The sequence below is a fragment of the Mixophyes fleayi genome, chromosome 2 (assembly GCF_038048845.1).
Source record: "Mixophyes fleayi isolate aMixFle1 chromosome 2, aMixFle1.hap1, whole genome shotgun sequence".
NCBI lineage: Eukaryota > Metazoa > Chordata > Amphibia > Anura > Limnodynastidae > Mixophyes > Mixophyes fleayi.
Genome location: NC_134403.1, coordinates 223,178,842 through 223,250,930, shown reverse-complemented (window position 1 = coordinate 223,250,930; position 72,089 = coordinate 223,178,842). Strand labels below are relative to the sequence as shown.

Genomic DNA, 72,089 nt, shown 5'->3' with positions numbered 1-72,089 from the left:
CAATATCTGCAAGCAGCATCTGAAACTGTGTGACTAAATAATACTTAAGGCTACATGTTACCACTGAAATACCAAACCCAGCTTCAACATGTTAACATTTTAAGTTTCAAAGCTACTTGAAAAGTGTTTGCCCTTTTGCACTATCATACAACTATTTACTTGCCCTCACACACAGCATAGTGTCCATCGTCCAGAATGGCAAACAAGCCCTCAGTAGTCACCACTGGCACACATTCCCTAGGGAGATGTAAACCTTCCACCCCCCTCCACATAGGGGTTGCCACCCATGTGCATTAAAAACAAACTCCATTTACTAAGCAGTGTGTGTGTGTGGGCAAATAAAGTAATCATAATACAATTTCACACTGGTGCAGTCTAGTTCCAAGGATGGCCAGGTTGTACCTAAGTAGCACTAGTACTACAAGGTGAAGCATATGCCATGGCTGCATGGCCATGTTGTGACCTCAAGGGCCTGAGTTGTGAAGGAAAGGAAAGCACGACCAATTAGTCAATTTGATACTTTGCACAACCATGTCACAAAGCAAGGAGGATTACAAATGGTATTGTTGCCCAAATCCGGAAAAGAGACAACATTTTTCAAGTAGGCTATCCAAACCACAAAACAAAAATATGTTCAGTTCAACTATGACAACTAGGACAAGCCCTAAGCCTTAAACTCTGGCCCTGATTCCAACTAATCTCCTGGACCAAACCATGTTACAATGCAAGTGCTGCAAATGAGTTCTCTATTTTGGTTATAAGTTACAGTATATCTGTTTTTATCTAAGTCCAGTAAACAGTATGTCTGTTTTATTCACACAAATACTTTTTTTTTATAATAATTTGATACCATGAAATTTAATTTTGAAATTTGTGTGCTACATGAAATTCAATAAAAAGGTTAACTTATGGTAAAAAGGGAAAACACATTAGCACAACTTGCATTGTAACATGGTTTGGTCCAGGAGATTACTTGATCAATTAATTAAATCCCTTCCCATAATGTTTCAGGCATTCGCAACACACATTGAAATTTTAAAGGGCACTCCAATGCCACATGGTCTGGGCAAACTGCATAATGCCTCATTAATTCCCTAAATGAATTAGGCACATAAGGGTTGAAAAGAAACCTGTACATATAACACAGACCCCAGGTAAAAAAAACCTTTGCTTTTTCTACATTAGGAGGTACACACATATTTATGGACCCCGCAATAAGAAACAGTCATCCCCAAATGTTTTTACAAATTTTAACAATAAAGCATCCATTCTTATCACTATCCAAAATTCTAGAAGAAAAAAAAAAAAAAAGAACTTACCAATCCTCCTCCTCACTGTTCTCACTGACTGCCGGGCGTGACGTCATCACGTCCGACAGTGTCAGTGAGGAGCAGCTGCAGAGAGGACATCAGGAAAGAAGACAGCAGAAAATGAGGAAAGAAGGTAAGTAAAGGAACGGAGAGTGAAGGGGGACAGAGTGTGAAATGCTGAAGGGGGGGGCAGATAGAGACGCTGAAGGAGGGGGACAGAGAGAGACGCTGAAGGAGGTGGACAGAGAGAGAGATGCCGAAGAAGGGGGACAGAGAAAGATGCTGAAGGGGTGGACAGAGAGAGATGCTGAAGGGGGGGACAGAGTGAGATGCTGAAGAGGGGGGACAGAGTGAGATGCTGAAGGGGGGACAAAGTGAGATGCTGAAGGGGGGCAGAGTGAGATGCTGAAGGGGGCAGAGTGAGATGCTGAAGGGGGGACAGAGTGAGATGCTGAAGAGGGGGGTGCGGAGTGAGATGCTGAAGGGGGGACAGAGAGATGCAGAAAGGGGGGGACAGAGATAGATGCTGAAGGGGGGGACAGAGAGAGATGCTGAAGGGGGTATTAAAGTAATTCTATCGTTTTCAAATAAGCATTGCATAGGCGATTGTGTTGTGTTTCCAACGCACAAAGTGATTTATTTTAGCAGATGTAAATAGTTAACAATTCAATACATTATTATATTAAGATACAGTACAGTACAGTCAATACCAAAAGATACATACATACCGCTGCGCTAAGCTGCGCTAACCACTGGCACCAGTGGACAGTAATTCACCCTTGAATACTGTGATCAGAGTAGACTGAGGCTAGTGGGGCTGCAGCTATGATTATATATACAGTCAGTGTTACAGAGTGAACAATAGAGATGACGTGGCTTGCTTCTATAGGTCCAGACATCAGATGGGTCCAGGGTAAACAGGTCATAGGCTGGTTAAATCTAAGGACTAAGGAATCCAAAGGTGGGGGTCATCTCTCCAGGGGATGAGCTCTGTTCTTCCCGCCTGACTCTCCAGTTACAATTAGTCTATTAGCATTTTATGGTCAGTATCATATTAAAGGTTTATTCCCTAACATCAATAACTAGAGTATACAATGTGTGATCTCTTCGCCGAATGCACCGGACAGCTTGCTGGTGAAATGGCGTTTAATATGATACTAGACATGACACCTTTCTTATAACCTGAACCTTAAATAACACTGAAGTGTATATATAATCATATTATATAAACTAATAATAAACTAAATACTATCTGCTCATAAATAACTGTGTAACGGAACCAATATGAATATGAATTACATAAATAACTAAATGTTGTAATGCGAGTGTGTACGTGTGTATTTTACCGTGCGATCGCAATATGCCACATGTAGCGTGGCATACTGAGTGCAATCGACCAATAAAACAATATCGACCAATATACTTTCGTTCATCCAATTATACGACTTCGACAGTTCCACCCTTTGATAGTATAATAAACTATCACCTTAAAGATGTTATATGCAGGATCTCAGTACCACGTTTCATTGCTATGTAATGCAAGTCCCCCTTGGTGTATGACCACGCTGTTTGTAGGTCTAAACAAGTTATCATAAGAGAGAATCTTAATCCTCAAAACGATTTCTTCTTTTACTATAGACCGTACACTTCTGGAGCTTGGAGATAACCTTTTGTATGCCCTTCAAGGGTGCAATAAAACACATAATACATTATTTGGAAAGGTACAGAGTACAATAGAACACGTATCAGCTATACAGAATACTCTACTACAGTTCTTCAAGTTTAACAGGTTCATCTGTCCTACGCATGTCCTTAAGCTCAGAATACATTTAAACACTTCATGTTCATCAATAGCATCATCCTATGTCTATCAATAATGTCATATACAATCTCTTTCAGCTTGCGGAACTATACACACTTATAATAATGTCATCAGTTCTTTTCATCAACACTTGTGGGCGGGCTATTGTCTGCTCGTTCTTCCCAGTTTTGCCAATACTCAGGTTTTAACAGTGATCGGCTTGTAAACTATTGGGACACTCCAGACTAAGGGACTTAGGTGTTGTACTTTTTCCCTAGTGACCTCCCACCCATAATTTGGGTAACTCAAGAATATTTAGTGGAATGAGAACTAGTCCTACTTGATATAATCACTGAGGCACGTGAGAGCACGCCCAGCACTTTGTTTGGTCTAAAACCTTACCCTCCCAAGAATGACAATCATTCTCAAGGATGCCTGCTCAAGTCCGAATATTACTGGACTGGCATTGCTGGGTGTACCTCTTTTTTTTTTTTTATTATGGGGTCAACGTACTTATGGACGTAATGCTACTCAGACAATAGCCCCTCGCATTTTCTCCAAGCTTTCCAAATTTTCCTTTACCCCTGAATTGAATAGAGTAATTGGCTTGACCTATTATGCTACTACCTTCTCCTTCATCCCCAATACCTCATTATCATTACCTGAACCAGTCTCTGTCACCTGCCAATAATTAAAAGAATTGACCGTCCTGAGAAGAGAATGAATTGAAAGAAACACAGAACAGGAAAAACTACAACTTCATGATGGACAGCTGTCTTAGCCTTTGGCTCAGGTGCTACTAACTGCATTCGAGGCCTTCCAGAACAGATTCATGAGTGCCCTTGGACCCTTCTCTGAGTGTTGGCTCCTCTGCAGTGGGTGGAATGGGCACCAGTGTGTCTCTGCTACCCTTGAAGCTGTGATGCTGGCAGCCTACAACTGGTACCTGTCTGTCAAATAACTCGAGTCTAAGAAATTAATGTTCCACAACTTACTCTCCTGAGCCAACATCCTGACAGTTAGTGTGACTTTTCAGGAAACAGTGTTTTGGACAATCTCGGTTGCTGTCTCACTATTTACCTTCTGTCAAGGTCTAAGCTAGCCTCTCAGTTACAATCTCATCTCAAGAGGGGTCAAGAACATTTCAAAAGTCAACAGGTTAAGAGGCAGCTCAGGAGTGATCTTTGGTAGCGGGGAAGGACTAGTGGCCGAAGCTATCAGTCACTTCAATCAAGTTCCAACTCTTATTCTATTCAATTCGTTCTACCTAGTACCATTACTTTATGTTCACACTGGTTTGTGGCTAATCGAAAGTATGTGATTTGTTACCACTACTCGTACATTATACATCTATTATCAATAACATGAATACCCCTATCACCTATTATAACTCTAGGGCTATCACATTGAATAACAAAAGCTTTGAGTTTGACACAGTAATACATTAGACACATTTCAATACACCTTTACCCAGACATATTTCATTGGTACACCAGTGTATACTTGAGGATCCTGCATGGTGGTAATTGGATGACGTGGATTTGTTTTATCTGGAGAAATTCTTTAGGAAACCCAAATCTTCATATATTAACCAATATGTGTATGCGTGCATGTGTGTGTTCACATTTTAAAACTAAAACAATACAACGAAAAACAAAATAAAACATAGATTTGTTAGCTGTCACATAAAGCCCTGCTGTCTTTTTGACAGCTATGTTCGCCCTGGTGTGACAGCCATGTATGGTCATGTGTGTAAGTGTGGACTTTACTAGCAGCTACTTCAGTTGGTAACTGTGTCACTGTATAAAGTCCTCTATGTAGTGTCCTACTCATGTGCTGGTATTGCTATAAAAAGATTTTTCAGTCAACTCAACATCGCCCCCTAGACTAGAAAAATGCTGAAGGCCAATGTATATCAATCGATATTGTCACTCACCGGACTGTGAGTGCTTCTTCCCGGACTATTAGGAACCGTGGACGTCCTCTATCCTGAGGGACTGCGCATGCGCAGCCCTTTCCAAACCTTCAGTGTATGTTCCTTTAACTTAATTGGCAGATCAGGCAACCTCCCTATATTAAGCACCTGTGGTCAACACCACGTTGCCTGATCTTGGAGTCTCATTCCCCATGAGTCTCTGAAGGTGTTCCTGTGTTTCCTTGTTCATTCAGCCCTGCTGATTCCTGTGGTTTCCAAACCACTTCTACCTCTGTGGTTTCCAAACCACTTCTGCTACTGTGGTTCCCATACCACTTCTACCATCTACTATATCATCGTGACTGTGAGCTGATTCCTATCCGCTGCCTCCGTGCACTACAGTCTTCTAATCACTTCAACTCTACCATGTATCATTGGGACTGTTAGCTGATGCCTATCCGCTGCCTCCGTGCATTACAGGCTTCAACCACATCCACTCACCTGTTCATGATTGTGACTGCCAGCTGATTCCTATCCGCTGCCTCCGTGCACTACAGGCTTCAACCTGCAACTCGTCTGTGTTTCATCATCGTGACTGCTAGCTGATTCCTATCCGCTGCCTCCGTGCACTACAGTCTTCAACCTGCAACCCGTCTGTGTTTCATCGTGACTGTTTAGCTGATTCCTATCCGCTGCCTCTGTGCGCTTCAGTCTTCAGTCCTTGTCTACTCTACCGTGTTTCCTTGAGTCTGCTGCCACTATTGCTACCCGCTACTCTCCGTGATCATCTGTTCCAGTTCAACTCTGCTCCGGTGTCCCATCGTTACTGCACCTGCTGGTTGCTATTGGTTACCTCCGTGTTCCCGCAGAGACCCGCTGCTGTTACTTCTCAGCGCTACTCATCCATCTACTGCTGATCCGCTCTCCACGCCTTCCTGTGTTCCCTGCTGGTCTACCTACCTGTGCGCTGCACCTGCTAGACCCCTGCTTCACCCATCCAGGGACTTGTATCCTGCTGGCCTCCTGCCCTTCAGGTATCTCTGCACTCCTGTCTGACTGCCTTCTCCTGAACCACGGTATGCATACTTCCCATTGACTGTGCTGTGTATTGCATACCTTGCTGGACTGTGTTGGTTCTCCTCTGGAGTGTACTATCTGCTGACTCTACTGCCATCATTGACTGTGTTATCTCATGCCGGATTACTTCAAGAGACTTTCTATATTGGCAGTGTTGTTCAGTCATTTATACATTTATATTGTGCATATTACTGTGGATCAAAGTCAAGGTGCCCGTGTATATATTGTGTTGCAGTCTCTCCCCGTGCACCTCCTCACATATATATTCAGTAGTACAACTTGCTAGTGGCAGACCACTGACTCCTGTTTACAGTTTCACCTGTTCCAGTATCCTCTCACATAGCAGTGGTACAACTTGCTAACGCAGACCACTGACTCCCCGGATACCTCCACTTGGATTCCATTCCTTCACTCAGACAGCGGTACAACTTGCTATCCGCAGACCGCTGACTCTCATCACCTCCTCGTTTCTGTTGGACATTCCTCCTCACTATAGCAGTGGTACAACTTGCTACCGCAGACCACTGACTACCTTCACGTGTCCTTTGTCCATACAGTTCCTCGTGTATTACTACCTCCATATTGCCAGTGCTGCTAGTCATAGACTTTCCTGAGCATCTCATCATCTGCTATTTTCCTGTTCCGTGATCACCCTGCTACCAGAGTACCATATTACCACCTATACTGCTCTGGTAAGCCTATCACCTGGTGATCCCTGGGTAAAGACTCCTAGTGCCCGTGACAGTAAGATCAGGCCATGACAGACCCAGATACGGAACCTACTGCTAAAGAGATGCTGCAGCATCTGGTCAGCCGTGTGGAGCAACAGGATGCTCGCCAACAGCTGTTACTTCAATGTTACCAATCGTTAACCTCCCAAGGAACATCTGGACAGACTGTTACAGCTAGTATTGAAGCTCCTGTGCTTTCCTCCGTTTCCCCAGTGCCATCCCAGGTGTCTACAGCTCCTACGCTTCACCTGCCTACTCCGTCAAAATATGACGGGGACCCCAAAACTTGTAGAGGTTTCCTTAACCAATGTTCAGTCCATTTTGAACTCCAACCTCAAAATTTTTCTACCCATCGTTCCAGAGTGGCCTATCTTATCTCATTGTTTTCTGGACAAGCCCTGGCTTGGGCCTCCCCTCTGTGGGAAAGAAACGATCCAATTCTACAAGATAGTGCCAAATTCATTTCCACGTTCCGAAGTGTGTTCGATGAACCAGGTCGTGTGACCTCCGCTGCTTCCAGCATTCTTCGTTTGCGACAAGGCTCCCATACAGTAGGACAGTATGTCATTCAATTTAGGATCTTAGCCTCTGAACTTCAGTGGAACACTGAAGCATTAGTTGCCGCCTTCTGGCAGGGGCTCTCCGATAAAATTAAAGATGCACTGACTACCCAAGAGCTTCCTTCGTCACTAGAAGATTTGATCTCTCTTTGCCATCGTGTAGACATGAGATTTCGTGAAAGAGAATCTGAGAAAACAACTTCTGCTAAAGCACCTCTTCGTTTAAACCCTCAATTTCGTCCAGTTTCACCTTCTGTGATTCCCATGGAGATAGGACGTTCCAAATTATCTTTAGAAGAGAGGAAACGAAGAGTAAAGAATAGACTCTGTATCTATTGTGCTGATTCCACACATATGCTCAGTTCTTGCCCTAAGAAATCGGGAAATGCCAGGCCCTAACTAGTTCTGGAGAGGTGAAGTTAGGGTCCCTGGAGTCCTCTCCATTGTCTATGAAATCTAAAGTCTGCGCTTTCGATGTTACGATTTCCTTTGCTACCAAATCCTTTGAGTCACAGGCATTGATTGATTCCGGAGCAGCAGGAAATTTCATTTCTAAATCACTAGTGAATCAATGGTCCCTACCAGTGATCACTTTAAAAACACCCATTACTGTGACGGCTATAGATGGATCACGTCTCATCAATGGTCTCATCACCCAGAGTACGTCTCCAGTAACCCTTCAGATTGGTGTACTACACCATGAAGAAATTTCGTTTTTAATTCTTCCTGTTACGACAAGTCCGATTGTCTTAGGCCTTCCATGGCTTCAATGTCACTCTCCCCAGATTGACTGGCGCACCCCTCAAGTTACGTCTTGGGGGCCTGAATGTCACCATCGTTGTCTCTCTCAAGTTATTCCTCTTAAAGTACAGCAATCTTCCATCTCATCGTCCTCCCCGGGACTCCCTCCTCAGTATGCTTCATTTGCCGATGTGTTTGATAAAGCTCAGTCTGAACGTCTTCCTCCTCATCGTTCTTGGGATTGTCCGATCGACCTTCTACCTGGCAAGACTCCTCCCAGGGGTCGGGTCTATCCTCTCTCGTTACCTGAAACTCAAGCCACATCTGAGTACATACAGGAGAATCTCCAGCGTGGGTTCATTCGACCTTCCACCTCTCCCGCTGGAGCTGGGTTCTTCTTCGTCAAAAAGAAGGATGGATCATTACGCCCTTGTATAGATTTTCGTGGACTCAACGCCATTACTATCAAGAATCGGTATCCCATTCCGCTGATCACTGAGCTATTTGATCGCATCAAGGGAGCTCGGATATTTACTAAGTTGGATCTTCGTGGTGCCTACAATTTAATTAGAATCCGTTCCGGTGACGAATGGAAGACCGCGTTTAACACCAGAGATGGGCATTACGAATATTTAGTAATGCCCTTCGGGCTGTGTAATGCCCCCGCGGTTTTCCAGGGTTTCATCAATGAGATCTTTCGGGACTTATTATATGTATGTGTCGTTGTCTACCTGGACGACATATTGATCTTCTCACAGGACCTGCCTTCTCATCACCAACATGTGGCAGAGGTCCTCTCCAGACTACGGAAAAACTCATTGTTCTGTAAATTGGAAAAATGTTCATTCGAGTTACCCCAGATTCCATTCTTGGGGTATATAGTTTCCGGAGTTGGCCTGAAGATGGATCCAGACAAAGTAAATGCTGTACTACATTGGCCTCAGCCAACTACTCTTCGTGCCATCCAGCGTTTTTTAGGTTTTGCCAATTACTATAGACGCTTCATTCAAGACTTCTCATCCATTGCATCTCCCATTGTGGCCTTAACTCGGAAAGGGGCTAATACTAAGCAATGGTCATCTGAGGCTCTCCAAGCCTTTCAAATCCTCAAAGAGTCCTTCTCGTCTGCTCCCATTCTGCGACAACCTGATGTGACACTCCCCTTCTTCCTAGAAGTAGATGCCTCTAATGTGGGCTTAGGAGCTATTCTCTCCCAACGCTCGGAGCAACAAAAATTACATCCTTGTGCCTTCTACTCTCGGGGTCTTCTGCCCGCAGAGAAAAACTATACTATCGGGGACAAGGAGTTGCTGGCCATCAAAGCTGCATTAGAGGAATGGAGATACTTGTTGGAAGGAGCTCGCCATCCTGTGACGATCTTCACGGATCATAAGAACTTGTCATATTTGCAATCTGCTCAATGCTTGAACCCTCGTCAAGCAAGATGGTCTCTTTTCTTTTCCCGTTTTGAATTAATTATAACCTTCAAACCAGCTGCTAAGAACAAGAAAGCTGACGCTCTATCTCGAGCTTTTGTGACGTCCTCTGATGTAGAAGAGGTTCCCAACCATGCTATTCTAGACCCCAAATGTATTTCTCTGGCTGCGTCATCCACCAAAATGCTACCATTTGGGAAGACCCTCGTGCCTCCTACTCTGAGGAGGAAAATCCTTTCGTGGTTCCATGCCTCTCGTTTTTCTGGACACCATCCGTCTTTTCCGGAATTTCCTGCCCTCCCGCCCACCCAAGTTCCTGCTGTGGAGACTGCTTGTCAGACCTTCAAAAATATCTGGTCTCAGGTCAAAACCTGTTTAAAGAAGACATCTAACAAATATAAGTCTTTCGCAGATAAGAAGAGGCGGGCTATTCCACCACTAAAAATTGGAGATCGTGTCTGGTTATCTACCAAAAATATTCGTTTGAAGGTTCCATCTATGAAATTCGCCCCTCGTTTTATTGGTCCATATAGGATCATTCAAGTTATCAATCCAGTAGGTGTTAAACTTCTTCTTCCTAAGAATCTTCGGATTTCCAATGCCTTCCATGTGTCCTTACTCAAACCTCTCATCATCAACCGTTTCTCGACTCCTCCCTCAGCACCGCAGCCAGTTCAAGTTCATCAGGAGGAGGATTTCGAGATTACTGAGGTATTGGATGCAAAAATTTCGCGAGGAGTCCTCCGTTTCCTCGTTCATTGGAAGGGCTTTGGTCCTGAAGAGCGTTCATGGATCAAAGCTGAAGATCTTAATGCTCCTGCCCTTTTGAAGAAGTTTTATTCCAAAAATCCGGACAAGCCCGGTTCCAGGCGTTCTGTGCCCACCTTTAAAAGGGGGGGTACTGTCACTCACCGGACTGTGAGTGCTTCTTCCCGGACTATTAGGAACCGTGGACGTCCTCTATCCTGAGGGACTGCGCATGCGCAGCCCTTTCCAAACCTTCAGTGTATGTTCCTTTAACTTAATTGGCAGATCAGGCAACCTCCCTATATTAAGCACCTGTGGTCAACACCACGTTGCCTGATCTTGGAGTCTCATTCCCCATGAGTCTCTGAAGGTGTTCCTGTGTTTCCTTGTTCATTCAGCCCTGCTGATTCCTGTGGTTTCCAAACCACTTCTACCTCTGTGGTTTCCAAACCACTTCTGCTACTGTGGTTCCCATACCACTTCTACCATCTACTATATCATCGTGACTGTGAGCTGATTCCTATCCGCTGCCTCCGTGCACTACAGTCTTCTAATCACTTCAACTCTACCATGTATCATTGGGACTGTTAGCTGATGCCTATCCGCTGCCTCCGTGCATTACAGGCTTCAACCACATCCACTCACCTGTTCATGATTGTGACTGCCAGCTGATTCCTATCCGCTGCCTCCGTGCACTACAGGCTTCAACCTGCAACTCGTCTGTGTTTCATCATCGTGACTGCTAGCTGATTCCTATCCGCTGCCTCCGTGCACTACAGTCTTCAACCTGCAACCCGTCTGTGTTTCATCGTGACTGTTTAGCTGATTCCTATCCGCTGCCTCTGTGCGCTTCAGTCTTCAGTCCTTGTCTACTCTACCGTGTTTCCTTGAGTCTGCTGCCACTATTGCTACCCGCTACTCTCCGTGATCATCTGTTCCAGTTCAACTCTGCTCCGGTGTCCCATCGTTACTGCACCTGCTGGTTGCTATTGGTTACCTCCGTGTTCCCGCAGAGACCCGCTGCTGTTACTTCTCAGCGCTACTCATCCATCTACTGCTGATCCGCTCTCCACGCCTTCCTGTGTTCCCTGCTGGTCTACCTACCTGTGCGCTGCACCTGCTAGACCCCTGCTTCACCCATCCAGGGACTTGTATCCTGCTGGCCTCCTGCCCTTCAGGTATCTCTGCACTCCTGTCTGACTGCCTTCTCCTGAACCACGGTATGCATACTTCCCATTGACTGTGCTGTGTATTGCATACCTTGCTGGACTGTGTTGGTTCTCCTCTGGAGTGTACTATCTGCTGACTCTACTGCCATCATTGACTGTGTTATCTCATGCCGGATTACTTCAAGAGACTTTCTATATTGGCAGTGTTGTTCAGTCATTTATACATTTATATTGTGCATATTACTGTGGATCAAAGTCAAGGTGCCCGTGTATATATTGTGTTGCAGTCTCTCCCCGTGCACCTCCTCACATATATATTCAGTAGTACAACTTGCTAGTGGCAGACCACTGACTCCTGTTTACAGTTTCACCTGTTCCAGTATCCTCTCACATAGCAGTGGTACAACTTGCTAACGCAGACCACTGACTCCCCGGATACCTCCACTTGGATTCCATTCCTTCACTCAGACAGCGGTACAACTTGCTATCCGCAGACCGCTGACTCTCATCACCTCCTCGTTTCTGTTGGACATTCCTCCTCACTATAGCAGTGGTACAACTTGCTACCGCAGACCACTGACTACCTTCACGTGTCCTTTGTCCATACAGTTCCTCGTGTATTACTACCTCCATATTGCCAGTGCTGCTAGTCATAGACTTTCCTGAGCATCTCATCATCTGCTATTTTCCTGTTCCGTGATCACCCTGCTACCAGAGTACCATATTACCACCTATACTGCTCTGGTAAGCCTATCACCTGGTGATCCCTGGGTAAAGACTCCTAGTGCCCGTGACAGATATTCCCTCTGCCAACTCACATGCCATTCTCAGTACCTCACATTCAGCTACTTGACTAAGTGAGAAAGACAAAGGGGTCTATTTCTATAACACTTTCTTCAAATATAACAGTACCCAGTACATGTCTGTCTAACAGGGAAAAAATATAAAACACGAAAATTCTACATTTTCTAGGGTTTCACATTATGTCATATCTTGTGGCACAAATCCTACTCCAATGTTCTACACAGAGATGCATATCTGTATGCCTAACCTCCAGCAATCTCCTATCCACCCTTTGTGCATACATACAAAGGCACATTTATGTACAGGAGGCACAAAACACAAAAAAAACAAAACAGATATGCAATCTATAAAAAACATGACTCATATTTCCACACAAAAACTTTCTGCTTAATATTAGCAGCTTCTATACACATAACACCAACCCCCTGACTGTTTCTGTAACTCATGTCAATCTAGTGTGTGTATCCCTGAATTTGTCTTATGTAAAAAAAAAAATATGTCTTAGCCCCATTGATGAGACTGTGTCTGTCTTTTTTCGTATCTATACAAGAGCAGAGCGAGAGAGAGAGAGTGAGAGAGAGGGAGAGAGAGAGAGAGATATTAGCATAGATGTAAAGAATTAGAAATAAGAAAGCAATGAATAATAGGAATACAAAGCTTTGAATACAAGGGTTTGAAAACAAACATACATGCAGAAAGGGAGATTTTACAACAAAAATTACAGCTGGATTGGACTCTATGGGAAAATAGCTGTATTCATTCCACTAATCCCCTTAGCTATTTGCTAAACTATGACCCCTCCCCATACTTGACTAGGGGGTCTTACGTCAACCGTGCAATCCAGTGTCGTCCGTCATTTGTTCATTAAGAACTCGGTATCACATTAACTACATACCTTTTCAACGGACTTTCTGACTTATGACAGAGATATGTAAAAATGAACTCTTGATGACTCATCTGAGATACATAAAACAATATTTTGGAGCAAAGCATGTACATACTTCATTTTTGGATAATGATTCTCAGCCAAACAAATTATCACGAGTCACTGCAGCCTAAAACAAAGAGTGTTCCAATAATCCATTGTTAATTAGTCTTTCAAGAGTAATCTTTCTATTTCTCTATCCCACCCCTTCCTTTAAACGTTAAGTCTATATTTCTTCTGTGTACCCTTATCTGTGAGAGGAAAACAAGATAGTTATCTTAAAACAGCAAACAAAACAAACATTTCCATTCTTTTCCATAGGCCAGCGATCAGAAAAGCAAGCATATGACAACATAAAACAAACAAGCAAAATCAACAAAGATTACCTTTTTAATCAGTTTTTTTCTAAAAGTGCACACTAATACTTACCACAGTTTTAACCTTTACCTTGCCTGGTTGTAGCACTACAGATATAACCTGATCTTTTTTTTAGTTGACTATGGTTCTCCCTCAAACATGTACTGTTGTGAGGTGTGCAGATGCCTGTTGGAAAACCTCTGTGGGTGGCTACGTAATTCCCCCTTAGGTGGCCCAAGTCTATTTGTTTCCGCTCTTGTCATTGTACAGCCCCTTGCTTGATGTCCTGTTTTATGGCATCTAAAACACTTCCTCAACTCATGTTGTTTCTGTTCCTTAAACCAGGTGTTATTATACTGTGGTCTTGTGTGCATTCCCTCTGGTGCTGGGCTAGTTACTATCATTAGCCTATCACTCTGTGCTTTTTCCTTTTTACATATATTTTTATCGTGTCCTATAACTGACTCCCTGAGAACACTTACAGTAATTCCTCTCCAGTGTGGTAATGAAGTTTGCACACTTCTTTTCAGGTTTTCCCTGAGGCCATCCATTAGAACTGTAACAGCAACCTCCCTGTAGTGTACATTATCTTTTATGTCTGATATCCCAGTATATTTGGCCATCGCTATTAGAGCCCTGCAAAAATAGTCTGTTGCTTTTTCACTGTCCTTTTTTGTTATAGTAAAAATTTTACTCCAGTCCACTATCACTGGAAAATATATAGCCAACTGTGTGATTATATGTCTAATATTGTCCTGATTATCATCCTCGGTTAAGGATTCATCCTCCTCCAACATACAATCCTTAATGAACTTTTGTGTATCAATATCGAGAGGAAGACAGGCTCTAAGCACCCTTCGCCACTCTTTATTAGTAGGCTCATGTGCATTACCTAAATGTCAAATAAATTTCTGACTCTTGGCCAAATCTTTTCTAGGATCAGGGAAATCAGACATAATTGAAAACATTTCAAACCTAGTCCATGAATCATGTGTTACTACATGTTTTAAGGGAACTTCACCATCCTTGTTCACCTTCCCATTGGGAACTGCTGTTGTGCAAACAGGATGTAAGCCTACCAAATCACTATGTTCTGAACTAGTTGCTGAAATTGTTGCTGCAGTACATTGGATGTCTCCCCCTGTGATAACCTTTACATTATTCTCACCACTTTCAGCCGCTGCCCCTGCTGGTGGGATTGTTCCTTTTCTTTGTCCTGAAACATTACTTTTAACATTACTTAAAACAACATACAAGTTACTAGTTACAGTTTTTACATTTTTGGTATTGGCTGTACTTTCCGCCCCGACCGAATTTGTCTGGGGCGTGCTTGCGCTCAGTTCTCCACGCTTTGCAGCGCACACTTCCGGTACGCTCATTTCCGCTGTGCACATGTTTTTCGCCACACCTACTTCTGCTGTGCATTCGCTGCTCTGCCACGTGTTGCCTTCCATTTGCCACAGTTTTAAACAATCATCATGTTTATTTCTCACTTCCGTTGACTTAATCAACCATACTTTATCTTTTACGTTATTTAGTACCTCTGCATTAAAACTCCCTATTGTTGGGAAAGGCTTAACACAATCTTTGGTCATCCCGACCTCCGTGTCGCAATAAGCCGTTGCGTATGCACCATATTTCTTACACATACGAAACCTTGCTGAATCGATAAGGCCTTCCTTAGGCAGTACACTGGCCATCTCTAGCGTATGTTTATCACCTATTTGGAACAATACCCTTTATGCGGACCACCGATAACACCGCAGTACTCTGTCCCTTCCAGCAAACAATGCCCTTTATTATAAACATTCTACCGCTAGAGATCTCTTACTGGCCGTGGACGTATTTGTTCAAGCCGCGTCCACTCGCTTCCTCTCGTACCAAACGAGGACCCCTAACACAGAAAATATCACTGTGGGACCCAAGGGCTATCAGCTCTTTGATACCCTGGCTAAACCACAAAAATCTGTTGAGTTTATTACAACTGGTAGAACAAAGTTGATACCATCAACCAGCCTTTCCAATGTAATTCCTCCCTGTATTCATTCCACTAATCCCCTTAGCTATTTGCTAACTATGACCCCTCCCCATACTTGACTAGGGGGTCTTACGTCAACCGTGCAATCCAGTGTCGTCCATCATTTGTTCATTAAGAACTCGGTATCACATTAACTACATACCTTTTCAACAGACTTTCTGACTTATAACAGAGATATGTAAAAATTAACTCTTGATGACTCATCTGAGATACATAAAACGATATTTTGGAGCAAAGTATGTACATACTTCATTTTTGGATAATGATTCTTAGCCAAACAAATTATCATGAGTCGCTGCAGCCTAAAACAAAGAGTGTTCCAATAATCCATTGTTAATTAGTCTTTCAAGAGTAATCTTTCTATTTCTCTATTCCACCCTTTCCTTTAAAAGCTAAGTCTATATTTCTTCTGTGTACCCTTATCTGTGAGAGGAAAACAAGATAGTTATCTTTAAACAGCAAACAAAACAAACATTTCCATTCTTTTCCATCGGCCAGCGATCAGAAAAGCAAGCATGTGACAACACAGAACAAACAAGCAAAATCAACAAAGATTACCTTTTAAATCAGTTTTTTTCTAAAAGTGCACACTAATACTTACCACAGTTTTAACCTTTACCTTGCCTGGTTGTAGGACTACAGATATAACCTGATCTTTTTTTTAGTTGACTATGGTTCTCCCTCAAACATGTACTGTTGTGAGGTGTGCAGATGCCTGTTGGAAAACCTCTGTGAGTGGCTACGTAATTCCGCCTTAGGTGGCCCAAGTCTATTTGTTTCCGCTCTTGTCATTGTACAGCCCCTTGCTTGATGTCCTGTTTTATGGCATCTAAAACACTTCCTCAACTCATGTTGTTTCTGTTCCTTAAACCAGGTGTTATTATACTGTGGTCTTGTGTGCATTCCCTCTGGTGCTGGGCTAGTTACTATCATTAGCCTATCACTCTGTGCTTTTTCCTTTTTACATATATTTTTATCGTGTCCTATAACTGACTCCCTGAGAACAATTACAGTAATTCCTCTCCAGTGTGGTAATGAAGTTTGCACACTTCTTTTCAGGTTTTCCTTGAGGCCATCCATTAGAACTGTAACAGCAACCTCCCTGTAGTGTACATTATCTTTTATGTCTGATACCCCAGTATATTTGGCCATCGCTATTAGAGCCCTGCAAAAATAGTCTGTTGCTTTTTCACTGTCCTTTTTTGTTATAGTAAAAATTTTACTCCAGTCCACTATCACTGGAAAATATATAGCCAACTGTGTGATTATATGTCTAATATTGTCCTGATTATCATCCTCGGTTAAGGATTCATCCTCCTCCAACATACAATCCTTAATGAACTTTTGTGTATCAATATCGAGAGGAAGACAGGCTCTAAGCACCCTTCGCCACTCTTTATTAGTAGGCTCATGTGCATTACCTAAATGTCTAATACATTTCTGACTCTTGGCCAAATCTTTTCTAGGATCAGGGAAATCAGACATAATTGAAAACATTTCAAACCTAGTCCATGAATCATGTGTTACTACATGTTTTGGGAACTGCTGTTGTGCAAACAGGATGTAAGCCTACCAAATCACTATGTTCTGAACTAGTTGCTGAAATTGTTGCTGCAGTACAATGGATGTCTCCCCCTGTGATAACCTTTACATTATTCTCACCACTTTCAGCCGCTGCCCCAGCTGGTGGGATTGTTCCTTTTCTTTGTCCTGAAACATTACTTTTAACATTACTTAAAACAACATACAAGTTACTAGTTACAGTTTTTACATTTTTGGTATTGGCTGTACTTTCCGCCCCGACCGAATTTGTCTGGGGCGTGCTTGTGCTCAGTTCTCCACGCTTTGCAACGCATACTTCCGGAACGCTTATTTCCGGTACGCTCATTTCCGCTGTGCACGTGTTTTTTGCCACACCTACTTCCGCTGTGCATTGGCTGCTCTGCCACGTGTTGCCTTTCATTTTCCACAGTTTTAAACAATCATCATGTTTATTTCTCACTTCCGTTGACTTAATCAACCATACTTTATCTTTTACGTTATTTAGTACCTCTGCATTAAAACTCCCTATTGTTGTGAAAGGCCTAACACAATCTTTGGTCATCTCGACCCCCATGTCGCGATAAGCCGTTGCGTATGCACCATATTTTTTACACATACGAAACCTTGCTAAATCGATAAGGCCTTCCTTAGGCAGTACGCTGGCCATCTCTAGCGTATGTTTATCACCTATTTGGAACAATACCCTATATGCGGACCACCGATAACACCGCAGTACTCTGTCCCTTCCAGCAAACAATGCCCTTTATTATAAACACTCTACCGCTAGAGATCTCTTACTGGCCGTGGACGTATTTGTTCAAGCCGCGTCCACTCGCTTCCTCTCGTACCAAACGAGGACCCCTAACACAGAAAATATCACTGTGGGACCCAAGGGCTATCAGCTCCTCGATACCCTGGCTAAACCACAAAAATCTGTTGAGTTTATTACAACTGGTAGAACAAAAGTCAATACCATCAACCAGCCTTTCCAATGTAAATCCTCCCCGCTGCCTTCCCAAGTTACAATCACGGCTTTCCTTGCCGTGCGGTCCGATCGCAACACTTACAAATACTAACTATAAATAAACGTTGCGATTACTATTGGGAGCGCATGCGAATACTTCCTTTGTTTTCGCTCCCAGTATACCTGCCCCTTATACCGTCCTTCAGTTGGGCAACCTGCCTCGTCAGACAGCAACTGAGCACCTCAACAATAAACAGTGTATCTATGTTACAACATCACACACTATACACCTTTTCTGCGCAGAAAATCAAAAGTTCCTAACAATAGTAATAATGTCTCAATGGCTTTCACAAGTAATTTTACTATGCACATATAATAACTGTCAAAACGATTGTTTAACCATGTGGCAAATCTTACCGGAAGTTAACATACGCTAAGCAGGAAGTACACATACGCTTTGCAATGCAATACCTTTTAAAACGTAAAACGACAATAAAAAGAAACATTTTTCTTTCTTGTCCCTAGATTCAAATTAGCGTACCTTCAGACTATACAACAACGGACATTCGGTTTCGCAACACAAAGTGAACCACAGGTCTTAAACACATTGCGTTCTTTCCCGTATGAGACGCGTCCGTCAATCCACCCTTTGTTGAGGAACCGACAACCGTAAGCGTTGCATACCTGCCGATAACGTAACCTCCAAACTCAGAGCCACCAAATTTTTAAAGTAATTCTATCGTTTTCAAATAAGCATTGCATGGGCGATTGTGTTGTGTTTCCAACGCACAAAGTGATTTATTTTAGCAGATGTAAATAGTTAACAATTCAATACATTATTATATTAAGATACAGTACAGTACAGTCAATACCAAAAGATACATACATACCGCTGCGCTAAGCTGCACTAACCAGGTGCACCAGTGGTCAGTAATTCACCCTTGAATACTGTGATCAGAGTAGACTGAGGCTAGTGGGGGGTGCAGCTATGATTATATATACAGTCAGTGTTACAGAGTGAACAATAGAGATGACGTGGCTTGCTTCTATAGGTCCAGACATCAGATGGGTCCAGGGTAAACAGGTCATAGGCTGGTTAAATCTAAGGAATCCAAAGGTGGGGATCATCTCTCCAGGGGATGAGCTCTGTTCTTCCCGCCTGACTCTCCAGTTATAATTAGTCTATTAGCATTTTATGGTCAGTATCATATTAAAAGTTTATTCCCTAACATCAATAACTAGAGTATACAATGTGTGATCTCTTCGCCGAATGCACCGGACAGCTGCTGGTGAAAAGGTGTTTAATATGATACTAGACATGACACCTTTCTTATGACCTGAACCTTAAATAACACTGAAGTGTACATATAATCATATTATATAAACTAATAATAAACTAAATACTATCTGCTCATAAATGACTGTGTAACGGAACCAATATGAATATGAATTACATAAATAACTAAATGTTGTAATGCGAGTGTGTATGTGTGTATTTTACCGTGCGATCGCAATATGCCATGCTACACGTGGCATACTGAGTGCAATCGACCAATAAAACAATATCAACCAATATACTTTTGTTCATCCAATTATACGACTTTGACAGGGGGATAGAGAGAGAGGCTGAATGGGGGGACAGAGTGAGAGCTGATGAAGAGGGGGACAGTGTGTGAGATAGCAAAGAGGGGGATACAGAGTGTGAAATGGCAAAGAGGGGGACACAGAGTGTGAGATAGCGAAGAGGGGGACACAGAGTGAGAGAGGGCGAAGAGGGAGACACAGAGTGTGAGATGGCAAAGAGGGGGACACAGAGTGTGAGATGGCGAAGAGGGGGACACAGAGTGTGAGATGGCAAAGGGGATACAGAGTGATATGGTGAAGGGGCGCAGTGATATGATTAAGGGGCACAATGTGATGGTGAAGGGGCCTAAATACATCTTACGTCATTTTGACCCAACTACTTAAAAAACGGGACTTCCCAGGGGGTAGGCCTGAGACAGAGAAGGGGCAGCAGCAAGAGAAGGGGCAGCAGCAAGGAAGGAGCCTGAGAACGGGAAAGAGCCAGAGAAGGGGCAACAGCCAGAGAAGGGGAAGGAGCTAGAGAAGGGGAAGGGTTGAAAGAGTAGGATGAGGGAGCAGAGGGTCTGGTGTCGAAAATATAGGGTGTCTGTTCAGTGTGAAATTGGGTGAAGGAGTGTCATTTAGTGGAAGGCGTTGTGAAGTATGCTGCTGTAGTACGAATTATGAAAAGAGGTTGCACATATTTGTGAGGGTTGAATTTAATGTGGTCATGTGATATTTTGATTTGCAAAGTAAATAATATTACCGTTTCTGCACTTCTTTGGTCATCCTTCGACATAGAGCCACGGAGTTAACTTGCATTGTGATATGTGTCCATCTTTGTGTTTTTTTGGTACCAGACAGGCGTGTGGGGTTGGTATGAAAATGTCTGAGTGCCAGTTCTACTATAATTTTTAATTTCCCAATCTGTAAAATTCTTCCAGCGCCTTACATTTTGATGTCCTGGACTACTTGGCCCTGCATCAGACATATTTCTCTAGCATATAAAGACAGTGTTAGGAACCCCTCCAGCCAGTACATCAAAACCCAGAGTCTGCTCTGAAGTCTGGTGTTCACTGGAGCCCCTAGTGGTCGGGACAGACTTGGCCGCAGACAACAGAGGGTCGAGAGTTGTGCACTGACTGGGGAGAACCCAGCGATGAGTATAGGAGCAACCAGCAGAGTGAAGTCCAGGCAAGAGTCGAGGGCTGGCAGCAAACAGAGTATCCAATAGACAAGCCGAGGTCAGAGGTCACTGGCAAAACAGCAGCGTCAGAGTCCAGGCAATAAATCAAGGGGCACAGGCAGTCAAATGTAGTCCGATATCCAGGCAAGGGTCGGCAACAATAAACAGGTATAATGACAAGCAGGTACAGAGAGGGAGCAGGCTAAAGCACAGTAGCTAGGCAACGGTCGGGACCAGGAGGAAATGACGGCCGGGACGCTGAGCCAGAATCGGAAGTGAGTCGCGGCGGTGCCCAGAGCCACCGTGGCTCGTAACAGTCAGTTGCAAAAATTAGGAATAAGTCACAAATGTTTAATTAAAAGATAAATTTTTGCATGCTTAAGCAAAACAATACATTCCTCTGTCTTCTACATAGTTTGCAAGTACATGCACATTAGTATCGAAATGTTTGTGCAGTCAAATTATGCACCTATATAGTTTACAACATGTTAAAGTGGCTTATCTAAAGTAAGAGAGATTCTCTTTTTTACAAACACCATAAACACACATTTTGACCTATATTACATTCTGCTCACCCCAATAATGTTTTATAAATACAAACATATTGGATGGCTAATCAAACAGCAAAAGACAGGAAAGGAGTGAATAACCTAGACAGCAGCTGTAAAATACTACTCACAAGAAAGTTTATTAACTTTATAGATACTGGTGTCTTAAATTGCAAATAGTGGTATATACTTAAATTGCAGTATACACTTACATTGGGAATAGCGGTATACACTTAAATTGCGATTAGTGGTATACACTTAAATTGCAAATCACTTCTCATACATCCGTAACGCCCCTCACCCCCCTTCCTAGAACCCGATTAATGATTGTCAATCCGACAGTTAGCATTCCTATGCCTAGTTAATCGGCATTGTTTAAAGACAGACTACTCACCAAAATCCAACCAGGGGCCCTGAGCACCAAAAAGCCAACAAAGGTATTTGTGGCAAAAATTTAAGGAGAGGGCAAAAGAGAGGTATAATGATTATTGTTAGTGAAATGATATTTAACATGTAATGTATGCAAAAAATTAAATCTCTATATAAATTTAAATGATTCAGGCCAGTGCCGTAACTAGACATTTTAGTGCACTGGGCGAGACAGGGCATCGGCGCCCCCCATCTTAATGGGAGTGACGTTTGTTGAGTGGGTGTGGCCAACCTGTGGAGGTGTGTCTAGCATTTTTTCTTCTACGTGTGTAACTGATATTCTTGAAAGTTGTAAAGCAGACCAACAATGGTGAAAAAACTATATATATATATGTATTTATACAAAAACTGGTAAACCCTCTCCTGGGGCTAGATTTACTATCAGGCGTGATGCATGGCGGCTTCAAACCGCCATGCATCGCGGCGGTTTTCCGGCGTGTTTGCATTGCAAACAGCCGGATTTACTAATGGGCGCATTTCAGCTTCAATTTGAAGCCGCCGGCGATGTAACGGCGGGATGTAATGCTCAAAGCCGCCGGCGGCTTTGAATAGAACATGGCGCTTTTGCTTTAAATGACGGCGCTTTTGTGTAAAGGCGGTTTTTTTGAAAATTACACCTGTCTCCTGGCCTGTTACTGGCTATTTTCAAACTCAGGAGATTTGACATCACAAGCCCTATATAAACCACTGGCCTGACACTTTTTTCTCTGATAGGGTTTAGAGGAGTTTTGTGAGAGGAGTTTGGAGGATAGTGGTTTGCTGAGAGTTGGTGAGAGTTGGAGTTTGGTGGATTGGTGGAGCGATATCTGTTTGAAGTGTGAGTAGTCCTGTGGTTTTTTCCTGTTTTGTACATTTATTTTCTCATTTATTTTCTGTCTTGTATTTTTTGTATTTGACTTGTCCTTTGTCTGTGTTACTTGTGTGTGACTGTGTGGAGAGTGTGTCTGTAGGTAGTGTAGTTTGTTCTTTGTGTTTGTAAGTCCTTCAGTGTTTTGTGTTTTTCTGTCTTCTGGGTAAAAATGTCCAGAGATAGGAGGGGAGAACAGGCTGAGGAGAGGGAGATGGAGGTTGAGGGGTCAGAGGAGGGAGAGGGAGAGGTTGAGGAGACAGGACAGGGCAGGAAGACCAAGACAGGGAGGAATGTGCGCTTCTCACATGATGAGAATTGTGTGTTGGTGCACAACATCATTCCCTGCTACGAGGTCATCCTAGGAAACCTGGCAGCCCGGACTCCTCTAAGGCGGCATCACCAACTGTGGGGGAGAGTCTGTGATGCCGTGAACGCGGTGGGCCCACTGAAGCGGACAGTGGCACACTGCCGCAAGCGCTTCTCTGATATTAAGAGGAGGCTTAAAGAGAAGATGGCCCAGGAAAGGAGGTCGACAAGGCGCACGGGTGGTGGCCCCCCACTTCGTATGGAGTACACCACGTACGAGGAGGAGCTGCGCCAGATAATGCCGGCTGAAATTGTAGAGGGCATAAATGTCCAGGACACCGACTCGCCCTCTTTTGGCCAAGTAGTTGGTGAGTTATTTGTTTTTTTTACCCTAACTGTATTTTAACTGCTTTTCTCTTTTTAAAACTGCTTTTCTCTTTGCAAAACTGCTTTTCTCTTTTTAAAACTGCTTTTCTCTTTGCAAAACTGCTTTCCTCTTTGCAAACGTTTTTTCTTAAAATTTTTTTTTTTTTTGTTTTTCAAAGTGTATTTTTGCCTCTAATAGTTTGTAAAGGTTTTTTTTTCTCATAGAAAAAAATAAATAAATTGCAAACACATTTGTGCAATAAACAGTATATTTGGAAATTGTTTATTTCTGGAAATACATTGTATGCTTTTTCTAATACATCCAGAATCGCCAGGACCGCAGTTCAGTCCCAGTGCCAGACCTACACCTCCACCTTCAGCGAGAGATTCGGGCACAGACGAGCAAGCAGGTGCGTGATTTCTGTTTAGGAGAGAAATAATGGAGTTACTTGATTTTCTGTGCAAATGTTACTGTCAATGTTGTTTTTTTTTTCTTTTTATTCTTTGCAATGAGAAGTTAGGGCTACATTTTACTCAACTGATATGTTGCCTATAGAAACCCATCAGAATATACCTTTACTTTATTTATTGCATTCAACAAAATGACAGCTAAAATCTGATTGGTTGCTATAGGCAACATCTCCACTTTTGATAGCATGCAGTTTAGTCAAAATAACCCAGCATGTACTACACAGTCCAAATGATAATGGGTATTAAAAGGATAATAAGTGCATCCGTAAGCAGGTAGCATAGGACTAGAAATCAGGAATGCAAACATTGTGAAAGAATCTGTAGTTGCTAAAGATTATTCTTTCCTATCCAGTGTTCAGAATGCAATATACAAACATATTATATACTATATACTTACCGTCATTTTTCATACACAGTGCCCTCTTCATACCAGCCACCTCAGGCGGAGTCCCTGGAAATGTCCCCTGAGCCAGAGGATCTAACAACCATCACCCTGGTAACAGTGGATGCCCCTGTGTCTGGCCTCCAGGAAGTTTCACCTGGCCCTGCTGAACCATCACACCACCAACCTGCACCTGCACCTATGGACCCAGCCAGAGAAATGGCGCTGTCTATTGGCGCATTCCAGCAACAACAGACATTATTCATGGACAGGCAAACTCGCCACATGTCCCAAATTGCGGCCCAGTTGAGGCGGATACACCGCTCCAATAGTCAACTCCCTGCTGGAATCAACCGTCTGGCAACAGCTTTAGAACAGACCATTGTGCAGCTGGCCCAAATGACTGGGGCTGTGGAGGCCTTACATTCCACAGTACGTGAGGGGAATGCCAATGTGACCCGGCTGGCAGGGCAACTACATTCAGAAATTGTAGCCCGTTTACCGGCACCTATGTCTTCAGCCACCACCAGTACCGCTAGTACGCCTAGCACATCTGTACAGAGTACTCCTCCAAGGAGAGGTGCTCGCACCAAGGGTGGGCGAGGGAGGGAAGAGAGTGGCACCAAGCATTGTGATATGCCTGCAAAAAGACGTCGGTAGTGCAATAATTATTATTGCTTCATGTTTTCACAAGTTTGCGTAAGCATTATACGTTATTATTTATTGTGTTCTGCAATAAATGCAGTTAAATTTCTATGGTGTCAGTGTTTCTTTTCTGCTAATTAAACAAAAGTATACTGATGTTTTAAAAACTATGCACTAATTTCACTTAAACATTGACCTCTAAATGTCACAATCCAGGGATGTTCATATTTACCACATGAGGAGTACACACTATCCTGTTTTTAAAGGTTCCAATTTACAAAACATTTAAAATAAAATATAAAAATTGCACTCACATAAAACACATTTTTGAGCAAAAAATGTTTTTCATACTATGTACTTACACGTAAAGTAGTTTGCAATTAGACGGTCTCTAATCTCCCTTCCGCCCTCTGTGCTCTGCACATCACCAGATGTGACACGGACCCCTTCTTCTTCACTGTCTACTGCAATAATCGGTGGGGTAAGTTGATGTATTGCTAGATTATGTATCAAACAGCCAGCCAGGATAATATCAAACCCCTTTTCAGGTGCATACATAGCCACCCAACCAGATTATTCTAGTAACCTGAACCTAGTTTAGCAAAGTACAAAGGTACGCTATAACACCCCTCTACTAAATCAGTAAATAAATTGCATGGTGGGAAGACACAAGAGAAAAAGAAACCAAAACAACACTGCAATTACAAGACACTGGCCTTTTAACATATACAATCCCAAAGGAAAAAACTTTGAACATGAAATGGCCCTTTTCCTTCTGTTCTGATTGCCCAAATACCTGAAACAGCACACTGTTTGAACAATCTCGCCGCTCACAAGCAGCGCTTTCATTTTGGTCTTTTGAATGGCGGTTTTCCGGCGGCTTTATAAACCCCCTAATAGTAAATCCGGCTGTTTGTATGTTGAACATTGTTGAAACCGTCATGGGGATGTATACAGAGGCGGGTTTGGAAACATCATTTTTGGCCGTTTGGACGGCGGGTTTAGCCTTAGTAAATCCGGCGATGGCTAAACCGCCGCCAAATCCGCCGAAAGTCGGCGGGTTTACAAACACGCCTGATAGTAAATCTAGCCCCTGGTGTAATTATGTGATATATATGAGAATTTGACTTTCAGTCCCTCTCTCAGTGATGTGTTGCATATAAAAAGACTGATCCATCCACTATGCCCTGAGACAGGTCAAGTGTCGTGTTTCTCAATCTCTAGTTATTGCACTTGGTCCTGGGCTGGGGCACAAGGGTAAGCCGCTCCAGAGAGGCATTCCCAAAAAATTGGCTTAAAAATAATATAGCAATCCCAGACAGTGTAGCCTTTTCATATACATATTACTCTCACAATCCCAAGCAAATGTACAAACAACACTCTTGTCAGAGTAAAAGGTGTTGGTATATTTGGAGCAATGCAACTGCTTTGATGGCAATATCGGCTATATATTTTTCTGCATATTAAAAATATGCAGTAAAATTGGATTTTTTTTTTCATGCGATAAAGGGGTAACAGACTCCACTTAAGCAGGTGACCGTGTTCTCATTCCGGAGTCTTGGCCATGTGAAGATGTGCGCTCTCTGATTTTAAAGATGTCCTGACAGAAATAAATAAAATAACTACTTGTATTCTTTTTAAATGTTGAAATCTATAAATTGCAGAGGCGGAGAGATGCTTGGTAGTATAGGGAGAGGAAACAGTAGCAGAAAGAAGGAAGTAATAATGCCACTGTATAGGTCATTGGTACGGCCTCATCTAGAATACTGTGTTCAGTTCTGGAGGCCATATCTCCAGAAGGATATAAATACATTACAGACTGTATAAAGAAGGCCAACTAAAATGGTGCATGGCCTACAGCACAAAACTTACCCGGAAAGACTCAAAGATCTAAATGTGTATAGTTTGGAGCAGAGAAGTGAACGGAGGAAATGATAGAAACTTTCATAATTATCAAGGGTTATAACAAGGTACAGGAGGGAAATTTCTTTAAAGGAAGAGAAGTACTAGAACACGAGGACATGCACTGACACTGGGGGGAAGAGATGTACTAGAACACGAGGACATGTACTGACACTGGGGGAAGTAGGTTCAGAGGAAATGTGAGGAAAATTGACATCACAGAAAGGGTAGTGGATAAGTGTAATAGCCTCCCATCAGAGGTAGTAGAGGCTAATACAGAAGAGCAATTTCTACATGCTTGGGATTGACATAAGGATATCCTTAAAAAGAAACGAGGATTAAATAGGTTTTGAGGTTATCATAGGTTAAAAAATGGGCAGACTAGATGGGCCAAGTGGTTCTTATCTGCCATCAAATTCTATGTTTCTATGGAGAGATGCTAGCACGGTTTAGGATATTAAATTATTTGGCTTGCCGGGAATATAAAAGAGGCATGTGGGGAAAAAGCACAGACTGTATTATTAAAGTGACTTTCATTTGTTTTTTTGATTTTGCATATGTGATCGTGGACATTTTATTGCTTCATATTTACCTTTTCAGCTCCTCTTAGATACAGCTTCTTCTTCATTATCCTTCTTCTGTGTTCTGCTGTCTGAAGACAGTCCTTTTCTACCTCCCCGGTCCAGTCGCACTCTGTGCTATAGCTCCTGGCTCTTCTTGACTCCTCTAAATCCACTAGCAGCATTGTGAGGTCAGATGCTGCGGGGACAGAGGGCAGAGTTCACAAGCCAGGAGGAGCCGGGTGCTGAGCGCCCTTTTGGAAGTGCTGGGCCGCTGGGCGTCCAGCGCCAGTAATCTGTAGTCACAGAGGCAAGTAGCAGGCAGCCGCTGCACCCACTTAGCACCGCCATAGTTATGGCTTTGCTCCACAGTACTGAAATCAACAAAACCTTGCCAACTCTCCACATTACAGCAACTGGCTATACCAACCTCACCTTGCACCAGTACAACCCATATCCCCACCATGCCCCAATGCCAGCCTTGTCCCCTGCCACCCCTCTACACCAATGCCAGTCCTATCCTCATACTACACCAATGCCAGCACTGGCCCCACACTTCACCAATGCCACCCCCTACCCACACTACACCAATGTTACCCCCCTCACCCACACTACACTAATGTTACCCCCCCTACCCTCACTGCACTAATGCCACCCTCTACCCTCACTGCACTAATGCCACCCCCTACCCTCACTGCACTAATGTCACCCCCCTACCCTCACTACACTGTCAGCCCCCTACCCACACTGCAGTAATGTCACCTCCCTACCCACACTACACCAATATCACCTCCCTACCCACACTACACCAATATCACCCCCTACCCACACTACACCATTGCCACCCCCCTACCCTCACTACAGAAATGTCACCCCCCTACCCATACTACACTATTGTCACCCCCTCTGCCAACACTACACCAATAACAGCCCTGTACCCACACTGCACCAATGCCAGCCATACTGGGACATGCAGGGGGGAGAGGAGGGGAGACAATGGCTTTCACTTGCATAGAGGTGAAGAGGGGAGGGAGGACAGAAACTTTCACGCACAAAGGAGAGGGGAGGGACAGAGGCTGACTGACACACAGAGAGAAAGGGGAAAAAGGCTCTCACAAGCAGAGAAGGAAATGGGAGGATATAGAAGCTGTCACACTCTGTGATTTGTTGAAAATACAGAAAATGGATGTTTGTTCGTAGCTCCGCCCACTTTCGGAAAGCTCCGCCCCTCCGAACGCCGTGAATGACAGGTATGCCGAAGCTGTCACACACAGGGGAGAGAGACTGTCCCAGGTAGATGATAGCAGAGAGAGAGGCTGACATGCTTAGTGCCGATTCGTGGAGTGTCCAAAGTCCAGCCTTTATAGAGACCATGGGTTCCCCAGCAGCCTGCTGTCACTGAGCCAGGCACAGAGGCAAGTAGTGGGCGGCTACTGCGCCCCCTTTGGGTGTGCGCCCTGGGCGACGGCACCGCCCGCACCTGCCTAGTTACGGCTGTGATTCAGGCCAACAATGCTATCGTTTGCCTACTCCTGGGTTTTGTGGTGGAAACCCATTAGCAGAGTGTGGCTATGAATGTCACACTTTTCACCTGCATATAGAGCACAACAATACTCATCATCATCATCATCATCATTTATTTATATAGCGCCACTAATTCCGCAGCGCTGTACAGAGAACTCACTCACATCAGTCCCTGCCCTAAAATATTGCTTTCTGTTGAACAAGTTATTTTCCTATTACTAATCAGCTAGGTAATACCTAGTGACACATATCGAATAGTACTCACTCCAAAACTGTCTTAGAAATCCAAAACATACACATGTGCCTTGCAAAATTCATCAGAAAGTAGCAGGACTGAAGGTACAGCAGAGCTGCCTTAAAATACACATTTGATTGCTACTCCACGTGTACATGTCTCATCCTAATTGCTCATCGCTCTGTCTCCTCTCCCCCTTGCTAGGATACGATGATTGAATGACAGGCAGACATTTTACACACTGGTGAAGAAAAGATCCGCGAGTGACGTTAGCTCACCCACATGTGCTCTGAGAACCAATAACAGAGCAGAGTACTGGAGAGTAGATTGTGGAGAGAGAAAGAGAAAATGAGAGCAAGCACGTTTGCGAGAAGAGAGCTGAGGGTCCTGGCCAAGGGCATGGACAGAAGGTCTGCAGGCTGCTATATTTCAAAAGAACTTAAGCTGCGGGCGTACCAGAGGGTGCGCAGATACATCGGCGCTCGGTCGTCCAGTTGCAACATCGCTGGAGCGACCTACGGCGGCGACAGCCCCAACTTTTGGCCAAGCTGAAAGAGGGGATTAGTAGATGTGAGTTCTCTATTATTCTCTATTATTCGGATACAATACTGTAATACATATACTTGCTTTAATTTTAGAAATCATTTTCAAGTTTTCCAAAGACATGGCAGACACAAAATATAACTCTGACTGCAGATTAGGAATGTAATTCCCCCTCCAATGCCACATGCTTTGGTACATATTACAGTTTTGTTTTTTTTATTAAATTTACTTTCTTTACTGATTGAAGCCCAAGCTCCAGATCAATCAGGCATGTTTGGGATTCAAACTCATGACCCCAGTGTTGTGAAGCAGAAGTGATAACCACTAAGGCACCATGCTGATATTACTGACCAGACATTTATAATATTACAGTGGCAGATGTGTTATAGTGCAAAAAGAGTTGAACGCCATCTTTGGGAACAATGCTCATAGTTGGCCTAAGCTGATTTTCACATATTAGCAGCTCGAACACAAATACATCCTGTAATATATCTCCCTAATCAGTCAGTAATTATATGCCCTAAATTAATTCTCATGGGCCAAAAAATAAGAAAAAAGTACTTAATTATATAGTAATAATGAGATTTCCACATCCCTAAGCCAAAAACAAACATTTTTACAGCCTATGTGAAAGTGGTATCTGTCATGTTTATATCCTTTTGGTAAAGATTATCTTTAGCTCTTCTGAAAAATACATGTTTAACAATGTCAGCTCACATTATTATCTGACTACATATATTTAATTGTGCACCAGGTAAAACTTTTCACAATACACTTATATGTAATATTTATTTTAACAGACCGTATGAATCGTGCCATACAACGAGAGGAGGTGTCGGAGGAGGAGGTGGCGGAGGCGTAGGACAAGCTGGAGGAGGAGCTGGCGGAGGAGGTGGTGCAAGAGGAGGAGATGGAGGAGGTGCCGGAGGCAGTGGTGCAAGAGGAGGAGGTGCAGGAGGAAGTGGCAGAGGATGTGGTGGTGGAGAAGGTTATGCTGGAGGAGGATTTGAGGGTGGAGGAGGCGAAGAAGGACAGCCATGAGGTGGAGGCATTGTTAGAATGTAAGTATTGACATTAAACACTTTTCATAATTTTCTACCATTTAGATGCCCATTGTAGTGGTAATAAATCCTTGATTTCTCACATGGCCAATTAACCTAGACATACTTATCAATTTCCCAAGTTTCCATCATGATGTTCCTACTAAGTGTTTTTTGAAAATACACTCCCCCCCTCACCTCGGCACAACAAAAATGTTTGTATATATATATATATATATATATATATATATATATATATATATATATAAATCTGCCACCAAAAAGGCTTAGGCCTCTGGCTCCAACTGTATTTTGCATCCCATTAGACATTGCTGTCAGTTTAAAGTTATGTAACAATACATGTCTCTGCTAATCCCCACAAAGGCCAAATTACACCTCGCTAACGCCTGTCTGTTTTCAAAATTAGGTAGGCATGGATTTAGTTTTTGGTTTTTTTTGTTGTTGTTTTTTTACAGCTCCAGAATACACCATGATTAGGGACCGAAACTCCCCTTCGTTCTGGAAATATCGGCAAAAATCCCAAAATATATATACAAAATAAATTGCAAAAGATCAAAAATTGATAAAACAACAAAATAAATTGTTGGATGACATTTATGGTCAATTTTTTTTATTTCATATTTGTGCATATGTTTGAGATTTTAAATATTATTGTTATAATATAATCAAACACAAACATTGATGTATGTGTGTCTTTATTAATGTATTACAATTGCACAACATGTGGGTATTAGGACAATAAATAATGGAGATTTCCAAAAACACATTATTAACATTTAAGCTAGATCATTCTGTTACTACTACATCAATTCAACATTTATATAGCACCACTAATTCTGACTTACTGTACAGAGAAGGCAATCTGTCCCAACAGAGCTTACAATGTAAAAGCCCTAACACAGACAGACTAGGGTCAATTCGTTAGCACCAAATGAAGCTACTAGTATGTATTTGGATTTTGGGAGGAAACCCACACTAACATGGGGAGAACATAATAACTCCACACAGATAAGGTGATGGGCAGAAATGAAACTCATGACACTAGCACTGGGAGTGAGAAGTCTAGACACTAAGCCACCATGATGAAACAGTATTGGCTGCAGTAGATGAAGAAAAAAAGGTTTGTTCTTTTTCACAAAAGGAACCTGTGCCCTCAAACAACAAGCCCCTCCCCCCTCCAAGAGGTAGGTCATTCCTAGTAATAGCATACACATAATGTACCCTGGGGCCTGAATCATTAAAGAAGATATATGCAAAATGCCATACCAAAATAACACCTTCCCAAAACCATCTTGCATTGGAGGGGGAGGTAAATGTTAAATATGAGGTCATATTTATATTTGGGGTAGAGCATTTCGACATCAACTTAGAATGTCAGGGGAAACACATGTAAACATGGAAGAGAACATACAAAGTCCAGACAGATAAGTCCATGGTTGAGAATTGAACTCATGACCCCAGTGCTGTAAGGCAGAAGTGCTAGCCACTAAGCCACTGTGCTGCTCCACTGTGGTCTGCATTGATTTGTTGTAAAGCTGAGTACATAACATAGCATACAAGCCGTAGGTGAAGAAAAAACAAGGCTTTAAGACAATGTTGCATTTAACTCAAATGAGCCTGTCCCCTCAAAATCAACCCACCCCTCTCTGGGTTTTAGGCCATTCATAGTAATAGATGTCAGCATGCACATAATAATGTGAATGTGCCCTGTGGCCCAGAATCATTTTTGAAAGTATAACATTGTAATAAATAAAAAATGCACCTTAGCCTAACAAAGTTGCATTTATGGGGAGGTAAATTTATAATATGAGGACAGATTTATAATTGGGGTACAGCATGTCGTAGATCAACTTTGAACGTCAGAGTTAAAATCAAACTATCAAGTGTTTATGTGTTACATGAAAAAAAAAACATTACTTTCCTTATGTGTAAAATACTATCCTAGCACTACCCCTTGCTAATTAAAACATCTTCTGGTTTGGACAAAGCTCTACTTGTATTCCTTTCCTTAATGATTCAGGCCCACAAGCTGCTCACAGATGCTAAGGCCATGATTGGTATTCAAGCTCATGACGCCAATGCTGTGAGACAGAAGAACAGACCACTAAGGTAACCATACAGATCTTAACTGGCTTATATTTTAATAGGGAAGAGTGCCAGTGTTGTGTTTTGTTTTTTTGAAGCACAGTGTATAGCTCTTACATCTTTTGCACGCATGCTGTATTGTTGTGCTTCTCGTTCTAGTCTATAGAATGTATTTATTTTTTAACTGAATGTTGCCAAAGTGGTTAGCTAATTCATCTTCCAACAATGGAGTCATGAGTTTGATTCCTGACTCACACCCTTTATCTGTGTGGAGGTTGTATGCACTCTCCTATGAATTGACTATGGATGAGTACACTACGCACTTTGTAACGTAAATGATATATATTTGTATAATACACTAATGTTTATTTTAATATGCATGTTTATTTATGCTAACGAATTATTATTAGATGCATGTGCATCCACATTCTCAGTTCAAATCAAACACAATCTTTCGTATAGGTGAATAAGAAAGTCTGTTGATTTAGCTCATTTAACACTTCAAAGTCATTTGTCCAAGGTTATATAGGCATGTAAGTGTTAATAAGAATAATTAGGTAATAACAGTTCTGCACAATACACTACGAATGTGTTTTTAATTTGTAAACAAACCCTTCGCACCTACCGAATTTTCCGTTATGTAACACCGTCTTATCTTTAAATAAGAAGCAGATCTTAAGAAGCGGATCTTAAGATGAACTGACTGCTTAAGATCCGTTGCATCTTTTTTTCCGTAGCATAAATGGCTTAAGATGGGCGTGTCTCCCACACAAGATAAGATCCGTAATGAATCAGGCCCTAAATGTTTAAATTGACTAATGATAAGAACCAAAAGTTTAAAAAAAAAGTATTTTATATCTAGTACTAATTAAACTTCTTTTTTAGACACAAGGATGGCCAGATATGTATTAACTTCTTCTCTAAATTTGTTTCTCACTAAGGCAACCATTCCAACTGTGGGGGTTACAGGAGAAGTGTACCATTATCCCTTGAGTGCACAGGCAGAAGTTAATATTAGGCCATTCTAAACATTCTTTCTTCTAGTTACGGTGGCTCATACTATCTTACTTGGCCAAGACTTATTATTTAAAATAGGGTGTGTAATATACTGTACTTTTGATGGTTTTAGACATTCCAGGAAGGCATGCACAGGAGGTGCAGTATATACGTGACACCCCACAAGGTCTAATGTTGCACTCAACTGTTATAGATCCATCGCAGGTAAAAGAAATGTTATCACAGAAACTGGGTCCCTTATGGACTAAAGATGGACAGTACACTGGATTAATGGTTAATGTAATTCCCTGTTAGGATTAAAAAGAATGGGGAAGGGGCTACAGCTTAGTTTAAGATTTAAGGGGAATTAATAAAATAGTTGAGAGCAGATTCCCCGTAGTGCCCAATCTAGCTGTCATCTTGATGCAAATCTCATTCTCTGCGAATCTGTAAAGAAACTTACCTGGTCCATGCTTGTGATGAAATGGGGTGCTACTTGACTGAGAACTTTTTATTCATCAACCGTATCTCACAGTTTAATGTACTTTTTAATCCTTGGCCCAGTCTAAATATATATACACCATAGTATCTTTGTATTATGTGTAATATTATTTCATGTTATTAGGTATATTTTGCCCTTGCTATTACCTGCAATATTGTATGTATAACAAATATAAAGAATGTTGCCATACTGTGTGAAAATAACAGGGCAGCAGAAGTCATTTTGCTTGTGTTAGCTAATGTAATTACCATTTGTCTCAAATGTACACTGTTATGAGGTGCAGCTTAGATTTGGTTTGTAATTTGCTGCTTGAGAAAGTCTGTCATACAGACGAAATGCGTCGCTTTGTCTGCTGCCTATCATCTAGATCAAATTGTTACAAGGTATCACCTTACTTCTCAAATGGAACTTTCATTTATGATTACTGCTTTCCATCCGGACGTCTGAATTGGTGCGCACCGAAGACTGGATGTAATACGCTTTCAATAACCGTTCTTACGGTAAGAAGGTATACCTTTCTATTTCTTTTCCGGATAAGAGACTATCTTCATCAACTTTGAAGGCAGAACGATCGGAGGCACGTGCTTCAATTACTTTATAGCCGCTTAGACGGTAAGAAGTTGTCTATTACGTGCCGAATCCGACATTAGCCTCAAATATTGGACTGAATTCAAACATGATTATTTCTGGAAGCAAAACCATCGGAGGTATTTGATTCAACCATTTATTAGCCGCTCAGGCGGTAAGAAGTTGTTTTATATGTGCCTAGTCCGTGATTAGCCTCAGGCATTTGATTCATTACGGATGTTATAATTACACTTGGGATATACAAGCTACATTAAGATATTTGATACATAACCCTGAAGGATATAGATCCGAAGAAATCTAACTTTACTCTGGACTGCAAATTTATATATGATCCTCTATTACTGGACCACTGTCTATATATCTTGTGGATTATATATTTAAAAGACGCATGCATGACCGTTTTAATATTCAGGAGGGATATCCCTGTTATATATGTCAATTTATTTTGATATTATAACATTAGTTCATCAGCTGGATAATATTATATATTAATTACCATCTCAGGCTCAAGGGGTATTTATGTATATAAAATTATATTATATTATCTGTATCAACACTTGTGGTTTAACTGTGGCTTGAACATCTATTCAATTGATCTTTTTTATTGCATTATATATTGTGCACTTATTTTATATGCTGTATCTATCTACATTGATCCATCGAATAAATATTAGGAGATTCTGCGCAACTTTTGTTCTTTATTTGTAATTGTGAGAGTTTGCAAAATGAAAATGACATATCCATATAAGTAATCATTATGTTATAGCGTTAAAAGAAATTAGTAGATATTGTACTCAGAATGAGAAAAGATTGAAGCTTTGAAAAATGTTGCAAAAGATGTTCTCAGAGAATATGGACAAGCCAAGGATGCACAGCTGAATGTTTTATGAAAAGTAACATTAAGACTGGTGGCAGAATGCCTGAGAAGATAAAAACATAAGAAAGATTTGTTTAAAACTTACAAAATGCAGAATACGCATAATGTATCATTAGCTTGTTGTTTTCATAATTTACAGTTTTTTAATCGGTTGTTACACTGCTATACCCCTAAAACTTCTAATTGGTTGTTAAGCTTTTATACCCCTAACACTGTTATTTATAATTATATGAGTTATTTCTGCAGTAAAGTAGTTTCAGTTTGGAAACCAGACACTTGTGTGGTCTCTTATCTGTGCTCCGATCGATCGTTACTATAGATATTTGACAAACTGCTGACTAACTTATTCAATTACAGGTGGTTTTTCTGCTAACATAGGTAAAGAACCTCAACATAATCAGAACAATGTCTGAGTTAACTAAATGGCAGCCCCTGTTAATTAGCTAGGTCACGAGATAATGTGAGAGGTAATTAGGTTAGAACTTTTAGATGATATGCAACGTGCCTCCACAGTAATATACTGGCTGAAATAGCATTGGGAAATGTATTAATATGTATCAATATAAATGTTATTGTATCAAAATATATCACAGACTCAGATTGTGTAATGTTGAAGATACTATGTGTCAAATGTCTTGTTGTTTCACGCAAGCGTGAAGTGTCATTCCTTGATGTTTTATTGTAACTCTTTGTTTAGTGTATTCAGTCAAGTAGCTAATTGATTCAAGTCATTCCATTGTATAATCAAGGTAACAGAGACTGTATATCTTAGAGCTAAAGTATCCACTGAGAGACCCCTGCTGTAAGGTGGAGGATTGAGACATTTGACCCTACTTCCTGTGTATACAACGAAGCATATAGGGAGAGGAGAGAGCCAAGAGAGCTATTCTAGCTAGGAGGATCCTGGGGCCTAATTCATTAAGGAACTTGGAGGATCCTGGGGCCTGATTCATTAAAGAACTTAAATTAAAAAACTTCTCATTTAAGTCTCCTGGACAAAATCATGTAACAATGCAAGGGGTGCAAACTAGTTTTCTGTTTTGCACATAAGTTAAATACTGACTGTTTTTTCATGTATTATTATTATTCTTATTATCATTTATTTGTTAGGCGCCACAAGGTATCCGCAGCGCCGCACACAGTACTAACAGTAGACTATTCAGGGTGAAACCATACAGAACAATGAACAAAAAGTACCAATACTTCAGAAACTCCGGCTAGTCATATGCAGTAAAGACAGAGCGGAAGAACAGGTATGGAGACAGGAGGGGAGGGGGCCCTGCTCATACGAGCTTACATCCTAAGGGAGGGTAAACAGACCAGGCACAAGAGGAGCCAGTTGAGGCAAGAGGAGATAAGGGAGGACGAGCTAAAGGGAGGAGATGGGGGTTAAGTAGATGGTTGGTAGGCTTTGAGGAAGAGGTGAGTTTTGAGTGCACGTTTGAAGGAGCACAGAGTAGGAGAGAGACGGATGGAACGAGGGAGGTAATTCCAGAGAAGGGGGGCTGCACGGGAAAAGTCTTGGATTCTGGAGTGGGAAGAGGTGATAAGAGTGGAGGAGAGGCGGCGGTCGTTGGCCGAGCGCAGGGAGCGGGCAGGAGTGTGAATGGAGAGGATGTTAGAGATATAAGGGGCAGTAGAGTTGGAGAGAGCCTTGTAAGTGGTGGTGAGGAGTTTGAAAAGGATTCTGTAGGGGAAGGGGAGCCAGTGTAAGGCAAGGCAGAGAGGGGAGGCAGAGGAGGAGCGGCGTGAGAGGAAGATGAGTCTTGCGGCCGCATTGAGTATAGAGTGGAGGGGGGAGAGACGGGAGTGGGGGAGGCCAGCGAGGAGGAGGTTACAATAATCGAGACGGGAGATGATGAGTGCGTGGATGACAGTTTTGGTGGCATCCTGAGAGAGAAAAGGACGGATGCGGGCGATGTTGCGTAGTTGGAAGCGACGGGGTTGGGCAAGGGAATGAATGTGGGGGGCAAAAGAGAGAGAGGAGCCGAGGGTGACACCCAGGCAGCGAAGTTGGGTGACAGAGGAGATGGTGGTGTTGTTGACGACAATAGAGAGGTCATGTGGGATGGGAGTCTGGGCGGAGGAAAGACAATGAGTTCAATTTTAGAGATGTTGATTTTGAGAAAGCGCTCGGACATCCAGGAGGAGATGGCGGAGAGGCAGTCGGATACCTGAGCGAGGAGGGTGGAGGAAAGATCAGGAGAGGAGATATAGAGTTGAATGTCATCAGCATAAAGGTGATACTGAAGACCGAAGGAGGAGATGAGAGCACCAAGGGAGGAAGTGTAGAGCAAAAAGAGTAGAGGGCCAAGAACAGAGCCCTGCGGGACTCCTACGGGGAGAGGGTAGGGGGAGGAGGAAGAACCAGACGTGGATACAGAGAAGGAGCGATTAGCGAGGTATGAGGCGAACCAGGCATGGACAGAACCAGAGAGGCCGAGAGAGAGAGAAGAGTTTGTAGCAAGAGGGGGTAGCCCACGGTGTCAAAGGCTGCAGAGAGGTCAAGGAGGATGAGTACGGAGAAGTGACCCTTGGATTTGGCTGATAGGATATCATTAGTAATCTTGGCCAGGGCAGTTTCGGTAGAATGGAGGGGGCGGTAGCCAGATTGGAGAGGATCAAGGAGGGAATTGTCCGCGAGGTGCCTGGTTAGGCGGCTGCAGACAATCCGCTCAAGTAATTTAGAGGCATAGGGGAGAAGAGAGATAGGGCGATAATTAGCAAGAGAGGTGGGGGTCAAGATTGGGTTTTTTGAGGATAGGAGAGATAAGAGCTTGTTTAAAAGAGGAGGTGTCACGGGCACTAGGAGTCTTTGCCCAGGATATCACCAGATGATGTTCTTACCAGAGTAATATAGCTGGTACTATGGTCCTCTGGTAGCAGGGTGACAACGGAACAGGAGAATCAGCAGATGGTGAGAGAATGCTCAATGAAAGTCTATGACTAGCAGCAACTGGTAATGACTTAGATGTATGAACACGAGGAACCAGATGGACAAGTAAACGTGAGGAGAGTCAGTGGTCTGCGTACAGCAAGTTGTACCACTGCTATAGTGAGGAGGAATGTCCAGGAGAAGAGAGGAGGTAGTGAAAGTCAGTGGTCTGCGTATAGCAAGTTGTACCACTGTCTATAGTGAAGGAATGGGTTCCAGGTGCAAGTAGGTAACGGAGAAGTCAGTGGTCTGCGTACAGCAAGTTGTACCACTGCTTATATGAGAGGATGTTTGAAACTGGTGCCAATGGGAAACAGGAGTCAGTGGTCTGCATTCAGCAAGTTGTACCACTGCTATATATATGTGAGGAGGGGCACGAGGAGATTAATGGAATACAGAGGATACACGGGCGGCACACGGAACTTGATCCCACGATGATAACTACAATACAATAATAACTGACAAGCGCTGCTTGAAGTATACAAAGTCACTATAGAGATCCAGGTAATAGGAAACAAAGTCAATAGTAACAATAGCTTCAGTAGATGGAAGACTCCGGAGATGAACACAACACAGTCCAGACGGATATGCAATACAATAGCAAAGTCAATGGAAAGTATGCATAGTGCGGTTCAGGAGAGCAGGCTGTCAAGGAGAGGTGCAGGGATACCTGAACGGCTAAACGCCGGCAGAAGGAGAGACCACTGGAGGATGGAAGCGGTAATCAAGTTGGTGCAGCGCACGAAAGGTATCCGGTAATCAAAGGAGCAATACTCAGGAAGCAGTAGTAAGTAAAACTGGAAACATGATGAACACGGGAGAGTTGAGGCTGTCCGGTATCCGGCAGTAGTAGCGGAGGCAGCGGAGGGGAGACACGCTGAACACAGGAGAGTAGAGGCGGTCTGGAATCTGGCAGTAGTAGCGATGGCAGCGGAGGAGAGACACGCTGAACACAGAAGAGTAGAGATGGTCTGGAATCCGGCAGCAGTAGCAGATAGGAATCAGTGGAGAGCTGACTCGATGAACACAGGAGAGTTGAGACGGTCTGGAACCCGGCAGTAGTAACGGAGGCAGCGGAGAGCAGACACGCTGAACACAGGAGAGTTGAGGCGGTCTGGAATCCGGCAGCAGTAACAGATAGGAATCAGCTGAGTGCAGACACAATGAACACAGGAGAGTTGAAGTGGTCTGGAAACCACAATCGTAGTAGACAGGAATCAGCTGGAGCTGAATACACGAGGAAACACAGGAACACCTTCAGAGGCTCATGGGGAATGAGACTCCAAGATCAGGCAACTAGGTAATGATCACAGGTGGTTTAAATAGGGAGGGTTGCCTGATCATCCAATTAATTAAAAGCAACAGGTACTGAAGGTTTCATAAGAGCTGCACATGCGCAGACCCTCAGGATGGCGGACGGCCACGGTTCCTGAACACAGGAGAAATGGCACTCACAGTCCGGTGAGTGACAGGAGGGTACTACACCAGAGGAGAGTGATAGGTTGAAAAGGTGTGCTAGGTAAGAGCAGGCCGTTGGAGAGAGAGAGCGAAGGAGGTGGGAGGGGATGGGATCGAGAGGGCAAGTAGAGAGTGGAGAGGAAAGAATAAGGGAGCGAACTTCTTCACCGGTTGTAGGGCTGAAGGAGCACCAGAGTTGGTTTATTGGGGGAGGTGAAGCGATGAGGGTGGCGGGAGAAGGGGAGGAGGAGATGTTCAGTCTGATGGCCCCAATTTTGGAAGAGAAGAAAGTGGTGAAGTCAGAAGCAGAGAGGGAAGGCGGGACAGAGGGGGAGGGGGGGAGAGGAGGGAGCTGAAGGTGGCAAAGAGGCGGCGGGGATTGGAGGACTGAGAAGAAATGAGGGACTTAAAGAAGGATTGTTTAGCGAGGGAGAGGGCAGAGGAGAAAGAAGTGAGTATGAATTTAAAGTGGAGGAAGTCAGCCAGGGAGCGAGATTTCCTCCAGAGGTGTTCAGCAGTGCGAGAGCATCTTTGGAGGAAGCGAGTGAGTTTTGAGTGCCAGGGTTGGGGAATAATGCGGCGTCGGCGGATAGATGAGGCCGGGGCAACAGCGTCCAGGGCAGAGGTGAGGGAGTGATTGTAGAGAGAGGAGGGCTGGTCGGGACAGGCCAGGGAGGGAAGGGGTGAAAGGAGAGTTTCGAGAGAGGAGGAGAAGGAGGTGTGGTCAATAATATCCAGGTTACGTCTAGTGAGGGTGGCTTTGGGCGAGGCAGGAGCAGGGGAGGAGGACAGTGTGAAGGAGAGGAGGTGGTGGTCAGATAGTGGGAAGGGAGAGTTGGAGAAGTCAGAGAGATCACAGAGATGAGAGAAGACAAGGTCAAGGGAGTGACCAAGACAGTGGGTGGCGGAAGAGGTCCACTGAGTAAGGCCTAGGGAGGAGGAAATGGCGAGAAGTTTAATGGTGGCGGGGTCAGAAAAGTTGTCAAAAGGGATATTAAAGTCGCCAAGTATGATGGAGGGAAGGTCAGAGGAAAGGTAGTGGGGGAGCCAGGCAGCGAAGTTGTCAAGGAAAAGGGAGGAGGGACCTGGGGGACGATAGATGACGGAGACACGCAGGTGGATGGGGGAGAAGAGACGGATGGAGTGTACTTCAAAGGAGGAGAAGTAGAGGGAAGGTAAAGTGGGAATGACACGAAAAGTGCAGTTAGGGGATAGGAGGAGGCCCACTCCGCCTCCTGGACGCTCGTCTGGTCTGGTGGAGTGGGTGAAGGAGAGGCCCCGTAGGAGAGAGCGGCGGGTGAAACTGTGTCAGAAGAAGTAAGCCAGGTTTCAGTGATGGCAAGAAGATTAAGAGAGTTGGAGATGAAGAGGTCATGGATGGAGGAAAGTTTGTTGCAGATGGACCTGGAGTTCCAGAGGGCACAAGAGAAAGGGAGGGGGGGAAGAGGGGAGATGCGGATGAGATTATCAGGGTTGATGGAGCGAGGGGGAGGGTGGGGCAGTGACAGTTGGGCGAGAGAAAGGGGCTAGGGGAGAGGATGGGTATAGGAAAGGAGCGGGGCGGCATGGTGAGAGACAGGGGGGATTGGGGATGAGAGAAGGGGCAAGAAGAGGGTAAGGGCAATTAGCGCAGAGGTGAAGGTAGCAACGGGGGCCAGAAGTGGGCCAGAGTGGTCTAGTTAGATATGGGCTGACAAAGCAGAGTAAGACAAGAACAAAGGAAGGACTGCAGAGAACAATGAAGTGGAGCAGGAACAAAAGGCAGTGGCAAACACAATTTAAAATGCCGTAAAAATAAAATAAAATGGAGATAAATTAATTAAAGTGCAAATACAATTAAGGTAAAATACACTAAAGATCTTCCTCTCACTAAAGATAAAATAAAATGGAGATAAATTAATTAAAGTGCAAATACAATTAAGGTAAAATACACTAAAGATCTCCCTCTCACTAAAGATAAAATAAAATGGAGATAAATTAATAAAAGTGCAAATACAATTAAGGTAGAATACACTACAATAAGATAAAATTAAATTGAAGTAAAATAAGTTAAAAGAACTTAAGTTAAATTTTAAAATGAAAAATAAGGTAAAATACACTACAATAATATAAAATTAAATTGAAGAAAAATAAGTTAAAAGAACTTAAGATAAATTTTAAAATGAAAAACACATGGTAGTAAATGTAATGGATGGCCGTAGAGAGCCTATACCAGGAGGAACAGTAGAGTCCAGGGAGTCCAGAGATCAGGGTAGTCCACAGGTAGTCGCGGGAGCAGACCGGAGGGACCAGAGTTCAGGAACAGGTGTGGAGTTATGGTGGGTCACGGAGACAGTCCCAGGAACAGGTTCAGATGAGGAACAAGTGAAGTACAGATAAGGAAGGTACGTCTTATGCACCTGTGACTGGTATTTAATGATAAGAACACTTCTGACTACTGTATAATGTAGCACACAAATACTTGATAGCTTATTTGTACACTGAAATTTAAAGTTGATATTTGTGTGCTACATGAAAAAACAGTCAGTATTTAACTTATGTGCAAAACAGAAAACTAATTTTCACCCTTTGCATTGTAACATGGTTTTGTCCATGAGACTTAAATAAGAAGTTTCTTAATTTAAGTTCCTTAATGAATCAAGCCCCTGGTGTACAGGACATCAGTGTAAAGGACTCTGCGCCAGGCATCATGGTGCCGCTGGAGGAAACTCTACCAGGACAGGGTCTGTGTGAGCCAGTAACCCAGGCTGGGCGACACCGTAACTGTTTTGCTAATCAGTAGTGGTAATATTAGGGAAGGATAACACTGAAAGAAAATGAGATTATTATTTTGGAGTGCTGATTGCAAGAGGCTGCTGGAGGATACATGCTGCCATTTACCCTGTATCTGGTTAACGTCTTGTGGTGTTGTGCTGTCGTAATAAAACCTTATTTAGGACATATTCTGGTCTATCCGGTTATGCAACAACAAGCGGGGATTTTGAACTTCCCTTTTATATTTAAGATCCGCTCTGACACTAGCAAGTCCCTGTGTATTGTGCATTCCAGATACATGTACCTGACCTCGGCTTTGTATCTTGACTATGTGTCACGTACCAGTAGGGTTAAAACCGGATCCTAGTAGTTCAGCCGGGATTGGCGTTACTCTCGCTAGGGGCGCGGAGTCTAACAAGTGAAAGGTGTTCACCAGTGATTCCCGCAAGGGAATATGGGCTTTTGCGGCTTCCACTTGCAGGTCGCGGTCCCCTAAGGAAGTTCCCAGTGAACCACAATAGAGAGAGCATAGAATCAATGAGGGATAAACTTGCCACTTGATCGAGATGATGCTGGTAATGTTTTAGCGACGTTGCCACTTGGGAGTGGAAATAGCAGGGAGATACTCCAACGTAGATACTTGGAAGTTGGCTTGCAGACGTAGAATATAGTTGCCACTTGGGGGGTGCTGGCCGGAGCTTCGGTAGCGAAGCCACCAGAGGTGGTGTTCCCGGAGGAATAGCGGCTTGGAACCTTGGAGAGGAGCAAAACACAGGAGCTGTATCCAATACTAGAGTCAGGGACTGACTGAAAGAACCAGCATTGAGTTCTGGTCATAGGGTTTAGATATAGTGCAGTTCCTATTAGGCAGCCAATAGAGGGCAGTGAGAGCACAGAAAAGGACTAGACAGTTCTGCGCATGCGCAGAACACTGAGCGCTGAACGGAAGAGGGGAACAGACAGCGCTGGACGGTGGCAGAGGCGTGGAACCAGGTAAGAGAGTTTTTGTTAAACAGGGGGAGAATCCTGGTGGAGGAGACCTCCAGAGTCAGCGGGGACAGGCGCCGGCTCCCGCGGAGACAGCGGGAGTCCGGCGTGTGACAGTACCTCCCCCTTTAAAGGTGGGCACTGAACACCTAGGACCTGGTTTTTTCGGAAAACTGGAATGAAATTTTTTCAGCAGAAGAGGAGCACAGATGTCTGCAGCGCGTACCCAGGAGCGCTCTTCGGGGCCGTACCCTTTCCAGTCAACTAGATACTTGATTGTTCCCCTAGAACTCTTGGAATCCAGAATATGGCTGATCTCGAATTCATCAGTTTGTTGGAGGGAAAGAGGAGTAGTAGATGTAACGGGCACAGTGAATCGATTAATGATGAGCGGTCTCAATAGGGAAATATGAAAGGCATTAGCAATACGCAGAGTGGATGGTAGTCGTAACTTAAAACAAACCGGACTGATTACTTGAATGATCCTATAAGGACCAATGTAGCGAGGAGCCAGTTTCATACAGGGTACTTTAAGACGAATATTCTTTGTAGATAACCATACCTTGTCGCCAATCTTCAACAGAGGAACAGCTCTGTGTTTCTTATCTGCCGCTAACTTGTAGCGAGTGGAGGATTTTTTAAGCGCCTTCCGAACTCGAGACCAGATGGATAGAAAGTCCTGTCGAAGAGTGTTAACTGCTGGTACTTGGGTGGGAGGGAGGGCTGAAAATTCTGGCATGCGAGGATGGTGCCCAAATACCACGGAGAAGGGAGTGGATGATGTGGATTCATGAAAGGAATTATTGTGAACAAATTCTGCCCAGGGCAATAAATCCATCCAATTCCTCTGATTGGCTGAGGAAAATATCCTGAGAAACGTTTCAAGATCTTGGTTTACTCTTTCCGTCTGGCCGTTGGTCTGGGGATGATACGCGGAGGAGAATTTCAGACGGATGCCCAGAAGATGACAAAGGGACCTCCAGAACTTTGAGACAAACTGCACCCCACGATCCGAGACAATCTCCGCGGGACAGCCATGCAGTCGGAAAATCTCCTTTACAAAGTGTTGAGCCAGGCATACTGAGGACGGAAGGCCGATGAGTGGAACGAAGTGTGCCATTTTAGAGAAGCGGTCCACAATGACCCAGATGGTATTGAATTTATTAGCTGGGGGTAAGTCAGTGATAAAATCCATGCTAATATGAGTCCACGGTTTGGTAGGTAGTGGAAGAGGGTGGAGTAGCCCCTGTGGGACTTGGCGGGGGGTTTTGTTTTGAGCACAGGTAGGACAGGCAGCCACGAAATCTTTAACTTCAGAGTGGAAATTGGGCCACCAGTACTGTCGAGAGAGTAATTCTGATGTTTTACGGGAGCCAAGATGGCCTGCGAATCGTGAAGCATGGGACCAGCGTAGGAGACTCTTCCGTAAATGAGGAGGAACAAAAGTTCTCCCCTGAGGGGGAATAGGAGCTGGAGTTGTTGAAAATAATTTTAGACATTTAGAGTCCAAGATAGGACGTTCCGGCAAAGTGTCTGTTCCCAGATTACCTGGAAAAGCCCGAGATAATGCATCCGCCTTCTTATTTTTTATTCCGGGTTTGAAAGTGACCCGCAGATCAAATCGGGTAAAGAAAAGCGACCAGCGGGCTTGACGTGGATTCAGGCATTGGGCTGTCTGGAGATAGAGTAAGTTTTTATGATCCGTGAAGATCGTAACTGGATGACGAGCCCCCTCCAAAAGATAGCGCCACTTGTTTAGGGCCAATTTCATGGCCAGAAGTTCTTTGTCCCCGATGGCATAATTACTCTCTGCTGGCAGAAATTTGCGGGAGAAGAATGCACATGGATGGAACCTGCCTTGGGAGTTTTTTTGAGAAAGGACTGCCCCCACACCGGCGGAGGATGCATCCACTTCTAGAAAGAAAGGAAGAGAAATATCGGGTTGCTGGAGGATAGGTGCAGAGGAAAAGGCTCTTTTGAGAGAATGGAACGCTTCCAATGCTTCTGGGGACCAAACCTGTGGTGTTGCTCCTTTACGGGTAAGAGCTATCAGAGGTGCCACAATAGAGGAATAACTAGCAATAAACCGTCTATAGTAATTGGAGAAACCCAGGAAACGTTGAATGGCTTTGAGTGTGGTTGGTTGGGGCCAGTCGATTATAGCACGAACTTTCCCGGGATCCATTTGTAGGCCTGATCCAGACACTAAATAGCCCAGGAAAGGCAATTTAGAGGCCTCGAAAATGCACTTTTCCAATTTGCAGAATAAATGGTTGATGCGTAATCTGGAAAGAACTTCAGCCACATGTAGGCGGTGAGAGGAAAGGTCTCTGGAGAATATTAGGATATCGTCTAGATATACCACTACGTAGGAATATAGTAAATCACGGAAGATTTCGTTAATAAAGCTTTGAAAAACAGCAGGAGCGTTGCATAGGCCGAACGGCATTACCAGGTATTCGTAATGCCCGTCCCGTGTATTAAAAGCCGTCTTCCACTCATCCCCAGAGCGTATCCGAATCAGGTTGTATGCACCGCGGAGGTCGAGTTTAGTGAAGATCCTCGCACCCTTGATGCGATCGAATAGCTCGGTGATCAAAGGAATAGGGTAGCGGTTTTTAATAGTGATGGTGTTCAAGCCTCTGTAGTCGATGCAAGGACGGAGTGCTCCATCTTTCTTCTTCACAAAGAAAAACCCCGCTCCGGCAGGTGATGAGGAAGGTCTAATGAAGCCGCGTTGCAGATTTTCCTCGATGTAACGTGTAGTAGCCTCTGTCTCGGGTAGTGAGAGAGGATAGACTCGGCCTCGAGGAGGGGTTTTCCCCGGAAGGAGATCGATGGGACAGTCCCAAGGTCGGTGGGGTGGTAGACGCTCGGAAGAGACTTTGGAGAAGACATCCACAAACGAAGAATACTGGTGCGGTAGGATAACCGTAGTGGGTTCTGGAATTTGCGTGAAGCCGAGAGGCTTGACTGGTGTCAGGCAGTGGTGAGAGCATGCTGGGCCCCATGCGATGATTTGTGATGAAGGCCAATCCAGATGGGGTGAATGAAGATGGAGCCATGGTAATCCAAGGATGATTGGGCTGATGGTCAATGGCAGGACGAGAAAGGAAATTTTTTCCCAGTGGAGGGCCCCCACTTGCATGGAGATAGGTCTGGTACGTCTAAGAATACTGCCGTGAGGGAGACGGGAGCCATCGATGCCAGTAGTGGCCATGGGCCTCCTCAGCGCAACAGTGGGTAGCGCAAGTTGTGTTACTAACGATTGTGATATAAAGTTCTCAGCTGCTCCTGAATCCAACAAGGCTTTGGACGACCTGGGCCCTGAAAGAAGATGCAAGGTGACAGGAAAAGAACAGGTTAGATCTGGAAAAGAAGTTGGAGAGGAAGTAAAAGTCCCCAGACTGACCTCTCCAGTGCAGGCTAGGGTTTGTCGTTTCCCGAACGCCGGGTGCAAGAAACCAGGAGGTGACCAGAATCTCCACAATATAGACATAATTTGTTTTTCATCCTTCTCTCCCTTTCATCCGGAGTTAAACGGGAGCGCCCCAGTTGCATAGGCTCATCCGTAGACGTGGGTGGCTGAAAGCGAGGAGCTAGCCGGAGGGTAGTACGTCTAGGAAAGTCTTTCTCGGACGATCTTTCCCGAAGCCGGAGATCTACCCGGTTGCAGAGAGAAATTAATGCGTCTAAGGTGGGAGGTAATTCTTGAGTTGAAAGGGCATCCTTGATTTTCTCTGACAGCCCTTGCCAAAAGGCAGCGACAAGCGCCTCATCATTCCACTGGAGTTCGGAGGATAGAGTCTGAAACTCAATAACGTATTGAGCCACAGACCGTGAGTTCTGACGGAGTCTTAGGATGCTTGTAGCAGCAGATGTTACTCGTCCTGGTTCGTCAAAAATCCTCCGGAATGCTGAGGTGAAGGCTGTAACATCGTTGAGGAGTTCGTCATTACGCTCCCATAGAGGAGAGGCCCATGCTAGGGCTTGGCCGGATAGGAGTGAGACCATATAAGCCACTTTAGACCTGGAGGTAGGAAAATTCTGAGGTAATAACTCAAACTGGATGGAGCATTGGTTTAAAAAACCACGGCAGGAGTTAGGGTCACCATCAAATTTGGAGGGAGTTGGCAAACGCAGAGAGGAAGCAGCTGCAGGAGGACCCTCAGCGACTTGTGGTTGTGGTTGAATAGCCGGCTGAGGCGGAGCCACCTGTAGTGCGTCTAAACGGGTAGCCAGAGTTTGCAGACATTGTAAAAGTTGCATCTGAACCGCATCTTGGCGCTCCACTCTTCCAACCAAGTGTTGAAGCATATCCTTGGCGGAAGGTTCTCTATCAGGATCTGACATGGCTGGTTCTTAGTGTCACGTACCAGTAGGGTTAAAACCGGATCCTAGTAGTTCAGCCGGGATTGGCGTTACTCTCGCTAGGGGCGCGGAGTCTAACAAGTGAAAGGTGTTCACCAGTGATTCCCGCAAGGGAATATGGGCTTTTGCGGCTTCCACTTGCAGGTCGCGGTCCCCTAAGGAAGTTCCCAGTGAACCACAATAGAGAGAGCGTAGAATCAATGAGGGATAAACTTGCCACTTGATCGAGATGATGCTGGTAATGTTTTAGCGACGTTGCCACTTGGGAGTGGAAATAGCAGGGAGATACTCCAACGTAGATACTTGGAAGTTGGCTTGCAGACGTAGAATATAGTTGCCACTTGGGGGGTGCTGGCCGGAGCTTCGGTAGCGAAGCCACCAGAGGTGGTGTTCCCGGAGGAATAGCGGCTTGGAACCTTGGAGAGGAGCAAAACACAGAAGCTGTATCCAATACTAGAGTCAGGGACTGACTGAAAGAACCAGCATTGAGTTCTGGTCATAGGGTTTAGATATAGTGCAGTTCCTATTAGGCAGCCAATAGAGGGCAGTGAGAGCACAGAAAAGGACTAGACAGTTCTGCGCATGCGCAGAACACTGAGCGCTGAACGGAAGAGGGGAACAGACAGCGCTGGACGGTGGCAGCGGCGTGGAACCAGGTAAGAGAGTTTTTGTTAAACAGGGGGAGAATCCTGGTGGAGGAGACCTCCAGAGTCAGCGGGGACAGGCGCCGGCTCCCGCGGAGACAGCGGGAGTCCGACGTGTGACACTATGCCTCCGGATCATCCCTGTGCATACCAGATACATGTACCAGATCTCGGCTTACTTCTGTCTTCGACTTACTTTTCCTGTACTTCATACAGGTACAGCCTCATTGTACACTGGTCCTCCTTCCAGTCTTTCACATCAGTGGGCTGACCCAAGGGCCGTGACCTGCGGGCTCCCGGTCACTAAATCCATCCCACCATGCGGCAGTTCTTGGGGAAGTCCAGGGAGTCCGTTAGACTCCACATGTTGCTAAGCCTGTGTCAACACTGACTAGAAGAACATCCTTGAGCTCAACAGTTTGCTCTGACTAAAAACGATGGGGGAATCAGGCAACTTTTTTCCGCAAGATCTTCTGGAACACTTGGTGGGACGTGTCGAACAACAAGAGAAGAATCAAGCCCAACTCTTGCAATACCTACAGGGTCTTTCTACTTGCATTGATACGTTACTGAATACTTTGGCTTCCCAAGCTAACCAGCCAAACTCCGCTCCTCCTGTGCAAAGTGCTACAGTGACTCAACCCTCGATGTCCCTTCTCTGGATTCCTAATTCTTCCAAGTTTGATGGTAACCCCAAGGCCTGTCGTGGATTTTTAAATCAGTCTGTTATTGTCACGAGCCGAGGCGGCCGCGGGCACCGCCGCGACTCAGTTCCTGTGTGTTCAGACGTCCCGGCCGTCGCCATGGCGACCGGGACATCACTTCCGGAAATCCAGCCCGACCCTTGCCAGGGCAACGGCCGGACGCCGGGAGGTTTGCCTAGGCGCTCTGGGCGCACTAGATTGTAGGCCACATGCGCAGTCTGGCGCAATCAGGCAGGGGCTGTGACTAGTATCAGAGCTAAGCTCTGATTGGCTGATACTGTAATTTAAGGCAGTGAGGTCTGCAGCCTCACTGCCGGTTATAGCGTTCTGTCCTCAGTTCTACTACCTGCTTGTTCTCCCTGTTTGGTTATTATTACCGTTGATTGACTACCCGTGTATGACCTCTGCTTGTTCCTGGACCATTGAACCCTCGCTTCTTACCCTGACCATTTGCCTAAACTCCGGATTTTGCTCATTTCGCTTGTGCACCTGACCTTTCGCCTGTCCCTGGATTTCGTACCCGTGCTAGTGACCTTTTGACCTTGGATCTCCTCCACACTTCGGCCTGCCAATCACTCCACTCCTGGGTTCTCCTTCAAGTCAGTATACGTTACTCGACCCTCGGTCGGCCCGCAGCCAAGTCTGTCCCCACCACTAGGGGCTCCAGCGAATACCGGGCCTTCAGAGTAGTCCCCGAGTTTCACTGTACTGGCTTGGGAGTTCCTAACAGTTATACAGTTTGATTTGTGGTCTGGGAATTTTCCTACAAAGTTGCATTTATTATATTGCATTTGTCGAGCCAAGCCTTGGCGTGGGCTTCATAGTTATGGATTCTCAATACTCCCTGTTACACAACTGCTCCAGCTTCTTGGAAATCTTCAAGAAATGTTTTGATGATCGGGTTTCCAGTGCAGCCTCTGGCATCCTCTGTCTACGGCAGGGTACACTTCCCCTCAGTCAGTACGCCATTCAATTCCGTACTTTGGCTTCTGAGCTGCACTGGAACAATGACGCATTGGTGGTGACATTCTGGCAGGGCCTATCTGAAAGTATGAGCTAGCTGGCCATGAACTTCCTGCCTTTCTTCATGCTCTTATCTCTGTATCTCCCCACATACATCTTTGGGGTGACGTATGTGGGGTGAGACGTATGTGTGTGTTTTCTACACCAAGTGGATTTTCTCACAAAGTGTATGAAAATGCAGTCAGACTATACAGTTGGACAAACATTGGACAACATTTGATTACTTCCAGGAATAAGCTACATCTGCCACAGACTATTTATGCATTACTTGTCTATCTACACGGAACACTGCAAATAGGTAATTCTCTAAAATCCCCTAACTTTTTTGCTTTTACTCTTTTATCACAATGTTTACCAAATTGCTTTTCTTGGTCTCTTTTCATGGCATTATTTTTAGGACTGTATCATCTTTCACCCCTCCACCAACACAAACATTTGTCCACATTGCATCTTCATTACTCCACTCACCTCTAGTTAATACCCATGAACTGTTGTCCTATTTATTATCTCTAACAAGTACAGCCTCCACCTGTCGCTAGAAAATAAAAGGTCTTACCCCTTACCTATCTTTCTCTCACTCTGCTTCTATTAGCCGGTGATTTATCACCTAATCCAGCTCCCCCACACTCCTCACACACACATAATAAGAGCACTACTGCTCTATAGCAAACCTCAAACACATCACCCGTTTCCCCTCTTCCAAAGTCCTTTTAATGTGCCTTTTGGAATGCACGCTCTGTTTGTAACAAACTTACCACCATACATGATCTCTTCCTCTCAATAAACCTCAACCTTCTGGCAATAACAGAAACTATGGCTCATGCAATCAGACACTGCCTCACCTGCAGCACTTTCACATGGTGGCCTCCTTCTCATCCACACCCCCAGACCTGAAGGCAGACAAGGAGGTGGGGTGGGACTACTTGTCTCCCCACAGTGCACATTGACAGTTCTACCAAATGTCCCATCACTCACGTTCACATCTTTTTAAGTACATGCTATTCGCATTTTTCATCCATTCTCTCTACGTGTTGAGGTGATCTATCGCCCCCCTGGAGCACACCAACAATTTATTGAGGATTTCTCTGCATGGCTCCCTCACTTCTTATCTTCAGACATCCCCATTGATAACCCACCTTCCAAAGCTGCTTCCAAACTGCTCTCTCTAACCTCCTCACTTGACCTCTCCCAGTGGATTAAATCATCTACTCATCAGGATGACCATTGCATTGATCTTGTTTTCTCTAGACTATGGCCAGTTTCTGATTTCCTTAACACATCCTTCCCCCTCTCAGATCATCACCTTATCAGCTACACGCTCACCCCCACTGCTCTAACTTCTCTACTGTCTAACTCTACCAAGCCTCCTCATACCCGCAGAAAACTTAATTCTAATAATCTTCAAAAACTTTTCACCTCTCTCCAACACCTTCTCTACCCTATCTCTACATTTTCCTCCCCTGAGATGGCAGTACCTCATTTTCACCAAACCTTAGCAACGGCCCTTGATCAAGTGGCTCCAGCGACACTACATACTACACATCGACTTCGATGTCAACAGTGGCACACTACAGCAACGCAAAATCTTCCAAAACTTTCCTGTAAAGCAGAACGTCACTGGCGTAAATCTCATACCTCTAATGACTTCTTCACATATACTTCTATCTACCGCTCCTATCGAAATGCTCTGGACACTACAAAACAAACATACTTCCAATCTCTTATCTATGCTCAGACTTCTAACCCCAAACGCCTTTTTAACACATTTAAATCTCTTCTCAATCCTCCCACCCCGAAACCTCCGTCTACTATCAGCGCCTAGGATCTTCCTTCCTACTTCAAGGACAAGATTGATAAGATCAGACTAGAAATGGTATCTTCTTCCTCGACAAGCAATCAGCTCAATTCTTTCCCACTACCCTCTGACACCTTCTCTTCATTTGACCCACAAATGAAGATGACATTTCTGATTATCATTTTCTTCTTATCTTCCTACTCTACCTCCTGTCCTCTTGATCCTTTTCCCTTGCAAATTGATAGATCCCTGTCTCCTGTGCTCATTTCACCTCTAACTAAAATCTGTAATCTCTCGCTCTCTACTGGCATCTTTCCATCATTAAACAAGCACGCAGTGATTACTACTATTCTAAAAAAACAAGATTCCGACCCAAACTCTCTCTCAAATTACCATCTCATCTCTCAGCTTCCATGCCCCTCCAAGCTTCTAGAGAGACTTGCCTACGCTTGCCTCACACGCTTCCTTTTCACAAACAACCTGTTGGATCTTCTTTAGTCTGGCTTTCGTTCTCAACAATCTACAGAGACTGCGTTGACTAAGGTTGTCACTGCTAAAACTAAACGCCATTGCTCTCTCCTAATTCTCCTGGATCTCTCAGCTGCATTTGACACCGTTGACCACTCTCTTCTCATACAAATGCTGCAATCCCTAGGTCTTCAAGACACTGTTCTATCCTGGTTCTCATCCTACCTTTCTAATCGCTCTTTCAGTGTTAATTTCTCTGGGGCCACCTCTGCTCCGCTTCATCAGTTGGAGTATCGCAAGGTTCAGGTCCTTTGCTGTTCTCTATCTATGCCGCTTCTCTTGGAAATCTAATAAGTTTCTTTGGATTTCAGTATCATCTCTATGTGGATGATACCCAAATGTATCTATCCTCTCCTGATCTTTCGACATCTGTGTAACTGACTGTCTTTCTGCCATTTCATCTTGGATGTCCTCTCGCCAACTCAAACTTAATCTTTCTAAAACAGAGTTAATAATATTTCCACCCACCAACAAGAGCATACCTGACATTTCTATTTCTGTTGATAACATGACCATAAATCCCACTCCACAAGCTCGCTGCCTAGGTGTAATCCTCGACTCACACCTATTCTTTGTTCCCCACATTGACTCTATATCTAAATCATGTTATATACATCTAAAAACATTTCCAAAATTCGCACATATCTCACACAAGACACCGCAAAAACCTTAATTCATGCACTTATCATCTCCCGCATTGACAATTGCAATTCCCTCCTTACTGGTCTTCCCCAAAACAGACTCAAACCCCTACAATCTATTTTGCACGCAGCAGCAAAATTGATTTTCCTTGCAAATCGTTATTCCTCTGCTGTATTACTCTGTATGTCTCTACACTGGTTGCCTGTTTTCTACAGAATCCAATATAAAATACTTTTACTAACCTACAAGGTCATCAACAAAGCTGCACCAACATACATCTCTTCTCTTGTCTCAAAATATCTCCCAACTCGGCAACTCCGTTTTGCACAAGATTTGCGTCTCTCATCCACCCTCATTACATCCTCCCATTCCCGGTTACAGGACTTTTTTAGGGCTGCACCCACTCTATGGAATTCTTTCCCTTGCACAATAAGACTCTCCTCTGGTCTACAAACTTTCAAGCATTCTCTGAAAACTTACCTCTTCAGACAAGCTTATAATATTCCTCATCTACCCTCTTAACCTCACTACATTACCCTATTACCATCCGTTTCACAATTTCACACAAGACAACTACCCCCTGACCAACATTGTTGTGTGACAGGATCATTTAGCTTATGTGTCACTTTTACTTTTGCAGTCTGGCTGGACCGAAATGCAAAATGTAGACTTAACCTCATGTATCAAACTCCCATTGTCCCATAGATTGTAAGCTTGCGAGCAGGGCCTTCTCACCTCTTTGTCTGTTTATTAGTTTACTGTGTTTGTCCCCAATTGTAAAGTGCTACGGAACATGTTGGCGCTATAAAAATAAATGATGATGATGATGATGATGATGATGATGCAATCAAATTGACATTTGTTTAGGGAGAGAAACCAAGAGAGAGAACACTCCTGCCGCTCAGCTCTGTGCCTGGCTCCCAGGTTCCAGAACCCTGTAATGCCTGTAGAAGAACTCATGCAACTTGGCCGAGCACGTCTCTCCGCTGAGGAAAGGGAGAGAAGATTTAAAAATAATCTCTGCCTATATTGTGGGGAACCAAGATATTTATTAGGTAACTGCCCTAAGTGCTCGTGAAACGGGAAAGCTGAACAGTTCCAGTGAGGCCAGGTTAGGTGTAGCAGAAACTTCTCTGCGTGACTGTAATTTTTCTATTGAAGTACTTCTTTGATATGCTGATCAACAGATTCCTCTACCAGCTCTCATAGATTCTGGTGCAGCCGGGAATTTTATGACTACTGCTATGGTAGTTAAGTTATCCTTACTCATGGTTCCTCTACCCCAACCCATAGCCCTCACTGCCGTGTATGGTAGCAGGATTGTGGGGGGATCCATTGCTTCCTACCGCTTCCTTGTCTCTTCAAATTGGAGCGCTGCACACTGAGATCATCTCTTTTTTAGTCATTTCCAAGGCCATAAATCTGCTGGTATTGGGCCTCCCCCAGCTCAAACTCCAATTACCGGTCCTGGACTGGCAAAAGGCTCAAGTATTATCCTAGGGATACTCCTGTAACTCCCAGTGTCTTCTGAAGGTGCTGATACCAAGAAGGGATTCTCACCCTTTTCCCCTGTGTCCTTCGACGTACCTGCACAGTATGCCCTATATTCGGATGTGTTTTGTGAACAAGAGGCCTCCAAGTTACCTCCTCATTGTCCTGAGATTGTTATTTTCAGTTACTATCAGACAAAACTCCTCAAGGTCGTGTCTATCACCTTTCCTTATCTGGATTGCAAGCTGACTATCTATATTGAGGACAATTTAAAGAGAGGCTTCATAAGGAAATCTTCCTCTCCTGCATGAGCATGATTTTTTTCAAGAAAAAAGATGGAGGGCCACGCCCCTGCATAGATTAGGAGGTCTCATCTCTATCACCGTTAAGAACAGGTACTCATTGCCTTTGATTTTGGAACCTTTGATAGGATAAAAGGGGCCTCCATCTTTACTAAACTGGACCTCAGAGGCAGCTATAACCTGATCCAAATTAAGAGGGGTGATGAGTAGAAAACAGCCTTCAATACTCATGACAACCACTTTCAGTATTTGATGATGTCCTTTGGACTGTGTAATGCGCCCGCTGTTTTTCAAAAATTCATGAAAGAAATCTTTTGCGATATACTTTACCATTTCGTGGTCATCTATCTGTACGATATTCTCATTTCTTCACCTCTCATCGTGAACATGTGACTACCGTTCACGGTTGGCTTCGCCAACAATGATTATTTTGCAAGTTAGAGAAAATTGTTTTTGAGCGGAATCTTTTGGGTGCGCGGTCCTCTCTCCCAGTGTGGTCATGTGACCACAAACCGGGAATTTGAACTTCCCCTACCTATTTAAGATCCGCTCTGACACTTGCCCAGTGTCAGAGCACCAGATTAACCCCAGCGCCTGACTCTAGCGTCCTTCCCTTTGAGTGCCTATCTCCAAGAGTGTTCTCTTTTCTGCCAGCCTTCACTCCTATGTTACTGACCCAGCCTGCTTCTGACAACACCTTTGGACAATGCTGTGCGCTGTGCATTCTAGATATGTGTACCAGACCTAGGCGTTGTATCCTGACTAGGCTTCCAGATCATCCCTGTGTACTGTGCATTCCAGATACCTGTACTAGACCTCGGCTTTGTATCCTGACTACTCCTCCGGATCATCCCTGTGAACTGTGCATACCAGATACGTGTACCAGACCTTGGCTTGCTTCTGACTTTGGCTCACATCTCCTGTACTTCATACAGGTACAGCCTCATTGTACACTGGTCCTCTGCACACGCTTCCTTGTTCCAGTCTTTCTTGTCAGTAGGCTGACGCAAGGGCCATGGCCTGCGGCTCCCGGCTGCTAAGTCCATTATGGCTTATGGCGGTTCTTGGTAAAGACTTGGGAGTCCTATAGACTCCGTGCCTTGCTAAGCCTGTGTCAATACTGACTGGAAGAACATCCTTGAGCATAACAAAATCTTTTCTCTATTATTATTCTTTGCTGTTTTCTTCTCCGTCCTTACCCTTTCTGCTTGGGAAGTACCTCTTTGGTTTCTCTTCTAAAGAGGTACAATATACTGTACATAGACAATATCCCAAGAGTGTAAAGACAGCCTCAGTATCTTGGCACAAGCTTACTTAAATGTTTTTAATCTTTTCAACCAAATAATGGGTCTGTTCTAATTTATTATGTAGATAATTTATTGCTGTGTTCTGATTCGCTTATGTCATCAATGTCTGATACTAAATACTTGTTACTTTATTTCTCACAAACAGGACAAATATTATGAAGGATAAATTACAGCCATGCCGGATTACGGTCAAATACTTGAGATACTGCCTCACCCAGGGGCTAAGACATTTCACAATGGACAGGATTAAGGTTAAACACTACATTGACACGGCTGGAAAACCAGCTTCAGATTTGTACTTCTATACTGTGCTGAAGCTGCTGGTTTTGCTGCAGGAGTCTGCATGCAGAAACATGGTGATGCTAGCAGACCGGTAGCATTCTACATAGTACAAGTGGGCACTATGGTGACATTTCTCTCTACATATTTAATAAGTGAAGCAGCAACTGTTCTTCTTGTAAGTAAAAGCAAGGACGTAGTACTGGGGCATGATTCAAATGTTTATACACCACATGCGGTATCTGTCCTCCTAAATTCTGCCCAAATTAGGCAAGATTTACAAAATGTGCCTCGAGATGGATAGAATGAAAGGAGACTCTAGCTGAAGGTGAATTTTGCAGTTATACGGATGCGCATGATTGTATAGAATACTTGAATCAGACTTTTACTGCAAGACCTGACATACATGACACCCCTTTAGAAAATGCAAAATGTTATGTTTTATATGAATGGGAGTTGTCGTAGACAGACAGACACATGTACTGCTTATACTGTTATAGATGACTAAAGTGCTATAAAAGCTGAACCCCTCACTTAGCCCATGTATCTGAACTCATGAGATTGAAAAAGGCATGGGAGTTGGCAGAAGGTAAATCACTTAATATATAGATTGACTTTAGGTATGATTTTAGGATAGTGCATGTCTTTGGGGCTCTATGATTTTTCAAGCTTTCAGTGTACAGAAATTGATAGAAATGCAAGATATGTGTTCCATACAGGAAAAGGCTGTCTTGAAGTCGAAGGAATGTGGAAAAAAGTCCTCTGGACTCTGGAAAGATGGACAAGGTAGGTCAGTAGCTCCCAAACCATATCTTCCGAGCTTAGCAGAGGCGACACATGGTCTGAAACTGAAAACTGTGTGCACTTCTGTTAGATGCATGCAGTTCTGCCTTCACGAGCAGTACGGTGAGAAGCAGGATATACCTCCAAACTGTCCTTGTAGTCAGACCAAATCCTGACTAAGTGAGACAATCACCCAAATTCTGGACTGCCCCACCAGATTCAGGACAGTTGTCAGACTGTTCTGCTCTATCCTACCTGACTTGTCACTTTCACCACCTGTGGCTGCTGGTGTCTTTAGATCAATTGCTGCTAGTCTGGATTCTTGGAGGCCTTATTGGGGGAAAAATGGGTACATGAAATTCAGAAAAACTGCAACTCTCCCACCATTAAATCAACAGCACCCACATTTAATAATGAGGCCTCTCTCCAGCCTCAACATTAAAGTAATAGTGCTCACATTTGATAAATAGATCTATTTCCCTCCAACTGACCCCAACATTAAATTAACAGTATTCCCATTTAATAAATAAACCTATTACCCTCCCCCCAAACAGCCCCAGCAATAAATTAATAGCATTTCCATTTAATACATCCATTTCCCACGACCATTCCCAGCATTAAATAATTAATATTCACATTTAATAGATAGCTCTCCTCCCCACACACAGCCCCACATTCAATTATAGACCCAAACCACCCCAGCATTAAATTATAAGTCCCATCAACCCCACCCTATAGTGTTCTCTGTGCACTCTGTGTCCCTATAGTTTAGCACAGGCAGCCCCCCCTCACTATAGTTTAGCATAGGCAGCCCCATTCCTATAGTTTAGTATAGATAGGCAGCCCCCCTATGTCACATAGTAGTGCCCCCAAAACAATATTATGCCACACAGTAGTGCCCCAAACAATGTTATGCCACACAGTAGTGCCCCCAAACAATGTTATGCCACACAGTAGTGCCCCCAAACAATGTTATGCCACAAATCAGTGCCTTCAATGTTAAGCCACACAGTAGTGCCCTCAATGTTATGCCACACAGTAGTGACCCCAATGTTATGCCACACAGGAGTAATTATAATTTAGTATAGTCAGCCCTCCTACAGTTTAGTATAGATAGGCAGCCCCCCTATAGTTTAGTATAGATAGGCAGCCCCCCTATGTCACATAGTAGTGCCCCAAAACAATATTATGCCACACAGTAGTGCCCCAAACAATGTTATGCCACACAGTAGTGCCCCCAAACAATGTTATGCCACACAGTAGTGCCCCCAAACAATGTTATGCCACAAATCAGTGCCTTCAATGTTATGCTACACAGTAGTGCCCTCAATGTTATGCCACACAGTAGTGACCCCAATGTTATGCCACACAGGAGTACCCAAATGATATGCCACACAGTAATGCCCCAATGTAATGCCACACAGTAGTACCCAAAATTCACATATGCCCCGCAATAGTGTCCCAAATTCACATATGCATTGCAATAGTGCTCTCAATTCACACACACACACACACACGTATATATATATATATATATATATATATATATATACATATATACAAACACATTATATATGTGTGTATGTATATATATATATATATATATATATATACACACACACATATATAATGTGTTATATATGTGTGTATGTATATATATATATATATATATATATATATACACACACACACATATAATGTGTGTGTATATATATATGTATATATATATATATATATATATATATATATATATACGTGTGTGTGTGTGTGTGTGTGTGTGTGAATTGGAAGAAAACAGTTTAATCCCTGGTAGGCCGTCCTTAATTCTGCACACAAACCTGGTTTTCTTCCTCTTCATCTTAGCCTATTGGCAATGCAGCCATCGTCTTTGGGTGTATATTACACGCTCCACTTGTAGTTGAATAGAAAAAAAGAAGCCTGCATAGACTGTAGAATTGGAAAGTAAAAATAAATGGACCAAGGTAGTTTGGTGGCTATCTAGAAATTGAGAAAGGCAATTTGGTATCTGTCTGCATCATAATCATCAACATCATCATTAGCGCCGTCGTCGCCTACACAAATCTCCCCCTCTTCTAATTCCAAAGTGGCATCCTCAATTTGTGTATCACCGGTGTCAGAGATGACCTAAACGGGTCCTTTCTCCTGAACTCCAGCTGCTATACCTTGTGGGTATCGATCGATAGAGAAAACAGACAACTTCAGATGTTAGGCTGAAAATGTATCTGGTTCTGACCAGCCCTAAGTCAGAGTAGTTTTATTTATACATAGTTTCACAGAAAAAGAGAGATAAGGAATGCAAGGTTTCTCAAGGCAACTTGTCCATGTCAGCAGTTTGTGGGCATGATGTAGAGCAGATGTCTTATCACAGTCACGTAGGCCTCAAGTGGGGGTCGTGGGCTCCTGGTACCAAACTTGCTGGATGTGCACATTCTTGAGAAGAGACATGTTGGCGAGAAAGATAAGAATGTGAGGCAAAGTTCGTAGAGAATAGTCTGCAAGAAGCTGCAGACTATTCTTTCATCAGTAATTATACAAAATGCATTACTTTAAGAAGTTCATAAAATGTATATCTCTCACATAAACCCCTCTTTTTATCATTTTTATAATTACCCTGCCTATCCTTTTGGTGTGCATGAAGCACTCCTGCACCCGACCTACTTCATTCAATTCAATGGAACCTCTAATATGCCCTTAGAAGATGGTAAAGATACATTCAATCAGGTCTATGGTTCATGTACACCTAATTCTTTAAAATAATAAAAAAGAAAATGGGAAAGACTGAGGGGGGGAGAGTACAAAAGAGCCTTAAAGCTCAGAGAGGACAAGGTAAACCTCTGATACTGGTTTGGGCTTTACATGTCTTTTAAGAGACTTTTTATTCAGCGTGAGATCATTTTTGCACCTTTTCAAACAGCATTGGAAAAAACATAAGCTTAGTTTAAAAATGACATATAGCAACAACAATAAAGCGAATATCTTAGCTATCCATATTAAATCCATGCGAAAATACCTTTGCCCCAATTGCTAGGATTTAACCATGAGAAGGCTGATGTCCACCAGCCATCATTAACCGTATCAGGGTCAAAATTCTCTTTCCTGAAATTCTCCTTCATTTCTTTGGCTTCTGTCATGTACCTGTCTATTACTTCTTCTGGATTATCAGTGTCATTTGTTACAAAGTTACAACAATGTATTCCGTATTCTGTTTCTAGGGTCAAACAGTACCCTCCTGACTGAGCAGTGATGTAGTCTAATACAAGTTGATGTTGTATTAACTGGGTTTTCATCGCCTGCAGTTCCTTTCCAACATACCTAAAGGATTTGTCATAAATTTCTGTTATGTTATCTAAAAGTCCTGCAACCTTTAATATCATATTATAGTTCGCCATGTACCCCCATGTCCCTATTGAAATGATGTTACCAAATCCAATACCCACATTGTGCCCTTTGGACTTTGCTATGAGAGGGATATGTTCAGTATCTATTGTCTTAATTTCCCTTTTCTCAAGCCTATGGTCCTTTTTATTCCTGAATACTCCTTTGAGGTCATCATGGGTCATGACATAGAATTCAGGAACCAATCTGGCCAAGTAGCATACCCCTATGGAATTTGGGGGGAGCCACCTGTAGGCATTGCGTCCACATAAGAAGTTCCCCTCTCTTATTTTAGTCAGCTCTTCACTACTCAAAGGTATGGGAACCAGAGCTATATTTTTACTGATGGAAGGAGTACGAGAACATACCCAGCAGTTGCTGGTATTGGTTATTTGACTAATGGCTTTGTGCAAGTGTGCTATAACATTCTCTGGCTCTTCTAAGTTAGAAAAGGCTGTAGGAAAACATAGAAAAAGAACAATTTTTTTAAAGGACCTTACTCCCCTTCATGGTTTTTCCTGGGTCACCGTAGCCTTTTTGCAGTGGCTGGCGTGGATCCAAGGATCCTTTCCTTCAAGTTTCACAGAAGTGGGTGTAGTCAACAGAACTTGATATGGCCCCTCAAATCGTGGTTCCAGAGACCTCCTCACGTGTCTTTTTACGAAGACGTAATCTCCTGGCACCAGGGCATGTGTTCCAGTGCAATCCTCTGGATCTGGGATTGAAGAGAAAACTCAAGATTGTATGTTAGTGAGGGACTTCTGTAGTTCTTTCACATAACTAGTCAGTTCACCTTGGTGTTTCACTAAAGATTGTGGAAAATAACACCCTGTCTTTGGCGGCCCCCCAAACAGTATTTCATAGGGGCTTAGCCTGTGTTTCTTATTAGGTGTTGTCCTGACTGAGTATAGGGCGAGGGGAAGGCATTGCAGCCAGTGTCACCCTGGGAGGTACTGTTACTGTGTGACCAGGGTTGTGTGTGTTACAGATGGCGCAGGCCTTTACCAGATTACTGGCAGCTGTGCTGAAGCCTGGCGCGATCCAGTGTCTGAATACAGAGTTAATTATTGCGTCTTTTGAAACATGGGAAGGCCCATGCACTAGAGCAGCCAGTGTAGGAAAAAGGACTCTAGGGAGACAGTGTCTGTCTGTTGTGGCCCATATGCCCTCTATGTGTTCCGCCCCCTCTTTTTCCACTCCTCTCTTTCAGATACTGCTTCTTGCTTTTGGAGGATTTTTAGCATTTCCAGATCTATAGGGAGGGTGGGGGGTGTTGTGGACACTAAATAGTGTTGTACTAGCGGTAAGTCTGCTGCAGCTTTTGCAGCCTGGTCTGCTAGTCTGTTTCCTCTTACTTCCATAGTCTGCTCTCTGGTGTGTGCTTTTACCTTTATGACTGCCACTTCCTTGGGCAGTTCTAATGCAGCAAACAACCTCAAAATGATTTCTGCATTTTTAATGGGTTTACCGTTAGAGGCCATAAAGTGTCTGTTCTTCCAAATACTTTGATAGTCATGTGCAACCCCAAAGGCATATCTGGAGTCAGTGTAAATGTTAGCTGTTCTCCCTTCTGCATACTGACATACACTTATAAGTGCTTCTAATTCAGCTTGCTGTGCAGATTGACTTGGTGGGAGGGGTTGCTGGAGTACAATGTCTGTTTCTGTTGTAACTGCATAACCTGTTTTGGGAGAGCCCTCCTCATAGTACCTAGACCCATCTACAAACAGGAGTAAATCAGGGTTGCTAAGAGGTGTCTCTTTAACATCCCCGGGAGGTTTAGTTTCCAGATCCATTAAGGCTAGACAGTCATGATCACAGAGAAAATTTTTTAGTTGTGTTTCCTGCTTTGTCACAGTCTCAACACTCTGTATATTGTCTGTGTCTTCGGCATCACTTTCTATACTGTCTGCGTCTGCAGTATCTATAGTGTTACTGTCTGTGTCTGTAGCATCTATACTGTTACTCCCCTCTTTTATATCCATGCAACTTGGGAACAATGTTGCTGGATTTAAAACTGTGCATCTTTTTAGTGTAACGTTTGAGGGTGTCAGTAGTGCTACTTCATATTTAGTTAATCTAGCCACTGAGATGTGTTTTGTTCTGGCTTGATTCAGTATTTCCATGACTGAGTGTGGTACCTGAATGGTGAGAGGGTGATCCAGCACTATGTCTGCAACTTTTTGTAGCAATAAAGCGGCTGCTGCTACTGCTTTTATACATGTTGGGGCTCCCACTATGACAGAATCTAGCTTCTGGGAGTAGTACCTCAATGGTCTTTGTCTGCTCCTATGCTCTTGTGTTAGTACGCCATGAGCGTGCCCTTCTTGTTCATGGCAGAACAAGTTAAACGGTAGTTCATAGTTAGGTAGCCCAAGGGCTGGGGCGCTTGTGATTAAATCTTTGATCAGCTCAAAAGCTGCTTTTTATTCAGCTGTTGACCAAAACATATTGCAACTTCTATTCATTGGAAGTTGGATCAATGCAATCTGGATTGCCTAAATGGTCTTTTTTTGCTGGAGATCTGTGAAGAAAAAAACTTTTGCATAAAGATTAACATTTATTCACTAGGAATTACAGTAACTGTTATTAATGCACGTTGAACAGCTGCTAATACGACACTTGCTTAAAAGTTTCTCTTTGTAGCTTAACTGTGACGCTATGCGTTCCATGCAATGAAAAACTGATTTCCTCAAAGAGGCAGTCCCCAATATCACAAACAGGGAATGTCAAAGTGACGAGACCTGGGCGAGTGTTCAAAGCCACTCCTTTCTCATCATCTCTTTGTAAACCAAATATTCACACATATTTCCAGATTCTGTGATTTCCATGTTTACAGTACAAATATATATTCACAATTCTCGCTCACAGACAACATTTTATCTCGTAACAATTCTTTATGGGCATAACAAACCCTCCTCATTTCTGAGAACATTTATCAGCGCCATTTTACACAGATAAAAACAGCTTGTAATATCTCTCCATGTAAAGCTCACTCCCACAATTCTCAACTTCATTTAAGAGAAAGCTATTTTTTCTCAAAAAAAAATAAATAAAAAATTACTTTGTTCAAATATAGAAACGGCTTGTTGGACCCCAGCCAACTTTGTTCTGAAACCAGTAATAGTGATAATGTACATTATTTACAGTCTTGTGACGGACCAAAGACTTTAAAACTTCTTTTGCATCTCTTCAAAAACATTACATTTACAACTGTACAGCTTTTTCAACCTTGAAACATGTCTCTTGTAAAACGGTCAAGACAGACAAACACGGATCTCCCTCACACACAGTAAGACGGAGATAAAACTCACATACAGAGAAAGAAAAATTAACTGCTATCTTCCAGCCTACTGCTGTGGAACTACAAGTCCCAGCATTAGACTAAATACACATTAGCTTCAACATGCTAATATCAATCAGCACTCCGGACATATTTTTCCCTCTTGAAAAATAGAAACATACTTGGAAGAACCATTTTATCAATGTTACATACATTGTCAGATAACAAAAAAACACAGAGTGCTTCTTATCTCAACACACTGAAATCTTTTACACAGAATAAGGGAGGGGCACATCTCACTCTTCAGCTGCGCAGCATTTAAACATACATTTTTAGTACACAACCTACTTGATTCATTGTTTTAGTCATTATATCATTTAGCTTCTGATACATTCTCTATTTCATCAGTGTCACTTAAATTTGTTAACTGTAACATATCACAGCAATCATTGTCATTCTCTAATTCTTCTGACATTTTACACCATGCAACACATCTGTCAAAATAACCTTTTTCTTTCAGTGCTTTCTCATTGTCTTTAATTAGTTGTTTCAAAAATGGAACTTTTAATGTACCGTTCTCAGACACCCCTGCAGCTTTGAACAGTTTTCTCATCCCTTTTATGAAATCCTTGCCTTTATGCTTTCGCATATACTTTATGGGGTCTAGATCCGCGTACTTTTCAGATTTCTATCCTGTCTTGGATCCTTTATTTCCCATGCTGGGATTACCTTATGGTCCAATATATTTTAAATGAGAAAACTTTTATTTGTTCCTGTCTTGCTTTACAACAAGTTTGCAGCTGGTCTGCCTTTCTGAATGTTCCTGACTACTTTTACTAAAATCCAACAAAAAACACAATCACGTATACAATCAAGATTATTTGCAGGGTCAACTGTGTGATCTGACTGAGTCCTGTGGTGTTATTCATGTGCATAGATGTATCAGGTGTATGGCATAGAGAAGACAATATATCAATACATGTAACAATACAAGACAGATTACACACAAGTACCTTGATACTCTTAATAGTATCTGTTGCCAGAGTTCAGGGATCTCCGTCAATCAGACTGCAGTACCCTCGAGCTGGGATAATTCCCCCTCCACAGAGACAGCTCTAAGAGCAAAAATAAAGCTTTTTGCTCACCAGCGCTGGATTAACGTCTGTCTGTCTGGAAAGGGAGAACCCCGTTGTCGGGAGGTCTGATGTATTGGAGATCCCGGACGAGCCCCCACTGAAACTGTCAGAGATGACCTAAACGGGTCCTTTCTCCTGAACTCCAGCTGCTATACCTTGTGGGTATCGATCGATAGAGAAAACAGACAACTTCAGATGTTAGGCTGAAAATGTATCTGGTTCTGACCAGCCCTAAGTCAGAGTAGTTTTATTTATACATAGTTTCACAGAAAAAGAGAGATAAGGAATGCAAGGTTTCTCAAGGCAACTTGTCCATGTCAGCAGTTTGTGGGCATGATGTAGAGCAGATGTCTTATCACAGTCACGTAGGCCTCAAGTGGGGGTCGTGGGCTCCTGGTACCAAACTTGCTGGATGTGCACATTCTTGAGAAGAGACATGTTTGCGAGAAAGATAAGAATGTGAGGCAAAGTTCGTAGAGAATAGTCTGCAAGAAGCTGCAGACTATTCTTTCATCAGTAATTATACAAAATGCATTACTTTAAGAAGTTCATAAAATGTATATCTCTCACACCGGCTACACTCAGGTTGTTCAGGCACACATCAGCACAACTGCTGAAAGGGTCCCTCTTTATCAGTACACTAACAAAATGCTCACGATTAGACATCCCACTTTTGGATGGACTCTCCACAGGGATTGATGTCATTTGTGAGTCAGAGCAAACATTATCCTCTACTGCCTTACTGTTATCTTGCAGCTCGGCTTTGACGCGTAACAATAGTGCACCACTTGTAGGCTCGGTAAACTTTTTTGATCTGCCACTAATAGACAAAGGTGAAGGCCTCATTCTCTCTTTGCCACTGCGTGTGTAGAATGGCATGTTGGCAATTTTTTTTTTATTGGCACTTAACTTTTCCTCAGTTGCACTTCTTTTTCGCTTTAACACGGTAAATTTTTTTTGGGTGTGTGTTTTTTTGACTGATTTCAAAAGACTGTGTACTTTGACATCGCTTTTCCCAGATGACGTACTGGGAACATTACCATCAGGACTGGTGACAGAACCTGGTTGCTGATTCTGCTCATATGTGGACTGCTTTGAATCCATTATGAGGCCAAAGCACTTGTAGTGTTACAAATTGTTTTAGATACTGCTGAAAAATAGGACTTTTGACAGCCAGAAATATTAATGCAAAAGAATGGGGACACCCCAAAAGCACTTGGAGTGCTAAATATTATTTTTTGAGACTGCTGACAAACAGGACTTTTGACAGCCAGAAATATTAATGCAAAAGAATGGGAGACACCCCAAAGCACTTGTAGTGCCAAATATTGGAAAAAAAGACTCATCTATCCTCCTCTCTTCTCTTCTCTATCAATTGTTATCAGAATTGTAATCAGAATTGTTAGCAGAATTGTTAGCAGAATTGTTATCATAATTGTAATCAGAATTGTTATCAGAATTTTTATCAGAATTGGATGAAGAATAAGGTATATTCTCTGTCCCTGCTCTAATCAGCCTGTGACTACACCCTGCTCTGTCCCTCTGTCAAATGGCAATGGATTGCTGTGGAGGCAGGTATTTATAATTTTCAATTATCGCGAGAACCGAGCCCTGAGATCCGACGACGTCACAATGACGTTTTGCCTCGTTGTGGAATCCAAGCGGCAGGGAGAGTACCGAGCCTGCTCGGCTCGGTACTCGGGTAGGCAAAGTTCGGGTGGGTTCGGTTCTCGGGGAACCGAGCCCGCCCCTCTCTATTTATATCCTTCCAGATACATATGTGGGCGAAGGGCTTACATATGGTCAACTCCGAGTTCCAAAGGTATATGTTTTCTAGGAGAAGTAGTTCCTAATGACTGTTTCCCATGATAAAATAACTGACATTCCAGAGCCGTAACTTAGAATTCTAGCGCCTGGGGCGACAAAGACAAATGCAGCCCCCTAGCCCTCAATATTAACCAAATGAACCTAAAACATTCCTAAACTGCGCCCCCCTTCAGCGTTGCGCCCTGGGCGGTCGTTCCCATCGCACAGCCCTAGTTACGGCCCTGTGACATTCACAGAACCAAAATACAAGATTCCTGAGTGCAAGGGAAGGGGGATAGAAAGGAGTATGAAGATAAAAAGGGTATGAGCCAGACAATGCATAAATGCTAAATTGTATTATAAACCATATAAACGGTGAAGTCAGAAGAAGACATAACAAATAGTAGGCAAACTTGCTGAATAAAAACAAATTAAATGTCCACTTGTACCTGATGTATAAGTATTATACTGCTGGTAAACTGAAGCTGTATGACAATGAATATATAAGTCACTAATACGAGGGCACCTAAAGCCGCTCCATGGATGGTGTGTGATGCCGTGGGTAAAGTCTCAATAAAGTCCGTTCAAAGGTCTGGGAAGGGTGGGTAGTGCACTTACCTTCCTCCCAGGGGTGTTTATCCGAGCGCTCCATTCCGGGGTAGGCCTTCCAGATATAGATCCCACTCCTAAACTGTTTCCTCTCCTCGAGAGCAGCTTGACGACAAAGATTGGTTCGCGCATGCGCATCTGCTGAATTGGCAGTTCCGCTCCGAATGGTAGATGTAAATCTTCAATAAAAGTGCAAAGATAAGTAACCTACGCGTTTCACCCCAATAGGGGCTTCCTCAGGGATAATGTAACAGCAATAGTGCAATGGTAGTTAAATGAGTCCTTAAATACTGATCTTCTATTCTAACAGGCACCTCTAATTGGTTGAATTTCTTTGAGTGACAAGTCCTAGGTCCCTCCCTAAGCCTCTCTTCAAATCCATGAATGAATGGATAGTAGAGAGGTGATCTGATTGCATGAAATGCCGTCTAGAGGAGCTGCAGATTGTAGGCAAGTATAGCTAAGTGTAACCAAATAGGAAAACATCATTCTCGTTTAGTCTTGCATTGATATATAAACGAATTACATGTGTACATATGGAAGAGGTTGAAAATAAACAAAAATACTAATAAATATACCCTTAAATATAAACAAAAAAATATAATATTAAAGATATTATAGAAAATGATTCAAATCAAAATCAATATTGAGACCTTGTGGGGTTAGAATTTTGAGAGTATATATGAATCTGCTTTCGTGCTGGGAAATTTTCTAATGAAATCCTCTCCCCTTCAGGGTTTTATAACCTTGAATATGCTCATAAAGCTCAACACTGAAGGGCCATGTCCGTGACAGAGTGAAAAATGCTCCGAAACACTGTGTGTTTTAATCTAATTTAGAATGTTATGTTGGTGTTCCGCTATTCTAACAGATAGTTTCCTGATTATACGTCCTATATATTGTTTACCACATGGGCAAGTTAATAGGTAGATAATACCCAATGTGTCACATGTTAGTCTCTCTTTTATTGGGAAAACTTCTCCTGTGACATTAGAAGCATAAGATGTAACTGATTTGGTGTGTTTGATCTTACATCTTCTGCATGCCACAGGTTACAGTAGTAGAAAACCCATGGCTGTATCATTTAGCCAAGTACCTTTTTTGGTGGTCTCAGGGGCATTACCACTTTTAACTAGTCTAGATTTTAAATTGTCTGATTTTATGTAGACAAAGGCAGGTTTAGATGGTAAAATATGCTGGAGATCTTTGTCCCCTAGAAGTATGTGCCAGTGTTTTTTGAAGATCTGTTCAATTTTCCTGTAGTCTCTACTATATTTGGTAATAAAGGGAAGGACTGGTCTCTTTGTAGGGTCTTGATCCATGAGTGTCTTCTTAATTGTTTGTAAGCGGTTTCTACAGTATCTTGATTATAGTTCTTTTCCAGGAATCTCCCCTTTAAGATAAGGGCCTGTTCATCAAATTGATCAAGATGTGTGCAATTCCGTCTGAGCCTGGTATATTGCCCTTTGGGGATGTTGTTCAGCCAGTTCGGATGGTGGCTACTAGATGTATGGATGAATGAATTACAATCAACTTTTTTAAAAAAGTTTTTGGTAGAAATCGTACCATTTTTCACGAAGACTTCTAAATCCAAAAATTCAATCTTTTGTTCACTGATGTTGTGAGTAAATGATAAATTAAGTTGATTTTGATTTATATAAGAAAGGAATGAATCCAGTCCACTCCCCCTTTCATATACAAAACACATCATCTATAAATCTTTGCCAAACCACAATGTGGTCTAGAAAAGGGTTGTTGTGCCATATATACAGCTCGTCCCAGTGGGCCACAAACAGGTTTGCGTAACTGGGCACAAATTTAGCGCCTATAGCAGTACCGCAAACCTGTTTGTAGTATTTCCCACAAGAACAAAAATAGTTGTGATTCAGAACAAATGATAGCCCATCAACTAGAAACTCAATCTGTTCAAGAGGGAGATCCGATAGGTCATTCAAGATATGTCTGGTGTGTTCACAGCCAGCCTGATGATCAATAACTGTATAAATTGAGACCACATCACATGTGAAGAAGAGATAATTTGGTTCCCAGTTAACCTTTTTCAGCATTTCTAGAAGGTGACCAGTATCTCTCAAATAGCTCTTCTGGAGTGCGACCAGCGGCTGAAAGAAGGAAGGAAGTGACGTCCCGGTCGTCATGGAGACGGCCGGGACTTCCAAGGCACCGGAAAGGGATATGGACTCCGCTGCTACTATTCCGCAAGTCGCGGTCTCCCAGGCAAGGACTGACAGAGGATAGTGGAGGCAACACACAATGACACGGTGGATGAGGAGACACAGAGTAACGAGTTCAGGATTCACAGGCTTCAGCAATAGAAGTAATAAAACACTGGAGATGGTAACAATGCTGTAAAGTAGTATATTGATTGATGGTACAATGGAAATGGAAGAATAAATATATATAACGGCAGATATTAAATACACGGCAATTAGGACACAGACAGGATGCTAATAACGTTATGCCACTTCATAATTGGTAACTCTTGACAACTGCATGGGATGAGTAAACAATAGTTCAAACATAAGATGACAAATGGAGAATGCGTGGATCCGATAGTGTAACACACGGCAGATTGATGTAAATCACTGGTCAATAACAGTTCCGAGAGAATGAGAATGTAGAACTGTTGATCCGAAGATAAAGATGATTCTACATAGCAGGTGGGTTACAGGTATCACGATAATTCTCAGAATAGAATGGCAATAATCGTTGAACTGATGTTCTACTAATAACAGTCCCAAAGGTATAGTTGAACAGAAGAAACTTCAAACAGTTCATTACCTAGAAGTAGCAAGAACGAGGAGTATCCTAGCCGAGTATAAGACTGCAGATAACTGATGTCTTCCAATAAACATATGAATGAAGAAAACAGCACTATTAGATCAGCCTGGCAGAAGCAGGAACTTGAACCATAGAACTAGCTGCAGGCCGTAGTAATTCAGCGGGTAGATTAAACACAAGTAAAGTCTCAATGGAACTCAGCATTGAAAATACAACAGCAGTTGTGCAGGCTTAACCACAGGTGCGGTAATCAACTCACAGTGAACGTTCAACATGAAGCTTGATAGCAACCGAGAAGTTCAGTAGACCAGCGTGGAACTACAGGCACCAGGTACGATGATGATAGATTGCAGAAGTCCAGCGAACAGATGAAAGCAGCGAGAGGTTCAGCAGGACAGCGTAGAACTGCAAGTACCAGGTACAACGGTTGTAGATACAGAAGTCCAGGCAAGCAGGTAACAGCAACAAGAGGTTCAGCCGGTAGCGTGGAACTACAAGCAGGCCCGGCGCTTCCATTAGGCAACCTTAGGCAGTTGCCTAGGGCGCCGGGACCTGCAGGGCGCCGCTGACTAGTCAGCATTTTGGGGACAGAGGTGCAGCGGCGGTGTGGCGCCAGCTGATTTGTAAAGTGCGCAGGATGGATGCGCCCAGGCAGCTGCACTCACACATGATCACTGACTGTCAGTGATCATGTGATTTCTCTTCAGCGGCGCCTCTGTCCAATGTGCTCTCCTGTCCCTGCTCCTGAATTGATCTCACACTGTCAGTGACAGTGTGAGTAAAGTTATTTCCCCACGCCCCGTCCCTTCCAGCATGCACTGCTCCACCCTCTCTTCTCTGTGTGAAGCAGCCGAGGAGCAGCCATTGCAGAGATAAAAGAGAAGAAGGAAAAGGTTTGAAGAGCCCCCCCTGCTTCTGCTGACCAGACCAGACCAGAGAAAAAACAGTGAGTAAATGAAATCTAATTATTTATTTATTTATTTTTTTAAAAGAGGGTGCACAAAGTCCAATATAGAAAGTAGGGAGGTAAAAAAAATGGGAGAGGGGGGGTAAAATTACTTTTCTTGGCACCTTATGCCAAGAAAAGTGTGGGTACTTGTTTGGTGAATCGGTGAGCAGAAAAGTGTGTGTGCCTGGACTTACTATTTGTTGGGGCAATCTGCTGTTCCTTGAATTGTACAGTCACATACTTGTGTACTAACCAGGCAGCCTCTCCCAACGAGGAAGGCTACCAAACAAACACTGATTTCTTAACCTCTGGTGTGCACTGGGTTCTGCAGGTCATGGTGCCTAGAGCCAAAGTATCCATTTCTTCTCAGAT

At 43.4% G+C, this 72,089-nt stretch overlaps 1 protein-coding gene and 1 long non-coding RNA gene across 2 annotated transcripts; one reads left to right on the top strand and one right to left on the bottom strand.

The window, feature by feature from the left end:
- Positions 1–22,574: 22,574 nt before the first annotated feature.
- LOC142139891 (uncharacterized) lies at positions 22,575–28,568 on the top strand. Its single transcript, XM_075197750.1, has 4 exons — positions 22,575–23,367; positions 23,692–23,775; positions 24,253–24,490; positions 28,505–28,568. The coding sequence occupies exons 1-4, from the start codon at positions 22,863–22,865 to the stop codon at positions 28,566–28,568; spliced, it is 891 nt and encodes a 296-aa protein (XP_075053851.1). The 5' UTR covers positions 22,575–22,862.
- Positions 28,569–61,639: 33,071 nt separating this feature from the next.
- Positions 61,640–65,688, bottom strand: LOC142138675 (uncharacterized). Its single transcript, XR_012688089.1, has 2 exons — positions 65,432–65,688; positions 61,640–61,850 (listed from the first exon to the last, which is right to left on the bottom strand). It is a non-coding gene; the product is annotated as an uncharacterized LOC142138675 (long non-coding RNA).
- Between the last annotated feature and the right edge of the window lie 6,401 nt (positions 65,689–72,089).

Coding starts and splice junctions, on each gene's coding strand:
- LOC142139891 (XM_075197750.1), top strand. CDS start 22,863: ATGTCCAGAGATAGGAGGGGAGAACAGGCTGAGGAGAGGGAGATGGAG. Junction 23,776..24,252: donor GGGCACAGACGAGCAAGCAG/GTGCGTGATTTC, acceptor TTTCATACACAG/TGCCCTCTTCATACCAGCCA. Junction 24,491..28,504: donor CAGACATTATTCATGGACAG/GCAAACTCGCCA, acceptor TTGAAAATACAG/AAAATGGATGTTTGTTCGTA.